The sequence below is a fragment of the Pyrgilauda ruficollis genome, unplaced genomic scaffold (assembly GCF_017590135.1).
Source record: "Pyrgilauda ruficollis isolate IOZ18807 unplaced genomic scaffold, ASM1759013v1 scaffold22, whole genome shotgun sequence".
In the NCBI taxonomy this organism is placed as follows: Eukaryota; Metazoa; Chordata; class Aves; order Passeriformes; family Passeridae; genus Pyrgilauda; species Pyrgilauda ruficollis.
The window spans coordinates 2,791,266-2,863,354 of record NW_024521428.1 but is presented as its reverse complement, the minus strand read 5'-3'; the positions used below and the strand labels follow the sequence as shown (position 1 = coordinate 2,863,354).

At 39.1% G+C, this 72,089-nt stretch overlaps 2 protein-coding genes and 2 long non-coding RNA genes across 5 annotated transcripts in view; 3 read left to right on the top strand and 1 right to left on the bottom strand.

The window, feature by feature from the left end:
* Positions 1-3,042, bottom strand: part of MFSD9 (major facilitator superfamily domain containing 9) — a 9,229-nt gene extending 6,187 nt beyond the window's left edge. The window contains exons 1-2 of one of the 2 annotated variants that reach the window (XM_041468553.1): positions 2,412-3,042; positions 466-553 (exon numbers count right to left, since the gene is read on the bottom strand). In XM_041468553.1, coding sequence (XP_041324487.1) covers positions 466-553; positions 2,412-2,516 — 193 coding nt within the window. In that variant the 5' untranslated portion in view covers positions 2,517-3,042. Of the gene's footprint in view, positions 1-465; positions 554-1,757; positions 2,103-2,411 lie in introns of those variants that run through there. The other variant, XM_041468554.1, reaches the window with a different exon arrangement.
* Positions 3,043-12,562: 9,520 nt separating this feature from the next.
* On the top strand, positions 12,563-33,136 carry TMEM182 (transmembrane protein 182). Its single transcript, XM_041468397.1, has 5 exons — positions 12,563-12,932; positions 13,342-13,441; positions 14,854-14,952; positions 23,662-23,799; positions 31,739-33,136. Exons 1-5 carry the CDS (start codon positions 12,792-12,794, stop codon positions 31,960-31,962), a joined length of 702 nt encoding a protein of 233 aa, XP_041324331.1. The 5' UTR covers positions 12,563-12,791; the 3' UTR covers positions 31,963-33,136.
* Positions 33,137-34,962: 1,826 nt separating this feature from the next.
* LOC121354175 lies at positions 34,963-35,306 on the top strand. Its single transcript, XR_005955239.1, has 2 exons — positions 34,963-35,059; positions 35,210-35,306. It is a non-coding gene; the product is annotated as an uncharacterized LOC121354175 (long non-coding RNA).
* A 6,313-nt stretch (positions 35,307-41,619) lies between these two features.
* On the top strand, positions 41,620-44,117 carry LOC121354174. Its single transcript, XR_005955238.1, has 3 exons — positions 41,620-41,834; positions 43,222-43,400; positions 44,019-44,117. It is a non-coding gene; the product is annotated as an uncharacterized LOC121354174 (long non-coding RNA).
* Positions 44,118-72,089: the final 27,972 nt, after the last annotated feature.

Here is a 72,089-nt window from a genome sequence, read left to right as displayed (position 1 = left end):
TGTAAACACTCCTAAAAGTGAATAAATATTTTGCCAAGACAGCTGTAAGGATTTTAATCAAACTGGGAAGTCATGGACATTGGAAAGCTTTGGAGAACCAGCTGCAAAAGTACCATTTGCAAAGTGTAAATAACAATAAAACTACAAGCAACACCTCTGGCTCCCTAAATTCCTAAGCTGTGAATTCTTGGATGCTGGTAAGTAGCCGTACAAATGCTACTGCAAGACTTGTTCTTCCCAATTGTGCTCTTTCCCAAGAATGTGCTTTTGGCCACTGTCAGTGCACGAGTTTGAACAGGTCTCTGGGTCTAACACAGTATGGCTGCCCTTACAGTTTCATGTGGAAATTGTCTTTATTTTTTATTATGCTATTAACAAGGAAAATTGTGTTCCAATGTCCAGTTTACAGTAAGGCAAAATCCAGGCCTTATCTTACTCTTTCATAAATCATGTACTGCAACTCACCTATGATTCCAGCAACTGTATGACTTGCTCCTAGAGATTTGATATGAAGATTCATTAAAGGAACCACCATGCTCACACCAAATAAATCCTGAAAAAAAGGCAGGAAAAGTTTTGGTAACTTTCACAAAGACAATAGCAACCTGGCTTAATAACAGTCAACATCAGAAAAATAAATTTTAAAAAAGTAAATTATCTCCATATCAACACAAGGTTAAAAGAATTTTTTTCATCTTACAAAACACATAAACTGAAAGATAAAGGATTGCCTCACAGAGGAGTTAAACCTATGAAAACATCAATTCTCTTCCCCCAGTCTAGATGCAATCCTTCTGAAGATATATATTTAAACATTAAATATTCCTTTCAATATATTAAACTTTACCTGTTAAACAAGAAAAGTACTTTGTATCAGTGCTTTAAATCCAAAGTGGTCTAATTTCAATCACCTAAACATACTTTTTATTTGTGCAAAAACTGTGTATTTTAAAAAATGGTACTTTCACCCAACTACAATGGAGAAGACGCTACAATAGATCTACACCTACTAACAGACTGCCTTTGTGTATAGCTTAAGAAAGTGACAAGACAGAAAATTCAAAAAATAAAAAAAATAAAGGCAAAGCATAATTGTAAAACATTTTGTAAGAGGAGGGTAAAGGACACTGCCCATCCTGAGAAGTACAAGGATCTCCTACTTGTTCCTTTTGCTTTATTACTTTTTGTTAAGCTCACCACTTTGACCCAGTAGTTCTTTCAGTACTAGTACAATCTGGCACAGCATCCAGTGTCCCTGGGAGATCTATTGGAGCACAATCACCTTTCATCACTGACTACTTGAACTGAACTGGACTACCTCAAGCACTGATGAACTGTAACAATGTGTGTCACTAAGCGAATTCTCACAGTCTGTCATTAATTACTTTTTGATGGCTAAAATTGAGGCTTACAAAGTTAGAACCATTAAATACATTAGCATGAACAAACAGAGCACACCACTTATAAACACCTCCAGCAATACAATCTTAGGTGTCATCTGTGAATCTGAAGAAAGGTTCAGTGACCTCGTCCAAGTCATCAATGGAGACATTAAGAAGTACAAGTCTCAGACTATACCCCGGCAGTACTGGACTGTCACAGGCATGCAGGTAGAGCAAGACCCATCAGCCACTATCTGATGGGTAGTTACGTCTCATTCCACTGTGTAATTCCTTCTCTGGAGTGACAGATACACTGTATTTATTTCTCTGGCTACAGGAAGCTTGCATCACCACATCCTCTAAAAGGACACTCACTTGGTTGATTTTCTTGTGTGCTCCAGCTCAGTGTCAATAAGCTATGTCAGGGCTGGAGAACCCTGAAAAAAGTTTAAAAGTCAGTTAAAAGGAGCAAAGTTCCCTGTGATATTTTCTGCGGGACATAAACCAACCGGGTCGTTTCTATTGCCCATCCTAAAAGTAGGTAAGACAGTTATCCTGTCATTTCACAGTGCAAACTCGTACTCATTCTGTATTCGTTTTCCAAATCGTCACTTTTAATCTCAAATTAATTAAGTGGCACTTTCCTGAGGCTCAGGAATCACTACAGAACATGAACCTTTTAAAAAGTCTGTTCTTTCAACAAGAGACCAGTGTTTTTTTTTTGTTTTTTTTTTTTTTTAAGGAAACAGGAAGCAGCTCTCTTATAAGCACCGAGGCAAGACTCAGCTTTTTGGGTGGTCCGCTATTCCATGGCATTCACAGGACAAAAATCCGACCTGTGTGTCGAACTGCGTGCTGTTTGCACGGTAAAACAGCCCAGCCGCTGCACACCAGCAGCGCTACAAGCCCTGGCTGCAGCGATGCACCCCAGAACCCAGCAGCCACGGCCTGCAAAGGAGCCCATTCCCGTTCCCGGGCGCGGCCGCCCGCCGCAGGCCGCGCGGGGCGGGCCCCAGGGCCGCCGCTTACCAGGAATCCCACCGCGTAGAGGCACCGCACGAAGCGGGCAGACCCGGCCGGGCTCGCCGAGGCCGCCCGGCCGCCGCCACCCTCATCCTCCTCCTCCTCCTCCATGCGGGCGGCGGCGCCGGGCCTGCGCAGTGCCCGCGGCGCGGCGGAAGCGGAGAGGCGGCGGCGGAGAAGGGTCTCGGTGTTGTTTCGTTCGGCACCGTGTCCTTAGTGTGTCCTCTTTTTCCGGCGAAGATGAGGAAGAATAAGGCTCCCTGCCGGCCTCGGGAGCCGTCGGGATCCCTGCCTCACCCTCCCACACACACCTCTGTAGGACTTTGCCCTTCCTGCCTGTTGCGTGTTTGTACGGGCAAAATTTTGCAACACGTCCCCTCGGCGCCTGAGGCCCTGGGGAAGGCAGGAAGAGCCAGGTGGAGCCTAGGGGCTTTGGAAACAAGTATGCCATAGGAGCATGGTAATGGATCCCCTGCACAGTTCTTGTGGTTGCTGTAGAAAGATAGCTTTTTGGCCCTTGCCTCTCCGATCCTACCCATCCATATGGAAAGCGGCCGTGTCCCAGCGCTGCTGCTGTTCCTCGGCCATCTCTCGGGCTCAGCGCAGAGCCTGCATCAAGTGTTTCTGGCAGCAAAGTGTTTTCCTGCCTTGTTACGTGGCTTATGATGGTGGTACTGAGCCAAGGAAGAAGGGCACCCCTCTTTCTGCTTAGCACGTTCACTGCTGTGCTGTGTTTTTGTTAAAAGTCGGGGATAGCTGGAATTGTTGATGACTAGTATGTTATAATGCGTTTGCATCCAAACCAATGAAACTTCATAAATCTCTCAGAAGCACTGGTGGAAATCATTGTCAGGTACAAAATGTGACCACCCATCTTTATGTTGTAGTCAGAGGTTTGCTCTTTTATATAGTTGCTTGGCCAGTAAAACTGCTGGTTTTAATTATTTTAAAAAGGTACAAGGAACAGGAGATGCTTTAGCTTTTTTATTTTTTTTTTAATTATCAGTAAGAAGAAACTTTTGTAAAATGTTGATGACTCTTACACTTTAAGAGTTAGCATGACTTATAAAGCTTGAGGAATATCATTCAATAACTGACAAGAGCATAACTTCAATTTTATCTTCATGTTTCCAGAACAGGGTTGAGGATCTTTTACAGATGTAGGTCACAAAAAAGCAAAGGAGGGGAATGTGGTTTTCCCATGGTTATTAAAAATTAAGCTAAAAAATCCCCCAAATACTAAAACTGTAAAGAAAGACATATTTCTATATATGCAGCTTATTTATAAGATACCAAGGCAAAACTTAGTATCTGCATGGGGACAAAGATGTTGTCAGAGTCCAGACAAGAATAACTCACTTGTGTAATATCCCGGTGGCTGTGATGTTTTTGTGTTGAGTTAACCAATATATCCTACTAATTTATCTCTTTAAGGCCACTTTGAATAACAAATTCTCTCAGTGAGGTTTTTAAAATTCTGGATACAACAGTAATGGAGATCAGTTGCACACAATTTCTCTGAAATCGACAAAATGGTGACAAGATGCTGAAATATTAGAGCATTCTGGGAATTGCTACTACACTGTCTGCCCAATATTGTGCTAATTCTATCCTTGCTCATTTTAACTGATAGAAGAAATGGAAAGTGCCTGAAAATTTATTAGAAAAAAGTATTAAAGAGGTGGATGATTAAAAGATGTTGCAAGGGCTTAGGTACTTTTCCTGGGGTCTAAGGGACGTTGACTTCTATGCAAACACTGAGCCCGACTGAAATTTTTAAGGTTTTATGTTAGTCTCTGCCATAAGTCTCTGAAACCAGTTAGCTATTCTGTATTTTTCTCAGGTTCTGAAGATCAGAATGATCAAATATGATGGGGACAAAGGATTGCAAGCAGGACTAGTGAATTCCCTGGCAATGAAAATGGTTAGGTTTTGTATATTGTTTCAAGCTATCTCCATGCACAATGACTTGTAATGCAGAGAATAACCAAACTTTATGACAACAGTGCAAACTGTTAATGGAAAAAAACTCAAGCATTTAGAGAACTTATAGGTGTCTCTTCCTTTAACAGATCTCTTTCTGCTTTTTGTCCTGGTGGTGAACTTAATCATATTGTTAAAGAATTGGGCATCTTACATGTTTACATAATTTACATAATATATAAGAAAAAGGCATTAATATATAGTAATTGACAAATATCTCTGTTGCTTTTGAACTGAAGGCAGATGATTTCAGCTGCCTCAAGGTTCCCACTCATGTTCTGTAATTACAATTACAAAATTTAAGATAAAGGCTTGCAAATAAAGAAATATTAAGATAAATGTTCTCAGATGAAGTGGGTTTAGGACTGATAAGGGAATTGTCTAGCAATTAAAGGAATGAAATACAATGAAGATCATTTATCAGAGTCCTAAGGAAAATAGACATAGTCTACTATATTTGGGAGCAGAATTACATAGTTGGGTGATTAAAATGATATTATCAATATAGTACACTTACATTACTTTAAGGTGTTTGACTTTTACTGGATGATTCTTAAAAACAAGTACACAGCAGATACTCAGAAGTGGCCAGCAGCACGTGTGCTCAGAAATGCCTAGATGATCATCTTATTTCTATTTTTTTTTCTGTGACCTGGTAGTAGCAATTGAATTAAAATCATTGATTTTATGGATCATGCTAGAACCAGGAAGAATATGCAGACTATTGTCACTACACAATCAAAGTACTCTGTTTCCATTATGTGTAAGTAATGTAAGCGTGAGGTGCATCATGCTAGAAACAAAGCATGAGGAGCTGCACCCCTCTGTTGTGACAGTGATTATGAGATGAACTTGGTAGTCATAGTACTCAGCCAGCAACTGTAAGTTTTTTATTGTTATTTTGTTGCCCCCCCAAAAAAGCGCTCATTTTTTTGACAAGAAATAGAGGAACCAGAAGTAAAAAATGCCAGAAAGCTATATTACATTTGTGTCAGTTTTTCAGTTTGTATACTAATGCAACATTGTGTCTAGGTCTGCTTCCTAATGGAAGATCAATTTTGCATAAATAGAGGGGGTTTAAAAAAAAAGAAGGGGAGAGAGAGATTTTAATGACAGAAGGAACATTTTTAATAGCGTTGGGCTGCCGGAGATCAGATTATGCACAGCCTTGTTGGGCTATTCTTGCCTCAAATGATAAATGGCAGGAGAACTAGTCTGTGGAAGAATGTCTGAGATTCAGTTTGCTCATGAGGGGAAGGGGTGAGAAATCTTCAGCCTTTTAGTGAAAACATCAGCTGTAAATACTTGGTGTCACCTGCCAAGCAAGGGGTTGAGGCAGTCTGCAGCTGCCCTTCCTCAGCCAGCTCTGTGGTAGTGTGTGCTCCAAGCCTTGACATAGTGAAAGCATTGATGGAAGTCATCTGGAATCTAATAAAATTCTTTAAAAAAAATCCTCACATTACTTCAATAGTGGACAAAATTTCAAACCTTATAAATTCTTAAATAAAGTTTGTAAAATACTTCTGTGAAACAGGTCTAAGATGACTACACTGATTTATCCAGAAAATGGAATATATTCTTGAATTTCTGCATTACAAATAAGTAAGGTCAAGACCCCCAAATGTGCAATTTGTCATCAAATTTAGTGAATCTAACAATAGCTTATTTCATTCTGTTTTACCACTTCAGATCATTATGGTAACTTTGACAGTCATTTCAACTTTTCATACACAAATTGAGCGAAGTAGAAAAAGTTACAATCCAGTGGTCTAGAACATTTTAAGAGGTACTTTTAAATGAACGTGAGTTTGGAATCAGCTGTTAATCTTAAAGACTTTTAAAGTGTAATCTGTCTGAAAAGATCTGCAAATGGAAGGAATGTGGAAAGAAACCTTTTAATTGATGCCACCCTCAAAGCTGTAAATGAATCACGTTGGTATGTCAGAGAGACTTAGAAAGCATTTATAAAACAGCTTGTTAAAGGAAGGAATTATTTCAGCATTGGGTTTACTTCTTCCCTTCTGGAGTTTTTCATGGCAGCCTAACTAAGGCCAGATGGCTTTTTGTGTTTCTTTCAATTAATGTTTAACAGATAAAATAAATACATTGAGAATGGTTTGAATACTGTTGATCATTCTCTGGAGCAGAAGGTGGCCAGGATGACTCCTGTTGACCTCAGTCTCTTTTCTGGTGTATTAGAGTCTTCTTACCTCACCCACATCATTCCCCACTCTCCATGCTGGACCCAATCCAAATCCCTCACCCACTTTTTTTTTTTTATAATAAATAAATGATTTTATTTATTTAATTATTTATTTTAAGATCAGTGGCTCTGTAGAAGCTGGAATGGTGCAGAAAGACCTAATGGATAGTTCCTCAGGCTTTCTGAATAAATCCAAAAATATATGTACCAGAAAGTGTCTGTGCAGTAAATGGAAGGTGTTACAGCCTCAGAGTGAGATTCATAATAGCATCCTGCTGTGGAAGGACTCATGTCAAGCAGCAACAAGAATGGTGAAGAAGACTCCAGCTTTTAACTTCTGACTATTTATGCATAACTACTTTCATAGGAAACTTCCTGGAATACCTCCTAGGATTAGAAAACTCATTCATTTCTCTGAAAATTGCACATGTGATGTGTCATGACTTTAAAGTATTGTGGGAAACATTAATGGCATTGGCCTGGCTTTCCTGTAATTGTATGAAAAATTCAGAGCGCTCACGATGGTGATGTGATAAAGGAAAGCACATTCTTGTACTTCTGATAGTTCTAGTTATCTTTCCCAATTTGCAGGGACATGGATTCATCACATCTTGAATCAGTGTTATGACACAATTAAAAAAGAAATTATGCTTTGCTGTCTTTTTTACCTATTTTATCTAATGTAGATTTAATACAAGATTAGGGATAGAATGGGATGGGAATGGGAGATAGAATGGGATGTATGAAACAGAGTGATCCACTCAGTCATACTAAAGTTTTGTCTTCCTTTCTGCAGTTGAATAAATCTGTGATGCTTCGTAGTGTCAAAGTCCTGAACACAGAGAGGGTATAAGGCAGGGTCCAAATGGCATGTACACCCTGGAGCTTTCATCAGGGTGATTGCAATTCTGTCATGTGTTCCTGCAGGTGGCTAACAGTGGGTCCTGGATACATAGAGATGTGTAAAAGTAATGCCTCATAAAGAAGATTTTTCTTGCTGGTCTATTAGAATTCCTGTTGAAGCTTTTGCTGACATATGAGCTGCTTATTTCTCTTTTGTTCTTACTATCATTTCTGTAAACTTATTACAGGTCATGCAGAATGAATCAGAACACAGTGATATCTGTGTTCAGAATGGCTTGATTTCCTCCTTTTGTGGGGGATTTCAGCACATTTCTACAATCTCCACTCAGGTTTTACATGACCCAGCCATGTACCCTCACTGCAAAAAAGGTAGATGGTATCCTGGTCCTCATTAGGCAAAGCATTGCCAGCAAGTTGAAGGAGGTTTTCCTTCCTTTCTACTCAGGACTGGCAAAGCCACACTTGGAGTACTGTGTCCAGTTCTGGGCTTTGCAGTACAAGAGACACATGAACACTCTGGAGGGAGTCAAATGATGGACTACTGAGGTGATGAAGGGACCGGAGCATCCTCCCCTATGAGGAAAAGCTGTGAAAACTGTGAATGTTCTGCCCAGAGAGGAGAAGGCTCAGAGGGAGTTTTATATAGATGGAGCCAGGCTCTTTACAGTGATGTCCATTGACAGCACCAGAGACAGTGAGGACAAGCTGAAACACCAGAGGGTCGCTTTGAACGTCAGGAAACACTTTTTATTGTGAAGGTGACCAAGCGCTGGCAGGTGTTTGGTCACACAAGGAGTTTCTAGAGTATCCAGCCTCGGAGATATTCAAAAGCTGCCTGGACATGGTCCTGGGCAATCATTTCTAGGTGGTCCTGCTTGAGCAGGGAGGTTAGACAAGATGACCTCTAGACGTCCCTTCCAACCTCATTCACTCTGTGGTTGTGTGACTTGTGGTCTGATTTACTGTAGTATTAAGAATAAAGCGGTCATATTTCAAACTAGTTATTCCAGACCCCGTCTTGGTCAGTGAACAAACCAAACCAAACCAACAATCAGCCAAAGTAATTGTACTTTTAGGGCATGGTTGCTTGCACATTGAGGTGGCCATCCAAAAAAAGTCAGATGGACTGTGCCGTAAAAGTGATGTATGACTGTAGAGGAAACCTGAAGTGACCAGCTTAAAGATGAACTTCAACCACACATTTAATGGACAAGGTGTGTGCAGGGTGTGCTGTGTAAGGTGTCTGGCTGTTTGTCTGCCTAGTACTCTACTGACAAGTGATTGTGCCGGTGCAGTAGGTAACATCTGCCCAGATGGGGAACATGGACAGGATGAGGATCAGAATCAGTGGGTGAGATACTCCCATTACTGTTGAGAACAGTAAATGAGCATTGAGGTCTCAGAAGGACTCAGCTCTGAGGCAGTTGCTGAAATTGTTTCTTGGTATATAGTGAGACATGCAGCCAGTTCTAAAAGGCTGTTTTTAGATCATGGACATATCTGCCAGCACAGATAAGGAGCTGCCTGCCAATTCCAAACATACGCACCCGACACTTACTCAATCACACACAAACATAAACAAGCAAATAAACAACATCCCCTTCCCATAAATATCTTTTTTTCCTCCTTCAGATAGAAAAGGAAAAAAGGAGACAGCCTGCTATTGTTTTTTTAAATTTATTTTTCTAAATGTTTCCATTTTTAAGTACAAGGAGGGGCTCAGATACTATGTTGAAGCTGTATCTATTATATGCATAAATAAAATATGCAGATTCAGGACTAGTTTAGCCCTATCTATCTGGTGAATAAACAGAAATAAAATCAAAAAACTTCTACAGCTTTGTTAAATGAGACTGGAATCCATCCATTATGTCCTTCAATCTTCACACTACGAGTCAACAAAATCCATGAATGTTTGACTTAATTAGCCAAATTGATTGAATATTAAAGCTGATTTAGTTACTTCATTGTTATTGTAGTAGGGATAAATTTGGCTATGTCATTTTGGTTTAAAGTGACAGTATTTCTGCAGAAATTTAGGAGTTTTGAGAGGAGTTGGGGAATGACTTTGTTTAAGATTCAAAATAACAATTGTTTTGCCTTGATAAGCTTGGCCCTGTTTTCTCTCCCTTGAAACTTTCTCTCTTCTCTTGAGGAACCTTCAGAATTTAATTTAATTAAAGAAAAAGTCCCTGAGACTTTCTTTGAGTATTCAAGTGGTGGATAACATGAAATTTTAAGCTGACATAACAAGTCTTAACATGGCTTCTGCTTCATTCTTGACATAGACGGGCATAATACTGCTGATAGAGTATTTGGAAGATAACACTGCCAGAGAATGTGCCATAAATATAAAAGAGAATAATTAAATTAAATCCTCTCAGGATGAACATGCTAAACTGAGACCAGAGTGCATGTACAGTATATTAAAAATAAATACTTGCACTGCACAGGCGGTAATTCAGCTGTCATTTGAATTCAGTGCAACTTTCTACACAAACTGATTTCAGTGAAGCTACTCACAAGAATAAGTTATTTTCTTGCAGAAACAGGCTCACAGAGTCACTGACATATTTGTGTCCTGAGGGCAGGTAGGTGCAACATGACTGGAACTAGCCATTTGATATTTTTTGGTTGTTTGTTTTATTAATTGTCGTTCAGTAGCTGAGACAGGGGTCTGGAGTTATCTTTTTTCTTCTGATCTAATGCTGGAAAAGTTCACTGTTGTGACGTTATAAGACATCCCATTATTTAGGATGAGCTAAGTGGCATAGTGTTAAAGAATGCATTAGAATTAATTTTTAACAGATATCACAAAGAACTTCATAAAATGGATTTTGTTTATGCTGTGACTATCTATGTCTTTGAATTTCAGGCTATGAAATTCTTGAACTTTGGGCCAATGCTTTCTTAGGACACGCATACACCAGCAAAATAATTGGGAATTCCAGTTTGCTGAGTAGGATTCCGTTGCAGATCAACACCTTTGCATTCGGAAATCCCCATATGAAATATGGATCTTTGCTGTGGTTAGAATTGATCGAGGTCTGGCTAAAACACTCAGCAGTGCCTCCAGGATGGTCTGACAAGCTAATGGAGCCTGGCTTCAGAGGTGGCCTGGATGGCACCGGTGGTGTGAACCTGGCCTGTAGCTGTCACTCAGGAAATGTGTCGGCCTCCTCTAAGACCCTTGTGGTACCTGCCTGCCCAGTGCAGATGCCTTAGACATCCTGGAGCACCCAACTGTGGGAGATGACAGTAAGGCTACCATATCGCTCTTTCCAGACGTGATTCAGTCACCATCATGTAGGGTCCTAGTGTCATCCCCGGGGAGAGGGGCCTTGTAAGACTCTGTGTGGGGCTAGCAGGTATTTCAAAACAGAGAGGGAAATACACCCTTCTGGCATGGCAATTGAGAGCCAGTGGGATACTCTGGAACTGGCTAGAGCTAGGTGTCTGCCCAAGTGACTGAGCAGAGCCCTGTGAGTCTGATCTAGGTTGTGACGAACTGCTCTCTGGCTCCACTGAGTGCGATCACTATTGATTATCATGGAAAGACATTTAGCTTATATGAAATTGTCTAAATTTTGGCATGTTAGTGCTGAACTGAATCCTACTTTTTTATTATTATTTTTTATTTTTTTTTTCCAGACACATTAGAATAGAATTGAACAGAACAGAATAGAATATTTGCTGGAGGGGACCTACACAAATTATCTAATCCACCTGCCTGACCACTTCAGGGCTGACCAAAAGTTGAAGTATTATTCCAAATTGCAAGTAGTCTATTTTAGCACATTGTATGTGTTCTTCCTTTTCTTGATTTTTTTTTTTGTTTTCTTTAATAATGAACAATAGAACATCACTTTCCAAAATTAGGTTTCCAAACACCTCTCTTCTGCTGTATCAAAATGAACTGCATCAGTGACTGTAGGAAAAGCAAATATGACAAAAAGAGTCTGTTTGAATATTCATTTGCTGCTCTGCATACACTGAAACTGTGAGGTGCAAAAAGGCCACAGAATATTAGATGTGCTTGTGTATGAAATTAGTATAGTATCAGGTTTGAATAAAATATGATAAATAACAAATGTGAATATGATGTTGGGCAGACTGTGTAGTGGTGTAAAACCACTGAGGACACAACACCGGTTCATCTGTGTAGAAATGAAGGGAGGTGGTAGAAACAGCGTTTACCTTGCTGTCCTCAAGCATGCTGATGCACTGTCCAAACCAATACTGGCATATTGAAAGTAGGAGTCGCTCTGGAGTCCTAAGTCTATTGCCATAAAATGTTGTGACAAATATTTTCTGGAGTAAACTGGCTTAATTCTTCCCTCGAACCCAGCACTTCCCAGTATGCCATATCAATGGAAAATTCTATTCTGGTGATAAATAATTCCAATAAAATGTTATTGGCTAAGGACTGTAGGATCTGGTGCATGTTATAAACTCTACACCTTTCTGTAATCCATGAGAGATGATTGGGAAGGTCTGCTTGGCATGAAATGAAGTTGTTGAAAAAGCCTTTTTCTTTTACAGTGAGTACTTGTAATTTAAATATTTAATGTTAAATGTTTAAATGTTAAATTAATAAATAAAGCATTTAGGTGTTTTTGTGTTTAGTGTTGCTAAAGTTATTGCTTTAAACGAAGGATGTAAATTTTTAAAGATAACTGTATTTTTATTATATAGGATTTTTCAGAGGCATCTCTTAGTTTTGGCTACCATATTTTAAAATTCTATAAAAAATCCTCAGTCTTCTTTTCATAGCATGACTTACAGTAATTTCTTTGCTGGTGTTTCCTTTCCTGCTAGCAGCTAAGGAAACATTCACCAGCAGGCCTGAACTTTGGAAGTCCTTGCTTCTCCTGCGTGCTCTGTAACACTTCTCACGTAGATGGACAGAGCCATTGCAACTCCATCTCCACTGGTGTTGATGCACCAGCTGCAATAATATTTCAAGTCAATCCCTGATTAGTTAGGGGAAGGTCAGCTATTTCTGACTGGCCTCGCCCAGAGAGCGAAACAGAGCAAAGCTCTGCCATCAGTGTCCTAAAATAGAAGGCCCTTTTCATCTGTCAGACTTGAGTCAGCCACATGGAACACAAATTTGGAGACACAAATCAACTCACAGGGCATTGGGAAGAAGGACACAGGCAGAAAGTCAAGTGAAGAGAAACTTCTTCAGATATGAGCTGTTTTCTCCATACAATTTTTTAGTTTCTTTCCCAATAATTTGTTTTAAATCTATTTTACTGCTAATCTTTTAAGTAATTAAGGTGTTTTTTGGTTTGTTTGTTTTTGTTTTTTTTTTTTTTCTAATAACTTCAATAATGAAACTGAGTGTGGGGATATTTTTTGGAGGCTTCTTTGCAGCTTTGGGGGTTTTGCTTTTTTTGGTGGCATTTGGAACAGATTATTGGCTTCTTGCTACAGAAATAGGAACTTGTTCAGAAGCACCTGAAGGTGCTGGGGTTAGTATGAACTTTTTATTTATAATGAGAATTACATATGTAGAATTCTTGGATGCGTTTATTTTATAAATTTTTGTATATACTATTTTTATTTTCTAAGAATTTACTTCTGTATATACTTTTGAATATACTCATTTTGACCTTCTGGAGGCTTACAAGCCTGCCTCAAAACCTCTTATAATCACTCTAAAATGAATCTTTATTTTGTGATACTACTTTTGCAATATGATATTCTTTCAAAAGAAGAATGACTGTTTATAAATGTTCTAGCTGACCTAAATTCAGACAGGTTGTGTGTCATTATGATGGTGGTGTTTTTTACATCAACATCTAATTGAATTGAATACTTTCAGCCATTCAAAAATTGTATGATAATGGCTTTCTTTTTCTTTTGTTCCTTCCTCTACAGGGAGACAAGGCCACTTTCCATCATGAAGGTTTCTTCTGGAGGTGCTGGTTTAGTGGAAATGTAGGAGATAATAATGGCAGCATGTGGAAGTTTTGGTATAGTAAGTATTTTTTTCCTTTTACTTTATCTACAGTAAAGATCTCATAATTGTTCTCATAATTGCTGGGGTTTTGTGTGTTTTTTGTTTTTTCTTCTGTCTTATGAATCATTAGATTTCATATGGCTTCTTTGGGGATCAGGTTCTTCAGCTACCCTAAAATAAATTCTTGACACACACTTTTGTAATCTATAGGAAACCCTAGGACAAAATGATACAAGTTTAGCTATCAGATTACACTGTGATTGTTATGGATGCCCTGTTAACCTGAGTCCATTCTTACCTACAAAATCTTTTACCACTTACTGTTAAACAGTTGGTTTATTTCTGTTAAGTAGGGGAAAAAGAGCTTAGTGGTTAGCCTGGTCCATGAATTTTTGCTTGGGGAGTTTCTCCATCTGTTCTTAACTGACTACAAGTGGGTTAAGAAGGGAATGGGCAACTCCACAGTGAAAATGGTGTAGGACACACCATCTCCAGAAGAGTTTCTTTATTACATTCACAGATAACCTGTTGCTTTCTTTCACTACATCCAGGATTCTAAGATAAATAGAATGACAAGATCAGATAGTGTTTTACAACCAAAATCTCCCATTTAGAAGTCAAGCAAAATTTCTTCTCCAGTCTTTGGTGCTCCCTCTGAGGTAGGGGGCTCCCTCACCTTATTGCAAAATTTCCATAATCCTTGTGAAAAGCAGGTGCCATCATACAAATCTGACTTCAATAGCCCATATTTTGCTAAATATATTGCTTTGTCTTGGGTGGAACATGTAATATTCACTGTAGTTAATTTCCCCTTTTTATTTGTCTGGAAAAGTATGTGGTCAGGAATCTGAAACTTAGATGGGGTTTAAGTTATAGTCAGCTTTTGTCTTTTGTCAGGAAGAAGTTGATATTTTTAGAAGAATTTACTATAAAGGGTGAAATTATCCTTTTCTGGAATATATGCATTCCATAGACAAGACTCTTACTTGTGGCCATTGTAAACTCTCTGAAGATGCGTGATATTTTCATTGTTCTTTCACAAAAGAAGAAGTAATTTCCTGGATTTTTTTTTTTTTTTTTTTTTTTTTTCCCCCTGCACATGTAATAATGAGAAGAATATAATTAACTCTCAAATGAGAAAGGTACATGTGCATGCAAAGGCATACATATGCATCACATATAAATTGCAGTGTGCTTTCAGCAGGACTCGTTTACTGTCCCAGAGTACAAATCTATATGGCTCTTTAAGGAATATTCTTGTTTGCAAAACAAGGCTTGTATCACTTACCAAACCAAATTCACTGTAAGCTGTTGCCTAGGAAAGGACCTGAAATCTTGACCTATGAAGCTCACTTTGCCCATTTGAAGAACAGACACACAATGTTGTTAAGGCAGTAAAATATTAATCTTTAGCTTTCTTTCATTTTTAGCCAACCAGTCACCTTCTAAGAATTGTACACATGCTTACCTGTCCCCATTTCCTCTTCTCCGAGATGAACACAACTCCACCTCCTATGACTCTGCAATCAGTAAGTATTGTTTGGTGCAAACGAATACAATGCCCATAGTTTCAAGAAAACAATTTAGAGGCTTCAAAATAAAACAGCCTTATCGCTCCACACAGTTTAATTAACAGAATTTTGGTATTTCATACTTCTCATAATTTTACAACATGCATATTTAAGCCACTGTTTAACAAAGCACATAAAGAATGCTTGGCTTTAAGCATGATGGCAGAATGGAGGTAATTTCTGAAAAAAAAAAAAAAAACACCCAACAAAATAACTGGAGACGTTTCCTTTTTAGTGCTTTTTTTCTCCAACGTAGTAATTATCTTCCTTGGGCTGAGCGCATTAAACAAGTACTTTTTGTCATGTATTTCAATAAAACTGGTTTTGGTTGGAATTTTTTATTTTGTTTTGGTTTTGGGGTTTTTTTGGGGGGGGTTTGTTTTTGTTAAATAAATAAACACATATGGAAATCTACTGCATTTTTACTTTATGTGGAAGGAGGAGCAGAGCTTGATGCTATCTGAGTTTATTTAACTGACTCAGATATACTTCACTGAGAAACTCTTGTACTGCAACAGAGATACATGTAAGTATATATTTATATACATGTGAAAGATAAACATTAATAGAAAACTTTATGTTTGAATAGTGCCTAGAAAGCTCTGTCTTTACAACACTTAGGACTAACTTAAAAATGTCAGGAACATTTATTCATATTAAGAGCTTTACACAAACATATTTGAAGTAAATAACTTCTGATATCTATTTCACATGACTTTTTAAACAACCTGTGATGTGTGCATGCTATATGTCTCTGAGCTTGCTGACTAAGGGACTTAAGTGATCCCTTCCTGTCCTGAAGCTGTAATTATCCTTTTGCTAACCTTGAAGTGTCTTTAGAATCCAATTTTTATGCTGCAGACATGAAAAAGAAAATAAACTAGAATTATAATGGTTCTGTTAATCTTTAGAAATTATGAACTGTTTGTCCAGGAAGAATTCAGACCTCACCATTCAGAGATCTAATCTGTAACTTCACAGCACATCTAGAACAGTTTATCTTTCCATTTGAAAGTGACAGAGTCATCAGCTCCTAATAGCCTAGACAGAGTTTGTATTCCACTGTTCACTCATACATTCACAAAGGTTCCTCAAATTATATTGTATGATTACACAGAAGTGGACAAACAAAGGAAAAGAAAAGGAGAAGAAATATCATCAAAAGTTTAATTAATTTTAGTTAATATTTGCCAAAAGAACCACTGCTCAAATATAATTTTCCTATCTATATTTCATATTAGGAGATTAAAAGTAGGCAGAACTGTACTACAGATGCTGGCCCAGGTAGAGTATATTCAGAGCCATTCCTGCTATATAAATAGATACAGTTGGATTGCTTTTGAGCTCATTAAAACTGAAGACGGTTTGGGGGTTTTTATGCCTACATTTCATTTTCAGCATCCAAGCTGAGTTATTTATTAGAACAGTTATGATTGTTCAAGAGTCTTTCACAACTTTTTATGAAGAAGGTTATGTCATCATCTCTTCTGTTGGTTCAAAACTTGTTTCTCCTTTAGTCTAGTTTGACAATCCTGCCCATGATATTTGGCAAACAGGTTTTAAAAACCTTGCTTCAACTGCAGTTGCTAAATTAAGACATGCTAGAAGGTTATCCTCTTCTTCCTGATTCCCAGTGCAGCAAGTGGTTCTCTATAAAGCCAGTGGCAAAAGGCTCCAGTTTGGTTTCAGGAAGAACAAGATTACATTTATGATTTGTATATCCAGTTGCCTGCATCTAATACTTTGCATCAGCAAAGAATAAAAAGGCACTACCAAAAAATTGAGGTTATTGTCCCCCTTTTTTTTTGGTTCTGCTACTGTTTCTTGATAAAATGTTACCATTTTCATGGCTCATAGCTTTCTTAACATGTTCTCTTTTGGGGATGCTAAAAAGCCCAAATCTTCTCCCCAGGTTTACAATTGTAATTTTAGTGAGTCAATCAAGTTCTTTTTTAACAAAATATAACACTGTTTCTTGATAAAATATTACCATTTTCTTGGCTCATAGCTTTCTTAACATATTCTCTTTTGGGGATGATAAAAAGCCCAAATCTTCTCTCCAGGTTTACAATTGTATTTTTAGTGAGTCAATCAAGTTCTTTTTTAACAAAATATAACAAGATAACAAGAATTTTTCTGTCATCTTCATTTGCTCTTTCATAGAAAAAGAAACAGCTGAATAAAGAGCTTTAAACTTCATTAGAAAAACTAAACATGTATACAACATATTTTCTAAAAATCTCTAACTTTCTGTTCATTTGCTGAACAAGTAAAGGCATGTGACTTGTTTACAGACTATTTGACTTAAGAAACGTTTGGATCTTATCAGAGGAATTTGAATTCAACTTTAGCCCCTTGTGCAGTCCTTTGTGTGGAGAAACAAGTGTGGTTTGTTGGAGTGCTCTGTCACCATCTAGCTAGAAGAGCTCAAAGATAAATTGCCTGAGGAACATGAAATCTCTGATGCTTTTTGAGGGCAATGTCTGGACCAAGTTCTCTGTTGATGTAACTCCTTTGGCTTTAGTAGAAATGTGGCTCAGAGCTTTTCTTTGCCAGAATTCAAAACAGCCTCACCTATCCTCTCAGTTTGTTTACGTATTTTTGTATGTTTGGTTTGTGTTTGTGTTATAGTTCCCAAAAATCTTAAAGCACTGAGGACAGGGAACTTTATTGTTTCAGTCTGCCTTCCAAAGCTTTAGACCAAAGGCTGGGTTCATTCTGGTGTAGAAACCTAGACTATGAGCTCTTGGTGTCAAGAGGACTACAGCCTTAGATGGAAATGTAAAGACAGAAAAGCTTATGGGGTGCTGATATTGGAGGTTTGAATACATGCTTTAACGTATCAGATATTTTTTAATCATTACTGTTAGATGCATGACCAGGTTCACAGGGTTAGATAGCACTGCTTTGAAATTGCAGTTTGCTATATCTTTTAATCATGGTTATAATGTTTCTGTGCATTCATTGGTTTTGTTAAATAATCTTAACAGAGTGGGGAGGACTTCGCCTAGCTGTAGTGTAAGGTATCATCAAAAGCTGTGTGATCCATCATTTATGGTTAATGTACTTTAAGAAATTTGTAGGCCATGTCATTTATCTTAACCTGAAACAGGTTCTAAATGAACTCAGGTGAAGCCTGACTCTAGTGACTTTCTATGATGGTACAGAGGTTTAGAGTGACAACTTTTATAGTGTGCAGCTCTTAAGTCGACTTAGCACCTCACTGTGTTGCTAGCAGATTAATTTTTATGATGATTCACATATACAAGTGCAGTAAACTACAGCCTAGGAATAAAAACATTAAATTAGCCCATGCAATAGAAATACCACAGCAACATATATATTTTAAAATAGACATATTATTGCATAATTATAAACAGATTAGTTGCCCCATCAGGCTATTCTGAAAACATAATAGTATAGTATTTTTAATGTTAATTCACTGCTAGCTAGATTCATGCATAGTATCATGTCTTTAGGCTACTTAACACTGATGTTCAAGGGCTATCACACTTTTCTTAAGTTCTTTTACTACAGGACAATACTAGGGCTGTTTTTGAAAAATGTGCAAGTTCTTACTCATGGAAATAGTTCCATTTGCCATAGTGAGATTATTTGTAAGAAAAATAAGTGAAAAATCAAACACTTAGTCACTAATTCATTATTTTTATTTTTGAGGGGATTTTTTTCAACTTAATTTGGAAATAAACAATAGTGCCCTAACTGTTGTATATCACCCCAACACCATTTGCAGCTGAAGTGGAAGCATTTTAATGGGGCATCACTGGCACATAAGTTTAATACTCTGATTTGTAGCTGCCAGTACTTTTTTCCTGACTATTAGTATCTTATTTTGCCCAGTACTGGGCACATTGCCAGGATTTGAAGTAATGTCTAATGGATAATACACAATGTTTATAGAATTGAAGCAAAAATCTGATTCAGCAACTGTTAAATCTAAAATGGGGAGATCACATTTCTTGGCTGGTTTGTTAATGGGTTGAAATTAACCTAAAGTAATCTGGAAAATATCAGCCATGAAATCTGAAAATAAAAGTTGTACAAATAAAATGTTAGCAGTAGTCTATTTCTAGGGGGAAAAAATGCTCTTATGTAATAGTCATATAATTGCCCATGAGAGACTGTAATACAATAAATTTATAAGTGTGATCTCTGTAGCATCCCAAGCAGCTATAAAGTAAGAAGCATTTTAAAAAGCAGTGTATCCATCTTGTGAATACTGTATTTGTTTTACTGTTAAAGTTATTTTTGAAAAAAATTATTACTAAGGGATAGTAAAGGGTGCTGAATGAAGCTGAGAAGTCCTGCAAGGTTTTGCCACGTGTGTCTGCTGTGCTGCTGCTGAGATAGGTGATTTAATTTACAGCAGTTTATCTGCAGAGAAGATACTCCTGGTTGAGAGCAGTTCAGCCACTTCGCCTTTCACTGTATTGGCTCTGTGTGTGGCAAAACTCTTGTTAAAAGCATTTCAACATCTCTTTCATTAAATAGAGAGGTAAAAAACTACACATTCTAAAATACAATCCACTGTCAGATCACAGGAAATGTTCCCTTTTGGATGTCAGCTTGTCCATGATAGTTCAAGGAAACTTTTCCAAGTCATTTTGCCTACCCCTGGAAATTTTTATGTGGCATTGTACTAACACATTCTTCAAGTGTGGATGTGTACTAACACATCCTTATAGTGCTTAATAATTCATATTGATATTAAATTTAAGATTAAGTAGCTGGGGTTTTTATGGTAGACCACAGTACTTGTATGGACTGATGGCTGTGTTTTGAAAACATTTTGAGTCAGCAAGGGCAGTGAAATGCTTGATATGCTTTCACAATGCTGATGTTAACATCTCCAGTAGTAGAAGGGTGCTTTGTGACATTAGCTGGGCTGTTCCTGACTAACTGTTGTGGAGCTCCAGAGGTGTCCATGACTGCTACACAAGTGTGTGTTGTAGGTGACACAGCTCTGTAACTTTTCAAATGTATGATTGCTTCTCTTCTAGATCATGTCTCAGTAGCATCTTAAAATATGAATCTGTAACTTCAGGTTGTAATCAATGCTGGGATCTACTATACTAGAAAAGAAGGCTTTTGGTAATTTTCACCCATTTCTCCAAAATTTGGGACTGCACAAACCCAGATACTTCTATTTTTCAAATGATGTAAAAGTCTCTGGAGGGATCTAAATTAGGATCTTTAGAGAGAAAAAAAAGTAGCAAGGGAAAACTAGAGGTCATGCAATTTTTGAGGAATATAATGTTTGAGGAAAATATAGGCCCAACAGTGCAGTTGTGTGTACTCCTGTGTCATGGTTTGACCCTGTTTTCCACTAAGTCTTTTTTATTTTTAGGCCTTCCTGTCATTTCCTAGGCAAATGTTTTATTCAACAAAGGGGTGGCTTACCAAGATGAGTTACAAAACCTTCTGTTTAGCACTCTTGCAACACAGAGCAATGGTATCCAAGATTCTAAACACTGCAGATATGTTTACTTTGCACTCTGCAATAGTGCTTGCACTTTATTTCTTCTGTTGTAGGAACTGCTTGGAATAATGCATGTATTTGAGGTGGGTAACTCTAACATATGTGTGAAGTATCTGGAAGAGACAAGAGTACTCCTTGTCATCTGGACCAGAACATGGGCTATCCTATGAAATACCTAGTTGAGACTTAAATTGTGCAAACTTCTGTGAACACTGTGTATAGATACACTTTGTATGGGCTCACCAAACCATTGTTTCTTGAAACAGACTGTTTGGATCAAGTGTCAGCCTTTTTCATGGGATGTAAAGAAGAGTAATTCAAAGCAGCATCCTCTGTTGCATTTTATCTATCATTGTGTGTCTCAATCTCAAAGCAGCAAAGTCTTTGACTTGAAGAATAATTTTATTCTTAGGAAGATTTAATTTCAACCAGCTCTTTTGTGTTCATCTATAGATGAACTTTGCTTAGCTATTTAGCTAAGCTAAATGACAGCAGTAGGCCTGAGTTGTTATTTTGAATGACTAACCCTTTAGAAATTGATCTTGCCCACCTAGGCAGAGATGATGGGGAATGTGATCTAAGCAGATTATAAAATAAGTGAAGGCATTTTTGCAGGAAAACTATGGCTTTTTAATTCCCTTACAAAAGTAAAAGTCTGAGTGCTCATAGGGTGTTTCCTCAGACCTGTGCCACAAATGAACCAAATGACTTTCTGCCTTGCAGATTAAAGGGGGTAATATTTTGCTTGAAAAGTCACAGATTTGTGAGCAGACTTTGTACCTGTCAACTACACCCTATTTTTTAATTGATGTTTAATGACTGAATTGGCTTAATGAACAAGTATTAGGACAATCAGACTTTATCCATGATTCTTTAGAGTAAATAACTGTTTTGGAGAATTAGAATAGAAGCTTCTTTCAGGGGATAGCTAGGTGAAATCAGTATTTCCCACATAATGTATAAAATAGTGTAGTCTTGTGGTCTTGTATAGTTACAGAGAGGTTGAACAAATTTTCATCAGTTGCATTTGTACTTTTTTTGTGCTCTGTGTTTCTAAGAATATTTGAGCATCAAATCAAGCTTTTCTCACCTAAAATCTCACTAAAAACAGACTTCAAAGCTTCCTGTATGAAGAGTAGATAATGAAAATGGATGTTGGTTTTGTAATGCTGGAGAATCTTGTGTCCTCCTTCATTGAGAAAATAGAAACACTGCTCCATGACTTAAGTGACTGACCATAATAATATACAAGAAAGCTTTTTCAAGCTTCATTTTGGCCAATGTGTCCTATTATGTAGTATGACTTTGAAGTACCTTGGGCCACCCATGTAAAAGAGTTGGGTGGTTATAGATTGATTTAGTGGTATTAGGCTTTAAACGAGGAAGTAATGTCCCATGGACTTGGAGACTGCAATGAAGCTTATCAAAGTAGCCCCATGAGTAAAATAATATGAAATTGCTTCAGAAACCCAAGACTGAAGGACTTGAGAGATTTACCTTTCTAGGTCTCCATTCACTGTCCATTTGCATTAAGTGAATCATTTAACTATGTGTTTAACTTTAAACAGGTGCCTAAATCCCATAAGAGGTATAGTACTTAAAGCAACACACACATTTAACAGCTTTGCTGAGCCATAGCCTTATTTCTTACCTACTATTCCAATAATTTTTTGTTTATGTGAAGTGGAGACTTGGATATGAACCAAACCACAATTTTAACCCTTCTGCCAGGTATTTTCAGAGACATTCATCCTTTTTTATGCCCAAATCTGGTCATCAGTGTAGCGGAAAATTATGTCTCTGAATGTTTGCCTGGATTAAAAAGGGTGTTATTTAAAAAGTGTGGCTAATGTAATGTGGCGAGCGTGATCTAGCTAATACATTTACAAGGCTGATGATGTACTCTTTAACTTGTGTTAAGCTGGTCAAGTTAAAAACTGTATACTTTTGGAATACATTAGTGGGAAACGTGAGCTGCTAATGCCTAGTGCGCCTTCAGATTTCAGATGAGAGCAAACCTGAATTATTACTGAATAGCTGTCTCTAACAAGCTGTATGAATTTGAATCTTTCAGGATATGAACCAGTATAATAGTTGCTTGGTTGTGTTTTTCCATAACAGTAAGTAGGTGCTGTCAGATGATAAGTGGCAGTTTCTTTTGTGATACACTTTTCCTGACTTGCCAGCTGGCTTATATGCTTTCCCTCAGTTGGGTGGAAATGTTTTTCACTGACTGAATTGTCAGTGCTTCAAGATTTTCAGATCTGACGATGGAGATCTTTACAACTCATAATTTTACTAATGGGTTGTGTTAATGTACCAATTTTTAAATTCATGGGAGAAATTTATGTCACTCTTGTAGCATTTGTAAAATGATGACTTTGTTAAATGGATGTGCAATTAACCAGCTAAAAACTAATTGTTAGAAAGACTCTTTTGGCCAGAGTATGTCACAAAACTCTCAGCTCATTTATCACCAGCTGCATCCATTAATTCAGCACTGCTTGGCACTGCCTAACGGGCTTCTGAAACATCACATTTTAAATTTAATAAAATACAAAGAGCTTTAGAGCAGAAATAGGCTGGTTTAAGACACTTAGCTGTTTTTCAGAAATACAGTTTACATTTTTTTAGTTTCTCCCTGTTCCTAGCTGAAGTTTCTTTCTGCTGAATAGGGCTATATATAAGGAGCATTATCCAGCCATAAATTGTAAAGAACTTAGATTGTTATTGGTGATACAGTCTGGGCACTAGGAGTGTCAAGATGTTGCTGTTCTCTGCTTCTTCCACACAATTTTGGTAAAATAATTGTATCCTGTCAGTCCAATCATTTATCCCAAGGAACCACTGCTATAGCTTTGTTGTACCATTTTCTGAAGAGTGTCAGTTTGGTCAGGTTGCTATCTTACAAGGTATTGCTAAATATTCAGCAGATGGATTTCATCCACAATAACTTACATGTTGTTTTCCATAATCATCAGGTAAGGACTGGTAATCAAACCTATTTTGATCCGCATGATATGTAATGTATACGCAAAATAGAATTAATATTTCATTTTTTAATAAGGCAAGCGATAAGAGATGGGGAAAGGAAAATCTTTGTTAACCAGCTTGGATAAGTTCTAAAAAGCATTGTATTCTTTTTCTTTTTTCTTCCTTTTCTCTAGTTTATCGAGGTTTCTGGACAGTTCTGATGCTCCTGGGAGTACTCACTGTTGTGGCGGCTAGTTTCCTCATCATCTGTGCAGCTCCTTTTGCCAGTCACATTTTATACAAAGCAGGAGGAGGCTTTTTCATCATTGCTGGTGGGTACACTGTTTGCTCAGTCAATTATAGAGTAGAAAGGATGAGTTATTTCTTCCATTTTCCTTAACCAAAAATTATATCAATCATGGTTAAAAGAAAGAGAAAGCATATACTTCTATCCTTTGGCTTGTGGAGTGCCTGTCTTGGAGACAATTCTTTGCACAATTATTTAGTAATCAAGCTATTATAAAAGCTATTTTTGGGTTAAGGTTAAAAAACCCCCACATCCAGGACAAATAATGGAATTACATTGCAATTTCAATCTACTTTTTTAACAGGAAAAAGAATGTATATTTAAGGACGTTGCCTTACAGGATTCTCAAGGGCTTTAGCTAAGGAGAGGGTTTCGTCCTTTATCAGTGATGCAAAAGATGATTACAGTGGACTCTGAAGAAGTTGGGAGACAAAACACATTTACATGACCAATACAGGAAAATGCTTTGGATGTGATGGGACTAAACAAAGTAGTTGTCATATATGAGTAAGTAGGAAATCTAAACCTCTGCGAATGAAAGATAACAAATAACAGAATTCCCTCCTTCCTCATAACCCACACGTACGGTGGAGGATGCACCCTCCCAGGATTCAGCTGATACAGACAGCTCACTGGCATGCTGTTTGCTTAACCTTGAAAAGTCTGTGAAGATGTCACACTGGTGTGTAAGATATAAAGGATGTAAATGATAGTATGTGCTCCATCTCTGTTCTCCTTGGTTTAAAGTCTGGTGAGAGGCAGCCCTGTGAGAACATATTGTGTTACAGGGCAGAGCCACCCGTGTCAGGGCCACAAGGCCTGGGCTCTCTTTTTGCTTCTCATACTGACCCCCTGACCTTGCTTATCTGCTGCTCCTCTAAGCTCTTCATATGCAGCTAGTGATCATTATTCCCTTCCAAAGGACTCTCAGTGAAGTGTGGGAAGTATTTTATAATATTTTAGTTGAAGAAAATCCTGCATACTTACATTTTATCTCTTGAGGATTACTCCTCCACACTTCTAAAAGACATACAAAAAATATTCATAGCCTGACGGAGATTCTAAGATATTTCAATGCTTTTTGTCACTAATTTGCAGGGCAAGAGCCCATGTGAGTCTTGCTCTTTTTCTGCATTTGTAATGCATGAAAAACCTCAACTGTCACTAGAAAGTAGCAGAAGCTGTTTGAGAGGAAAAGGGCACTTGAAAGATGTGGAACTGACTGGCAGAGGTGCAAAGCGACGCTTGTGTTCTCCACTCTGGGTCAGTTCTTCTGCCCTCATTTAGGTAGGGGAAAGTTAGATCCCCAAGCCTCAGCTAGCCTCCCTTGGCTTCCCTAGGAGGCCTGCAAGAGGCAATAACATTCAATGGCAGTAAAAACGGTAGGTATGTAAGAAGTTCCCCCAGCTGGGGATTCATTTCACACTGAAAGAGGGGCCTAATTGGATCAGATGAATGTGCTATGGAGGAACCCTACACCACTCTTTCCTTTGCTAAGAGAATCTAGAGAGACTATTTCTTGAGGTATGTGAAGTTAAGTGAGCTTTATTATCTCAGTGTGTGACCTTGGGTCTCTGTCTTTGCCCCCTTCACCCTTTGTCCCTATAGAGCAAATGTTCTTCAATCGAAATCCTGATTTTTTTACTCTCTCTGTATGTAGCATGTTTCAACTTTAGGACTGTTCTCAATCAGGGCTTTAGAAAAAAGCTATGCTATTTTTACTATTACCATTGCTGTTGTTGAAAAGCAAAGGTCTGTAGCAAAATCCTGCTATAATTTGTCAAAAAAGTGGTGGTGGCAGGAGAAAATAGGACCCATTCAGCTTGCTCAAGACAGAGCAAGATAAGATAGACTCTGATGCAGAAGAAGGTGATGTGCTCTACTGTCATGCTGCTGCCCTGATCCCTTCCTGTGCCTATCTCCTCTAGGATTAGAGAGTTCATTTAACTGCCTGCCAAATCAAAGCAGGGCATGGAAGGGGAGAGTGATGAGAAGTGGTGCATATTTATCACTTCTCAAACATGTGATCAGGATGCAGCTAGGGTGTGCATCTACTTAAACAAAGACCTAATGGGAAAATGAAAAGATGTAATATGACTTAGATTAATGTGACTTAGATTTGGTGAAGTTAGAGTTCTTCTAAGACAGAAACAGGCTGTTTTGAAGAAAAAAAAGGAATTATACACATTGTTTTGAAAGAGCATATATGATGATATCTTACCACAGAATTCAAGTATGTGTTATACTGTAGAGAATAATCTTCTGAGAAGGAAGTTAGACAAGATGATTGTTCTTTGGAAGTTAGGAAGAAATTCTTAGGAAGAAGAAAAAGTAATTTTCCTACTTGTCTTAAAAATAAGTTAGATGAAATAATTTTGATACCTGTTATTTGACATATCTTTGTCCTTCTGCAGCCTTAACTTACAAATTAGCAGCAGATAAAAGCTCTCCCTCAACTGAAGAGTGCAGGTTGTAGCATGATCTGCTGTGACATCTTATGGTTCAGGAAGTAGCTGAAGATATTATTGGGAATGAGATTCTTGCCAGCTGTTCAGCCATCTGAAAGCTGCTTTGTATGAACCAACTGCTTAAATTTCTATTGTCAACAGTAAGAAACACTCAGATGGACACCTCACCTCTGTGATAAAGCAGACAGACCTGCCATTTGGAGGGACCCAATCAAGAAGCCTAAATAGTGACACAAATAAATTTATGTTGAAAAGGACCTCTTGTGGCAGTCAAGTCTGACATCCCATTTAGAGCAGGGTTGTCTTCAAAGTTAGATCAGGCAGCTCAGAGCCTTATCCAATCAAGTTTTTAAAATCTCCAATAAGTGATGTTCCACAGCATCTTTGGGCGCTTGTCCCAGTTTGACCAACTTCATTGTGAGAAATGTTTTCTTTTTTCCTTGTTTTTACCTGATATTGCCCTTGATGCAGTTTGTGACTATTACATCTCATCCTGTCAAGTCTGTAGGTCTCTGCAAATCTATCCCCATCTTTTCTATAACTCCATTTAGAAAAATGAAGACTGCATTCTTCTCTAGACTAAAATTCCCCAGCTCATTCAGCCTCTACTTGTTCTCCATTCTCCTAACCATTTTGGTGGTCATCACCTCAGTTTATCAGTAACTCTGTTTCACATGGGGACCCCAAACTGGACATAGCTTACCACATATGATATCACAAGTGTTGAATAAAGGGTGATAATAGTATTTTCAAACCTAATGACAATGTTCTTGCTAATGCAGCTCTGTATGAGGTTAATATTCATTTTTGCGAGACCTGCTTGAATTCTTGTATACATAAAGGGACCATTCTTGTACTTTAAGGAAATTGTCTATGAGCAACACCAGATTCTTCTAGGCCCCTTTACCCTTTAAGGCAGCCTTTGCCCTTCAAGGCAGCCTCTCTTAGGATCTTGCCTACCAGTTCTCTGCACAGATTGAAGAGTGTTCTCCTAAGTTCTGGGTCTTACTTTCCATATTCCTCCTAGGATATTAACTTTTGCCATTCCTTGGCCATTGTAACTACAATTAACACCAGCTATCCTTTTCCTGACTCTTTTCCTTAACTGGGAGTAGCAAAACTTTGTAACCTTATTAACCACCTGAGTCCACAGGTAAAACTACACCTGCAAGACCTGTGGGGAAAAGTGAGTATCAGTTCAATGATACTACAGTCACTGACTTGAGTCCTGCCGTTGCAGCCTCATCTCCGTGTCTGCAACATCAGAGGATGGTCCAAGAGCAGCTATGGTACTGAAAACTGTAAGAAGCCTTATAGTTGCTTCAAAGGTCTTAGGAAAAGAAGGGAGCTTCCATAAAATGATCTCTTAGAGCAGCCTTCAATAAAGTTCATAATTACCTTGTTCCTCTCTTTCTGCCTGGTGGTGGTGAAAACTGTCCTCTTGTACTGATGCCAATAAGCAATATACCAGAGCATTACAGAATCACACCCTGGTGAAGAAGCAAGATTAGAAATATGACTGCTGCTTCCTGCCAAAAGACCAAAAAAGGATGGTACTTTAGTCTGAGATCCTAGATGAGGACAAAAATCTGTTTTCAGAGACATGCACCTACTCCCATAACTTTTGTATGGGATCCTCTGCATGTACTTCAGCAAAGAATGCCAACCATTATTTTTAAATAAAGATCACAATAGGCTAAGGTATGTGGTAGAATCTGAAATAAGGACAAGAACAGAAAAATTCACTTAATTAAAAAATATACACACACACACAGAAGTTTTCCTCAAGTCAGATAAAGAGTTCTAAACTTCCAGGCATAAGTAAAAAGCTCACATCATTCTTTCCAGCACCTGTTGTCTTCGTGTCTGCATAGTAAAAGATTCATGCCATAAACAGCCATTCACCATTGACAAGTGAAAAGCATTTCTACGTGGGAAGAATCAGTACTAAAGGCCAGCACACTGCTTCTTGAATTCAAAGACATTTCTAAAGGTTCTGTATTCTTTCTCCTCTACAATATGCACAAGTATTTGTTTGAAAGAAATTCAAAAGAATGAATGTGAAAGACAGAAAAGAGTGACCTCAGAGAAGTCCGTGTCTTATCACACTGCACAGAGCTGTGTTTCAAACATGTGTGTTTATAAAAAAAAAAAGGAAAATGGACAAAAAGAAAGAAAAAGGAGTAGGAGGGAAGTATTTATTTGTCTTAATCTCTCTCAGACATATTTCATGTTCTAGGAATAATTTCCCTCATCATTACTGATTCATGCAACTGCTGTTCTATTTTTTATTCACTAAAAGGCAAAGGCAAAAGGATGCCTGCACTCTATGAAAAAGGTCTAAATGCCAAAAATGTAGAAATATATCATAGCACGCACTGTTCATAAAAATATTTGTTTCAAGAAATTGTGGATTTTTTTTTCAATCTCAGTAATTTTGTCTTGGAGCTTGCCTTTGAGAGTTCACAACATTCACAATAGATTGTCAGTGCACGACTGCAGGAGCAGATTTCTCAGGATAAATATACATTCAGTAAACTGTCTAAGTGCTTAACTCCTGTGAAGTCATAACTCTGTGAAAATTAGACAAAAGGAGTGCTAATGAATGAAATACTGATGGTGGCAACAGGACATGGTCAGTTTTATACTTAGCCTTATTCTATTGTTCAAGATATTTATTGAACATGCTAAGTAATACACCTATTAATTAGTCTCCATTAGCAGGTGATGAGAACCCTTAAATACTCCTTTAGTGCCTTAATTAACTAAGAGGGTTTACATACTCTTCCTTTCTTTTTCCTTTTAAGGAAGGACATTTATCTCTGCTTGACATACATTTCTTCTGAAAATTTCCATACCCGACAATTTGCTACTCACAGGTGTAACAGCTTGCTGTGAAATCACACCCAATGGATAATAGAGTCCCTGAAGTTGTTTTACCACTGGCAGCCCTGGCTTGCTATTTTGCACCTACATGGTGTTGATTCTAGTTTAACCACCTAGGTGTTGATTCAGAGTGCCTGAAAAGCAAGGGGTGCCCATTTCTAGATTAAAGCACCTTTGATGCAGTTTTGTTTTAATGACAGATGTTTTTGACTAACTGCTCTACATAACTTTGCTTCCACCCAGGATGCCAGAGGGCTTTCCAGATGTGCAAGGCCTGGTTATACTTACCTGCTGCTATAGTAAGGGAATATATATCACTACTTTTTGTAATTATTATTGTTTTGGACTAAGTTTTCCCCAATGTAGAGATTAAATAGAGGACTAGTTTGAAAATGCATAGGCACAGCCAGTTGAAGAGATAAATTCCAATGTCCTTGTGGATTTTGTCAGATTATTAATGTATCTTTCAAAATCTTAGTGCTTTAATTTTTTTTTGTTCAAATTTTGAAACCTTGAACAAAATCCAGATATCTAATAACTCCATTTATGAATGTGTCTGTGAATCTTTCTACTTTTTTAATCAAAAGTTACTAGCTCTGTTTTATTCTAATTTTCCTGTATTGGCCACATTACCTGTTATCATTAGATATTCTGTTATAGGAATCTTCTGCTCAATTTGAATTATATTTGAAGAGTTTTCAATTTAATTTCTTATTCTTCTTGTCTGGCCCTAAGGCGATCCTTCTCTCTGATCGTTTCAGTGGTTTTATGTTTAATACAAGCACAATACTAAATTCCATCAAAATTGAGTTTTACTTAGGTAAAATACTTTCAAAATTGAATTTATGCCTCTTAGAGTTGAGTGTTGGGTTTTTTCAAACTTTGTTAGGAATTTGAACCTTAGCAAAAAATGTAATCCTGGAAGTGTATTTCATAGACATGAAATGTGTCTGTCTCCTTCTTTATTTAGTTTTTGTACTATTATTTCAACCTCCTAGAAATTGCAGATCATTTGGGAATGTTTTGATTACGCCTCAGCCCTTTTTTTGTTGGTCTTCAAAAGATAATGTTTATAAGGATTGAGCCATGAGCTCTCACCTGTCAGGATGACAGAATGTATGTAAAAATATTATATTTTGCCCATAAAGCAGTAGCAGGAAGATCACCAGATCACCAAGTTAAGCTGATGCATCTAACTTGCCTGCATCAAGTGAGGGAATGAGGACAACAGCTGTTCCTTGGTAAATGGGCAGAAAGGGTGGCGAAGGAGGTTGTGAGGCAGCATCTCAGGTTGGGGACGGGGAAAGGTAACCATCAAAGGTTACCAGGACATGTGGATATGGAAGCAAATGCCTGGCCATGGGTGCTTACAAGTGCACTTGTGGTTTTTGCCAAAAATGTCACATTTGTTCAAGGTTGCATTGCAAGTATTTAGCAGAACGGAGAAGAGACCACAAATACCTTTGACTTACAGCCTGTAACCTCAAGTTTGGCAGCGAATGTTACCAGGACTGTGCACTGAATTGTGTTTTAATGAGGCACCTAAACATTCTGGGATAAAAACGCGATGGGGTGGTGTCTCTCAAGTATTTGGTCCTACTGCTGCAACTTTGCTGTGACAGCTGGAGCTCAGGGAGCAAATGGGTACAGGCTGAAGCATGCAAAAAATTTAGACTCGTGCCCTCAGTCCTCCAGCAAATCTTACTCTGGAGCATCTGTTCTGCAGGCTTGCATTTCTCAAGTGTCCACATTCCTCTAAAGTGAAATGAAATATTAGGAATGCAACTGATACTCTGGAAAGCACTTTCTTCTTATATCTCCTTCTGGTGTATAGTAACAAGGAGATTATCAAAGTTTGTAAGGACATGTGCTCCTATTACTATCATGTATAAACAATTCAAAGATTCAAAGGCCTTTCAGAGGAGTGGTTGGGAAAAGGTTGTGAATTATGTAGCAGATTAATTTCAGGAAACTGTTGTATCCAGTTTGAGGTTATTACTAATAGCCTGCTTCATAGTTATTAATTATTGTTGGTTTTTTTTCCTCTACCAAGAGCTTCTTTTCTAAAGGTGAATTACTTTGAATTAAATATATTTGAATTTTTATGCAAAATATTTAAGTAGAATACTCTGAAGTTTTGTTTTCCAAACACAACCCTTTTCAAAAGAATAAACAAGCAAATACAGACAGGTGAGATAATAGAAAGATTTCCCACTCCTTTCTATATCTCATCCATAAGACTGATAAAAACAATGCCAGAGTTTGGGAAGCAAAAGTACATTTTTTTCCCAGACTGTTCCATTCCATTCCTCCTCCTTCCCCCACCTTGACCCCTGAATTCAAACCAGTAAATACCTGCATGAATTTTGTCATCAGTATGCCTACCAGAACCAGATATCACCTTTGTCAGGGGAGCATGCCTTTGAGTGCAAATCAGGACCAAGATGGAAATAGTGCTAGTTAGAGAAAGCCAAAGGCAAAAATTATCCAGTGGTGGCTAACTGGGCCAGGCAGACAGGACCTCAAGCGTTGATGGATTTTCAGGTAATAGAGTAAATGCACCCAGCATCTATCTCACACTGTTGTTAAAACTTGGTGTTTCTTTTCCAGGTGTCTTGTTTTCGCTGGTAGTCGTGATGTATGTCATCTGGGTCCAGGCCATGGCTGATCTGGAAAACTACACAAACATGAAAAAAATGGATTGCCCAGACTTTGCTGTTTATGTACGTTACGGCTGGTCGTTTATGTTGGCTCCTATAGGAGTATTTTTTGCTTTGTTAGCAGGAATGCTGTTCTTGTTGGTGGGGCGTGACATTTATTTACACTCAGACTAGTCAGACACTGCTGAAGGGAATACAGCAATACTTGTGAAACTTTGTGACAAGTGTAAACTGGAGCACAATTTTGTACATTATTACTATTATAGCAATCTTAAATGTGCAGGCAGCCTTCTGGAAGTTCTTCTATTACTTGTTTAAGGGTAAGGGACACAAAACTCAGTACAGGAAGAAACGACATTTAGTCCCACCTAGTTGTTTTTAATTCTTTAGAAAGTACACATGTGGTTCTTCACATTGTACTATTAGCAGCATTTTTGTAGGTTAACAAACAGAAGAAAAAAATCTTCTGCAAGTAAAACATGAACATGAATTGTCTCAAATCAACATTTCATGCATTTATCTTTTAGCATTTACACTGTTCTTCTGTTTGTAGAGAATGGCACAAGGTAGAGGAGAAGGCAAACATTCAAACACAGTAATTCAATCTACCTCCTCTCCTGTTTTCCACTCCTTGCCTTAGCTTTAATGGCAGCAAACATGTCTGCACTTTATAAAAATAGAGTGCAGTTGTTCATGCAGCATCCATAGGAAGAGGACTAGAGAGAAGACAATTGCCATGAATATGTAAAAGCTTAACTGTTCTATTACCCATTTCTCTTCTCTGTATGCATTTGAAAGTTGTATACTTTTGTATTCTGAAATCCATGTGTTGCATGATTCTGTAAGCCAAAATGCCATAGTAGAATCACTATCTGAAGTTATGCCAAAATTGTATTTTGAGTTATAGCATTAATATTTTAATTAAGTTTTAACCCTTTTATTTTTCAGTGGAACAACTGGCTCCTCTAAAAATATTTTCATGGTTGTGTAAAATTAATTTTTTATTAAAAAAGGTTTATTATCAAGACAATATTTAGGACATGAAAATGTGTGTCTTGTGCAGCCTTCATTTTCCCACATGTTAAAAATCTGCATTATAGATCAAATCCAACTTTCCTACTAGGCTTGCTAGGGAAAGCAATGAGCCTAGCTAAGACAGCCAGGGAGATGGATTTGGTACTGCATTGTAGAAATGGCTGGTTCTGTGTGTGTGTGAGTGCACATCTGTGTGGAAGATGGGGTAAAGATGAGACTGTATGCCTGGTATGGAAAAGATGGTTGAGTTTTAACAATGGGGAAACTTTGTCTGGCATTGGGCCCAAACAGAAATTAAATCCACGTGAGAGTGTGCTGGTTTTCACTTTGTAACTCAATGCAGAATAGTTTGGGGCTGATGGGGAAAAGTAAAGGCTGCATGTCGGTTTGTTCTTGTTCATAATGCTTAATTCCACAGCTGTTACGAATACTGAAAGCATTGCTAAAAGGCAGGAAAGGAATGCCCACAGAGAAGATGTGGTGAGCCAGATTGGATGTTATTCCATTTTGGGAGGTTTTGTGATTGGAAGCTTTCCAGCCTTTCCTGCTACTTATTTATTTTTCCCTCATCAAGATTAGTGTTATACATTATAGAACAGGAAGACAACAAGAGTAGGAGGTAGGGAAGCTGGGACTGTGAGGTTTAGAATAATTACCAATTCACAAAAATATTTTTATTGGCAAATAACATGGTGTTTTTAATTACTGTGTCAGAGAGTCTGATGGGTGAATTTTAACCAAGTATTCATAAGCATATATATATACATGTATGAACCCCACATAAATGATAGCCATCCAGAGAACATTAGGGTTACACCATAATGCCATTGGTTAGTCAGGAAATGCTGAAATTAACCCAGCTCGTTGTGCATATGGTATTATATTCCTGCCCTTAATTACACAATCACATACTGTTTCTCAAATAATACATTCTGTTGGTTTTTGCCCACTTTATAGTCTAGGACACTTACTGCTAATTGTGAAGGTAAACTCAATAATCAAGAGTTATTGACTAGGTACCCCATCCCAAACCCTGTCTGCTTCTCTGCAGGGGTGAGTCCTTCTCCACAAGAGCTTAAGGGGGCAATATGCTTGAGCCACTTTCTTGCAGCTTTTGGTAGCTGGAGGAATTGAGAGGTGCCTCAGACCTGGACCTCTTCCAGCAAACTCAACCATGTGTGCAGCAGCAACTAATAAACTCTGCAAGGATTGAGCCAAAGGCTCCTGTGGCGCCCTTAATTCAGCCCATGTGCATCTTCAGAACTCTCTCCATTATGCAGCAAAATTAGTTACACTTTTGTGTGCAAGACATCCTCTCTTGGAGACAACCCTTTGGGTCAGACTGTGGATGTAATGGCCATCAAGATCCAAGGTGTTTCTGAGGATTCCCTTGGAAATGTCTGCAAGCCTTTCCAAAACCAGCAGAAATTTCTTGAGTCCTCATAAATTTTTCACTCAAACTCATATGTTGGCAGCAGTCTGTAGCTCTATCAATTTGCTTTAATTGGATTCCCTCTTAGTGGCAGAACTGAAAGTCAGGTTCTTTCTGAAATAGTGGGGTTTGTTTGCTCCCTCCAAAAAATGTATGTAGGTAAGCACGTGATATGTAATAAGTAGTTGCTGCAGACCAAGGAATGGTGTTATGGGTGGTGGGGAGGCATTTCTGGATGATTATTGCCTGAAAGCACAGTTTAACTCTTGTTCTTCTGATTTCATTAAAGAGCTATGTGCAGGGGAATGGGTTTGTAAGAACTTGGGGAAGACAGGCCAGCTAAGGAGACTTGCTTTGTGGCATTCTTCCAGATATGCTTTTGTCTAGAAAATCCTTGGCAGGGATGCAGGGATTTTCATGAGAGCTGAATAAAATATTGTAAAGAGGATTAAATACGCTAATCAAAATATTCTGTGAAATTGGTCAAAGAACTGTGTTCCTCACAAATCCATAGGAGTTTGGGAGTTCAGGTTTTGGTGGTTTTTTTTTTTTTTTTTCTTTCCTTAATAATTTCCTAGCTGGCTTAATAGCCTGTGATCATATTGGAAGAAAAGAGATTTATTTTTTAAGAAATGTGTTTGGAAGAGTAAGGAAGAAGAGTAAATAAGAAGCATTTTCTGATTACTTTCAATCTGTAAATCATCCATTTGTCCAGTGCAAACATGGGAAGGACTATGACTACCCGCAAAGGAGACAGTGTGAAAATAAGGAGAAGGAAGTGAGAAAGGAGGGAGAAAAAGACAGGTGAGTGTTCCTCTGTTGCTGCCATCTGCCAGACCTCTGTGCAGCTGTTGTTGATCCCTGGGGGATCAACACAATGTGGCAAAGGCAGCTGCAGACAAGACCAGTCAGAAAAGGATTTTGCCCATTTATTCTTTTTACTCATTTGGATAGCTGCTGTAGGTTTCACTGGAGCTGACCTTCATGAAATTTGTGGCTGTTTATTGGCATTTATATTAATGAGGTAAAACAGTGTTCTCCTCTGAGGAAATGCAAAAAAAAGCCTGCTTTATTTCTCTGCAGGATGCCTACCTACTGCCGCTGAGACTGTACTCTGTAGTGTGCTAGTAAACTTCTAGTAAAACAGTTGCAGGTAGTGTCTATAGCTGTCTTCATTCCTGCAAAATCCTGGCTGTGAAGTATGTTGTGCTTATTATCTTTCAAGAAGTCATACTGAATATCTTAAATGAGCTATTTACCTTCTGATGCAGCAGCTGGCTCTCCTCTGGCTCTCCTGTTCTTATTTGTCCTTTTGGCAGTGTGATTCCCAGGCAGTGAAGGCTAGATAAAGTATGTTCACATGAAATTCTGTTGTTAACTTAGAGTAAGTCTGAACTGATGCAGCTGAAGTTGGGGGAGACACTGAAATTGAAAACAGAAGTCAGTCATCCATAATCAAAAGTGACAGAAGGGATGAAGAATCACAAGTACTTACAGCACTGCTTTTCCCTCTGTGTCTCTCACTCACATTACCAGTTTAAGACCAAAACTGGTCTATCTTTCCAGTCCTTATGTGCCTTATCTACTCAGGAGACATATTTACAATAGTGGTCAGGAGAGCCATTTGACAAGAAGGAATGGAGGGCTGGCAGCAGCTCCTGTGTTAGACATCTCCAAACTGCACCTGATTTTCTCCTGTATCCCAAAGAGCCCAGAAGGGCCTCATGGAGTGCTGCAAGGCTCGACATTTTGCTGTGAGGATAAGGAAAGGACTTGGAGTACAAATCACCCCATGTTACTTGCTGTAGATCTGTTCCTTATCTGTTCCTAAAATCTGGCAAGGATGCATTTGGTACAAACTAGGGAGCTGGGGGGATGGTAGTGGGGTTGGGGGGTGGAGGTGGAGAGCAGCTCTGTGCAGGGAAGGTGCCTTTCACACTGAGAGGCAGCTACTCTGTACTAGGTTAAATCAAGGGAACAGTCTCAGTGGTGTTACTTCACATTCGTCACACTGTTACTCCCCACCTTGTACCCGGGTACCTCAGGAGATGTTATCTCAAATGACCTGGAGATGGTTCAGGCTTTAAACCAGTTAAGAGAAAGAGCTTAAATTGATGCATCTTTGAGTTGGAAGATGTTTAAACCAGAAAGAAACCCAGAAGGATAATGAAAAACGTTCCCCCCTCCCCTTCTATACCACATCAGATTGACTAATCCTCTGTTATGTGGCTTTACTTTGAAACAGATCATTCTCGTTGCAACACGTTTAATGCTGCCAGCCACCACATGGTTATTTGGCAGCTATTTAAAGCTCAGATCATATTACTCTGTCGCAGTGCTAGGCACCCATGTTCCAACTGGTATACAACTGATCTAAAGAGAAATCAGCTTCAGGTTTTGTTCTCTGAAATTAAATGTGACGGCATGATCTCTATGATTCCTTTACCCCCTTTTTCTCCTTTTTTTTTTTTTTTTTTTTTGTTTTCATTTTTTTTTTTTTTAACAGCATTTTTTTTTTTTTTTTTTTTTTTTTTTTTTTTTTTTTTTTTAATGCATTATTACTTTTTGGAACAGCATTTTGCTAGCACCACAGGGGAAATTCAGTTAGGTTGTCAGCCTGATATAGTGTATTATCAGACACGTTAGCTTTTCCTCCCTCTTACATTTGCTTAAGAGCTTATAAACCACAGAGAATAAAAAGTGCTAAATAGAATGAAATGACCTGTCAAGGGTAGATATAGTATTTGTGAATGACTTAAAAAAATTCCAGCAGCTTCATGCACTCCAGTCTCACTGACTGTCTGCGTTATCTTGAAATTTGGCCTCTTTCTTTATTCCTCCAAGTAAAGCTCTTTGATGGGCATTGATCTTTGATGATTCTGTCTTGAAAAGGACTAATTTTGTCTTTTCATGTTCAGTCCACGGTGAGATTTTGTAGCAGGAGAGGATATCTTTATGAGATTTGCAATAGATTTGAAACTTGCTCTTAATATCATAAGACTAATCTTGAATTTTTCAAAACATTGAACAAAGTCAAGAAAAGCTAGTCCCAAGAAGAATTAACCAATAAATACACTGTATTTAGTAGGGAATTTAGTTATTCTATTAATGTAAAACAGGAGAATTTTCCATGGAAAACAAAGTGACTGATCTCATGCCCAGCTCATTGTGAACTCTGATAGATGTATTAAATTCAGGAGCTGTGGTGATCATCTTGCATTTAACCTCTCTCAGGAAATGTGGGATAGTGCTTTCAAAGAAGCTCCAGTGAGTCTTGATTAGGAAACTGAAGTTTTTTTAATGTAATTCTTTTTTTACTCCTATTTTCTGACGTCCTGCCCATTTGTATGTCATCATCCTCCCCCTCTCCTCCCCTCTGCAATTACGGAAAAAAACCTTCTCTGGGTTTACATCTTTGCCCTGAACTTTAAATAACAAGTTGCTAGTCAAAGCAATATGTACAGCATATTCCTGTATGTTCTGGGACTAGTGTTAAGTAGCTTGGTTCTTTGGCATGTACATCACATAATCCAGTACAAGAGCACCCTTTCAGCCTTCCCTGAGAAGCAGGCTTTAGGGAGGGAAGTGTTAAGCTTCCCTTGAAGCACCTCAGCCTCTGAGGCACTGGCATGCTGTGCCATGCACAGAACAGTCCTGCACATGCCTGGTGCTGAGAGGAGCCTGAAGAGCTTTGTGAGCTGCGGCAGGACCCACATGTGGGACAGCTTAGAATGCAGTCTCCAAGACATGTCTGTGTAGCAGTGCATGTGGACAACTAGCTTTGAAAAGTCAGCTTAAGTACTGTACTCTGATGGTGGCTGTGCCTGTGGTGTGCAAGACAAAGAGAGGGCCAAAGAGAGAGGAGGAACAATAACCTGGATTATGCTCTCTGCCTTCCCCACAGAAACAAGGCCCAGTGTACCAGTGCTGTGGTCCTGTCACTGCAGCTCCAAATGCCTTTTATGTTTTTGAAGTTGCAAATACACCCTCAGTTTGTGGCTTTCCCCAGTGTTAGTTTTGCCTAGGGAAATGAGACTGGTGGGATTCAGAACAGAACAGGGTATGTGTAAGTTGTAGCTCTTTAGCTGGATTGATACACTAATATAGAAAAGCTGTGCACAGTTTCATATTTCCTTGGAAGATTTTTCTGGCTACTCTCCGTATCTATAGAGAATGCAATCCATAGGAGGCGCTTGCTTCTACAATCAGAAAATAAAAGTTCCAGCCTGATTTAAAAAAAAAAAAAAGCAAACTCCTATCAGCTTAGTTTTTCTAGCTCTAATGAAAACTTAGGAGTACCTTATTGTACAAATGATCCTGAATAAATCTGTCACAAGGCAGTGACATACATACTTAAAGACAGGATGGTGAGAGTTGGTTCTGTTGTATAAGACCCTCTTATAAGTCTAACCTGTGATTCACACAGTGAATATTTCGATAACCTTTCTGCAATAAGAAGCATTACTTATAATTCAGATGGATGGGAATATTAAGCAATTATATTCCAATTATGAATTGCTGTAAAAAAGCATGTCTGACATTTTTGCTCAGCAGAAAGGAACCCAAACAAATTCTATGTATATTTCAGTGCATTGAAATACTCTTCAGATTGCTCTTGGTAATCTGTGTCCATACCTCTGCTGCTCCAGTGAAACAAGCACATCCATTGAAGAGTTTGCATGAATCAGCTATGGGCTCTTTAATTAACTGAGGGCTTCTGCAGTCAGAGTAAGAAAAAAATTCATGAACTCCATAGTCCAAATTAGAAACCCCACTTAGGAGCTAAGACCCTACATTTTCATATCTGAAACTCCTCAATCAGCCATTTGCTTGGGTTATTTGGTCAGATCCTTATTCCAGCAAAAACAAACTGCCTGTTCAGTTGTTGCCTGTATGCCTACATGCAGGAATACCAGTAGATGCAAGAATTGTCTAAAAACTTCTCAATAACAGAAAAAGATAGGGCTTTGAGAGAGCATTTTAACGTAAATCATTTGGCCCACACCAGCTTTTCAGTGAACTTGGATCCTGTTAGTGAAGAATGCCAAAGGTGTGGCTTTTAAGTTTTGAAAGAACACTTGTACTGTATCAGTGTCTGAACTACTCCTGCATCAAGACAAATGGTTGGCAAAACCAAACTCTTCCTCTCATGAGACTGTGACACCCACCAATTTCCTCCTCTGTGAAAGGGAGAATCTGCGTCGTGTTTGTTGAGATTTATATTTGTTGTTTACCTAAGAGGGAACATGTGTGACATTCACGTCCCCCTGTACAACCTGCTGCAGACAGGACGGAAACCTCCTCGGCTGAGAGGTCCTTCCCCTTTTCTCTTGGCCGCTCGGGCCGGGGAAAAGACGGCGAGGGGATGTGTGGGCCGGGGGCGTGCTGCTGTGTGGGGCCGGCCGGGCCGGGGTGAGGCCTGGGTGGCCAGCAGAGCCGCGGGTCAGTGCGGCCGAGGCGCCGGCTCCCGGAGCGGTGTGGAAGCGGTGCGGAAACGGTGCGGGGGCAGTGCGGGAGCGGTGCGGAGGCGGCGAGGGAGCGGCGAGGGAGCGGCGAGGGAGAGGTGCGGGAGCGGTGCGGGAGCGGCGCGGTGCGGGGCTGCAAGGCGCCCGGCGGCCACCGGGGGGCTTCATCTCCCCTCGGAAGGAGCTCTGCCGGAGCCGCTTCCCGGGAAAGCGGCTCGTTAGCGCTAATGAGAGCCCGGCTGTTCTGCTCCCGCGGCTCTGCGTTTGCTGTTAGCTCACGGGTTAGCCATTTAAAGGTATCTCGGCCTCCCTGTTTATTTTGAGGGTCTCACGTCTGTCAACCTTCACCGAGTAGCGGCTAATACGCTTAAGCACGTTTTACCCTTCGCGAGAGCCTTAATAACAACCAAGGCCATTAGTGGGTCAGGACGGCCCCAAATGCTGGGCTAAATGCTCTTTCCAGCCTGCCAGGCTCCTGTGGCTGCGGTGCTGCTCTACTTTTTGTGGTGCTTCACTAATTTCTTGCTTAAATAATTATCCATGAGAGTAATACATATTAACAACTATAATACATTGGTTTTTGGGTTTTTTTTAAAAGCTTATATTAATTCATAAGATGTCAAAGTGCTTTATAAATGAGGTCAGTGCAATTAACCCTATTGAGCCACTGCTGCGAAGAAATTCCAGATGTGCCCATAAACTGATGCTGTCACTTGGCATCAGCCGGACAAATGGTCCTGTTTCTAGCACCTTTAATCCAATCTGGAATCAAAACCAAAACAGCGGAAAGCCTCCATATTAGATAAGGTTTTTTGGTCACAGAAGCTGCCATTGCCGTGAAGGGAGGAAGGAAATAGTCTGGAAGAATTTGGAAACTGCCCTGCTGTGCTTAAAGTGGTTGGGGACCACTGAAGAACTGAAATAAGGAGAAGCAGCAGTTGGCAAAAACTGGAAGAGGTAGCAGTGAGGAGAGTGAAGTTTCTTAAGTAACATGTAGCTTAGAGAGCTGTCACAGTTTTTCAGAGAGATTCCTGCCCTTCCTTGGAGGAAAACGTTCCCAGTGATCTGAAAGAGTGAGGGGGCTAAAGCCCTAAAAGAAGGCCTCCAATTTTAGAAATGTCTCTCCTCACCATAATCCCTCCACTTTTATAACATTTTCTACGTATGACATTATACGAACTGCGTAACTGACAAATCCTTCATTTGCATTAGATTTAAGTGGCTTTCCTCCTATCACTCCTCACGGTTAAAAATACATTACAGAAATTACTATCCTGCCTAGGAAAATGTGTGATGACTCTGGTGTCTGTCGTTTATTTCTAAAACATTTTGGCACTTTTCCTCCTGAGTTGTCTTTTCCCTTCAGCTTCGAGAGGGGAAAAGGAAAGTGCAGGGTTAGGGCAAGATTTTTCCATTTCCCTGGTTATTGCATGCATGCATTGCAGCCCACATGCCAGGCATGACGGAATCTAAATGCTGGGCAGGAACAGTGAAATCCTCAGGAGGAAAGGAGAATAGAAAGCACAGAGAAGCCACAGTTTGGGCTGCCATCACAATGACCATATCGAATCAGACCAAAGGTACTGGCCCAAGATCTTTTCTTCCTACACTGCCCAATATTTACAGAAAGACTGTCAGCAAACAGCAAGTGGAGCATGACCTTTCCATTCATATGACCTTTCAGCTCCTGCAAAGAAGAAAAATTCAACCCTGCTTTCACCTCCTTGCTACATGGGCTAAATTTGGCCCTCTGCATGCAAACAGCCCTCTGATGTTCTTCACTCCTTTCTCCTGCAGGCCGACAGATGATGCTCCAGTGTCTTGTCTCAGGGGCTGCTCATGTGGGGTGTTTCTGAGCATTAATCATGCTGCAGACATCCGTTTTCCCTCTGATAAGAGCCTGGCTCAATCTGTAAGGAAAGGAGGGGAATCAATCTGCCTGATTGCCGTAGACCCTTCATTTTGCACTGCTCAGCCCCTTGCCAAGCAGAGCAGCAGGGGAGTCTCCGCTCAGTTGCTCCCAGCAGGTGTCACTATGGAATGGGAAAATGCAATTCCAGGGCTGGGAAAGAAGTCTGGCAACAGGTGGAGCATCCTCTGACACTGCTGCCGAGGTATCATGCCACTGTGTCCCGGAAACCTTCATAATTAGATCTTAAGCAGACGCGCTGCCACCCTCTGCCTTCCCTCCTTTTCCCCCCCTTTGTCGCAGCAACCGTAATAGCAGGCTGGGGGGAGATTGTGATTTTTTTAAGGCATTGCTTAGCAATGAATGCAGAGACACCCATCTTCATGGATCACTACCCTGTGTAGTAACGCAGCACAATAATGTGTAAAGTTTCCAGAACTGTTGGTAATTACTGATAAGCCCAGTTCAGCTTTCAGTTACATACAAAGCTGGGTAAACAATGGGAGGAAAAAATTAATTAGAGCCCATGTTTGCTAAAGCTAGTTAGTGATTCCATCTGATCACGTTCCTGCTCCTTTTATTCCCTTTGCACAAACATTTGGGTGGTCAGGTTTTTCTAGCACCTAGGTGTGCAGGGGGGGCTTTAGTCTGTGCAAATAAAATGTCTCTCTCTAAGGGCATGGCCCTTTCTGGCAAGTGCTTGCCCATGCTCTTCCCTTGTGTTTGCAGCTGGGAAGGTGTTTGTAGGCCTGGGAAGGTAGAAGTGGAATGGTCACCTCTGCCAAGCAATACTGGGAGTCTATACATCAGCAAAAGCTGATGGGGGAAGACAGAAGAGAGGACAAGAATGAATGGGAGACAATGGAAGGACACTCATCTGGGGATATTTCACAAGTGTCTTGACCTCAGAGTACCTTTGTACAGTATGTCTTCTGTGACAGGAAACACAGAAGAGGCAGAGGGGAATTCACCGTCTCACAGAAAGTTCCTCTTAGGCATGCTCTGAACACACTGGTGATGTAGACATTGGGCGTGGCTTCAATTGCCTCACTTGCTGGGAAGACTGAGGTAGACCCAGTTTTTAAGAGTTTTATCCCAGTGGGAAGGCTCAGTAGGTGCTATGCAGCAGCTCGAACACTGCATGGGCCCTTTGGCCCTCCCTGGCTCCTCACAGGGACTCAGACAACTTCTGGGTGTTCAGGGGGACTAAGGGTGTCGGAAGATGCTGCCAGGGGTCTAAAATCCATGTTGTCCTTTATGACCTGTTGAACACCCTCACTACGGTAGGTCCGATTTACTAACTCAAAAGCAAGACCAGTCTTGAGAAGGTAATCAGAGCAGATGACCTCCAAATGTCCCTTCCAGCTAAAATAACTCTGTAATTCTATTAATGCGGGGTCATATTTACTTATCCATATCCTTGAACAGTGCCCTTATTTTTTCTGCACACCATTTACCAGTTTTATGCAGAAGGAATGCCTATTCTTCTGCTCTGCCATTCTCAGAGATCAGGAATGTGATTAGGATGAATGTGACATCTCCTCAACTGATTATAAATATTGTGTACATCTTTCCCTCTTCTGCATCCTCAGAGAAACTCAGATACTTCTGCTGGTGAGGACCATGTTTGGATAAACAGAGAAAGGACTTGAGTGTCCTCAGCATCATCTCCTCACATCTCCATTCCCTGAAGTGCTCCCTCAGAGTCAGTGCATCAGTGATTTCTTCAGATTCATCTCCAACATGTAGCAACCATGTCAGGCAATTATAGGTATGGCTTGATGTTTTGCTGAACAGTTGGGTGAGACCTGGCATCTGCTTAGACTCATAATGTGTTTTTCTTCTCTTATGAAGAAATGCTTGGCAGATGGATCCATAAAATCCCACACTTAAGTGCACCCCTTTTATTGTTGTTGTTCATGCCCTGGTATGCAAAGCTGTGTTTTATGGGGTGTTGGGAAAGGCTGAGATCAAAGCTAATGTGATTTACCCATATACCTTCAACAAGAAGAGGAGTTCAAAAGATAGGAGATCATCTATGATGGCAATCAGACTTCACATATCTTTTCCTGTTGGGACACAATAAAAAAAAAGGGTTCTGGGCAGAGGCCTAATATCAGTCTCTCCTTTTCCCACTAGCACACTGGACAACAAGGATCCCTTCTAACTTAGCATGCAGGGTCTCCCCTTGGCCTCCAGCCACAAGTATCTGCCCTGGCAGTATGTTTCTAAAACAAACTCACAGTGTGTGAATGTAAATACATTCTCCCCTCTCCCTGTTTGAGATACTTTCAGGAAAGAAAATATCCCTATGTTCTAATTTTTGTTTAATCGGAATACAGTTGCTGGATGTAAGCCATTCTAATTAAACTGCAAACTTCTTTTGTAGAGAGCTCAGATGTTGAAGAATTCGATTTCAAGCATTACACAAGTATGTATCATTTGTACTCATCTTTTAAAATTCCGCTGGCATGGAAGAGTAGCAAAAACCACCACCAAACTCCAAACCAAGGCCCCCAGATCTGTTTGCTCTTGCACTTTGGCTGTCCCTGGGGTCTTCATGGAATTTACGAAGCCGGGAGCAGAGCCTGACGCAGGGTGTCAGCTGGCAAATGTGGGTGGTACTTGGTTGTCAGATAAAGATTCATTTAGAAATGCAGCCGAGGAGAAGGAAGCTTCCTTCTGTACCCAGCACAGCCCCTGCAAATCAGGTGTCGAATTTGCTATCATGTAGCGAGCAAGCGCTTGGCAAGTTGTTCCTGGTGCGTAGGTTACAGAGGTGCTGCTGCTTTAACACGGATAATTGTGCTGGGTGTCCGGCAGCAGACCCCGAGCCACTTTGCTCGCAGTGCGGTGGAGCCTGGGCCATCAGCCAGCCGAGCTGCGTGCACTTGCTCGTGCTCAATTAGCAGGTTCAGGCTGTGTATGCAATCCTCGCTGACTGCAGTGCCAAGGCACCAGTTGCCCTCAGCAGCTAATAATATAGAACTGCAAAGCACAGTTAATTAAGTAGGTACAATTTATTCCATGGTGTGTTCCCTACATGTGAAATGGTGTGTGGTTTTCTGCGAACGATGTAAGTTGCTGCTCCCAGAGTTGTCCCTTGGGGTCCTGGTGTCATGTGCTCATTCCTTCTCTCTGCTCTGTGCCAGACTGTTAAGGAGGCAACACCAAAAATGTAAAGTCTTCTTTTGAACTAAACTCTTGGGGAGTATAGACTTTGGCTGGTTTTTCTTTGGCCGTCTTTGACATCTTTTGCCTTCTCAGCTAGGACCACAAAGATCTAAATAGTAGTTCTCTGCTGTTGGAAAACAGGCTAGCATCGGGATTTCTGTGAAAGCTTCCTGCTGATCACTCACTGTCATCCCCACCAGTGTATTTTCAGTGCACTGAAACACGCAGCAGCCTAACCTAAGCAAGAGATTCTTGCTTGGCTTCAGTCGTTCACAGAGGCAGAGAGCTATGACTTATATGTCCAGAGGATGTATGGGAAACACTTTAAAAATAGAAAGGTTCTTGTTTTATAAGCTTCCAGTGAGTCCCCTCTCAGAGAAAAACATGTTTCCCAGACTGTGCATCATGTTTGAAGGAAGATGTTTTACAACTGCATTTTTAGTTTGGGGTGAAGAGAGATGCACTGGTGCTTTATAAAGGCACTAAAAATCATTAAAGAAAAAACAAAATCAAAACAACATAGTAGTAATTTATGAATTACTGATGGTCATCTGAGGCCAGTGTATGGGCAAGCCTTACTTTCTCCTCTGTCTCTGGTTGCTACAGTGTTTGACAACATCTGGGTCAAGGTGAAATATCCATTTTGTTTTGAGGAGGAATCAAACATTTTTACAGTGCATCTCAGTTAAAATTTTGTTCTTAGGTTGCAAAGAAACCTTTACTGCCACACTGTAAACAAGGTGTAAGTCCAATGAAATAAACTCAGAATAAGCAGAGACCAGAAAGCACTACTACATGTTTCTTTTAAAAGGAAAGAAAATAAAAAATAAACTAATAAAGCAAACAACAACAACAACAACAAAAAAAAAAACAACTGGGAAAGACAGTGAAAGATAAAGATATTTGAATGATCTAGTAGTTATATCTACAGCAAGAACCACTCATTCATTAATCTAGTCTTGCTTTGCTGACATTGTTGAGCAGGTAGAAACCAAACTCTTCCAATCTTCTCCCTCATATGCTGCTTCTCACCTGCTTTCCAGTTTGGAAATCAAACTTTTAACTCTCCCTCTGCTATGGACATTTGAAAGGCTTCTGTTGTGTTCTCTTCCTTGAGTTCGCTTCCAGTTCAAATGGCAGTGGACAGGCAAGATAGGAAAGGTTAAATTGTTAATTTGTAGAACAGAATTATTAATTTCAGGAGGAAATAGAGGACCATGAATCCTGCGTGCTGGGGATGTCTCTTGTAATGACGAGGAAGGCATCCAGATGCTAGTGAGAACTGATGGACATGTGAAGGACATAGCCCTGTGCTGCTTGTGTACCACTGGCACGGGAGTAATTGCCCTGCACACAGATCCCAGATGTCAGGAAGGCAAAATGTCTGACTGCAACAGTCCATGGTCTGGCACAGAACAAAACCCAGCAAAGCTAGGCGGGAAAAGAGCAAGAATTAGGAGAGCAGTAATAAGATCACACAGTAAGTAGCTGCCTACATGCACAATTAGACGGTTCCAAGCCATTTTAAAGAGGAGTTGTGTGAATAATTGATTTTTCAGTTCGCTGGTCAAACTGAAGAAAAAAACCATTCATTTTGGATTGACCTGAAGCATAAAATTTTATTGGCTTTCTCGGAAAAATTTAAAAAAAAAAGGTTAGGGAAAATTATTTGGGGGTTGAAGTCAAAGTTAATTTATTTGGAGGGACTGAAATGCTCATTAAGTGCATCTTAAATTTAGAGAAGTTTAGAGATAAACTTTTTTACAAAAAATTATTTTTTGAAAATATGTGATGAAAAATGTTGTGGAAATATGAAAATAATTTTTCTTTTTTTGAAATCACAGTCCTTTTCAGTCAAAATTATTATCCAAATCAAGCCAATTTCAGAAACAATTTTGACCTGACTTATTTGCCTAGTACCTAACAACATTGCTTCCTCTGTCATTCAGCCCTTCTTTCACAGGACAGTGCATTTGTTGGAAGGTAGGTTGTAAACAAATTCTGAAGGAAATGGTGGCTTGATTTTCAAATGAGGATTTTAAACTTACTTTTGTTGGACATGAACAACATAATTCTAAATCTGTTTCTGTTATGAAGCTAAGATTAGAGAAAAAATATTCAAGTGAAGAAATAATTTAGTTTTTTATTTTTAAGTAATAAATTAAAAAATGTAAATAAGGCTTGACAAATTAAGAAATTTTTACTTAAGCATTCCATAACACTCACTACTCGCACAATTACCCATCACTAGTCCTGAGGAAAAAAAAGAATAAAATAACCTGTGGTGTCAGAGTTTTCAGATAAGCATCACAGGTTTTCCCTGTAGTTCCAAAGTCATCATTCCTGTGGCAAGCTGGGGGTTCCCCAAGGTGCAGAGGGTGTTTTGGGAGTCCTTTGTGGAGCTGAGGGTGGGTGAGATCATTGTCTGGTCACGCTGACTGCCCAGGTGTCAGCTCCCAAGGCTGGATCTCTCTTTCTCGCTTCCTAAGGAAAAGCTGGCATGCCTCCTGTGGGCTGTGCTTTCAAGCTTGCTCTTCTTCCTGCAACAGTTCAAAGATCAAAGAAGGAGCAGAAGCTGTTTCCCAGGAGCCAAAAGACGCCCATCACACAGACCCTGTGGGAGATGCCTCGCAAAGGATCGGAATTTAGTGATCATTTTGTTTGGTAGCCAGTTTCTTTCAGTCCTTTAATATTCATTACATTGAAAATATTTTCCCTCTTATAAATACCATCTACTCTTTATTGGTTTCTCTCTTAAGTGTGCTTTATTTCTGCACATTATACTTTATGTGTACACTTAATAGTTCCTGAATGAATCGCTTCATCTTAGATTAGCTGAGTAACTTTGAGTAAGAAAAGGAAGGAAGCTGTCTAACATGACCACCCTTCTCACATCCACCTCTCAGAATCACTGACCTGGTATATTTGGTGTCCAGGGCCTCTGTCTGGGTCAGGGGGGTGAGAGCTTTGCTCACAGGGACTGTACCAACCTCTCCTCACATGGGCTCAGCAGAAGAGCACAGGCAGTTATTTATGGCTCTGAAGCCTAAGCAGCTCTCCGAAATGAAGACACCGTGATCTAGTTAGGTTACAGAAAATAATGGGCACTATACATGTGCTTTGATACATTTGCTTTTCTTTTGATTTGTCTGAAAGCCTCTCATTCTCTGTCTTTCTTCTCCCTACTGTCATTTTCCTTTTTTCTCTTCCCATTCCCAGTTCAAACCTGACTTAAAGAGTTTATGAGGGAGAACCAGACCCCAGAACAGTCATTGATCTTAAGAGGATCAGGTTTCTGCCTGTATCACTCTGTCCTTTGGGTGCTGCTGAATCAATTTTATTTTATATTAAAAGTTTATTAGAGACAAGCCTTGCTTTTTCTTATGTGTTTCTATATTTTTTCCAGGAAAAATGGGAAGAAGCAGTCACACCCAGATGGATTCATAAAACAATTAATAATGAGAAAAATAATATCCTCATTGTCATTAATGACCACATGCCGATCTTCCTTTTAAGGCAATAGATCACCCTGTCGTGACTTCTTTGGTTCTCTGTGCAAAAGGAAAAAAAAAAAAAAACCAACTAACCAGCTTCTCATGGTGTATAAAGAAATTGAAACCTGTTTATTTATGACTGGAAAAGAATGAGCAGCCTCATTAATGTGGTATAAAATGGGTATAATTCAGCATTCTGTACAATCCTCCATGACGTGTTGACAGGTGCTGTCATGCACTATCACTTTTAGGTTATTGCACTCTAATAGACTACAATTATAGCTCATTTAATATGATATGACAGTGGGGAAGCACGTGCAAGGTTACAAGCAGTTACACTTACAAAACAAGCTGGTGCCAATGAATACAGCTACAGGTAAATATTGCAGGGGGCAAATCCCCTTTCTGCTGCCACAGAGCCCGAATGTCTGCGGCTACAGGTCTTATGCATACAGTTCTCGCAGTGAAACATTTGTGCCTCGCTTTTTCTCTTATTTTCCCCACAAATGCCAATATTACTGCTTTCAGTTGTGCCTCCTAATGTTGCTCCAACAGTCGAAACCACAGCAGGGGGTGGAGTAGACTTGAAGAAAAGCCGAAGCTGTAAGTAGCACAAGATTTATAACAGTTGGCAGCCCAACATCTCATCTCGTACAAACAACTCGGTTTCCTTTTGGCGGCCTGCTGTGCCACTAACAAGGCAGGCTACAAAATTCACCCACTGGGTGATGGGGAACGCCAGCACAAAGCACACACCAGCATCATTTTCATATGGTAGGAGAGCAGCAAAAAAGTTGGGCCCCGCGCATGGATTTCAATCATTAGAGGGGGAAACTGCAGAACTGAATAGAAATGCTGGACAGAAATATTTTAAACTGGTTAAAAACAAAAGTCCCCTCAGGGGACCTAAAGATTTTTCAACAACATTTCCAACCCTGCATTGCAGGGTTTCAACAGGGCAAGTTTTGCACTGTGGCCATGTAGGTGGTATTATAAGCCAAAAAGACACCACCAGTCTGTGTTTTTTTCTTAGCCATGTACTGAAGTGTGTGATTTTGCTACTTTCTTGCCTAAAATGTGTTTTAGATATTGTTTTAAACGCTGAGGTCATAGCTATTCTTGCACGTAGGGCAATTGTATGATATATTCCTTCTGGGAGTGGCCACATGCTTAAATTCAAGGGTTTAAGTATAAAAGCTTAGACACTGTGTCTGTGCAATATTTTGCACGGAAAACCAGCTTCCTGGCCTGTGCAGCCGTGGTGCCTCGACAGCTGGGTCACGCCATCTGGGTCAGGATGCCGCCTCTCCGTTTCACGCACCCGCAGAGCCGGAGTAACACTCCTCAACCGGTTTGTAATGAAACATCTCCTTTGCATTACAAAGAATGTGCTTGTTCGCTGAAACTCTTTCCCCATCAGCAGCAGTCATATGCTTGGCATACCTCCTGGAAGAGCACACATGCAGCCTCCTCTGCTCCTCTTCTGCAGCACGGAAGGCTGAGTCTGGTGTGCCATTGCCTTCCTCCCTCCCTTCCTGAGCAGCCTCGTGTCTCTTTCAGAACACATTTTCCCCTGCCATTCCTTACACATTTCCCAATCTTCAGCTCCCACCACGTTCTCTGTGTGTCTGTTTTGGCTCCTGCCATGGGCTCGGTGAAGGAGAGGGGAGGTAAATCTTGGGTCAGGTCCATGATGAGGCTACAGCTTCTCTGCGAGCAGTAAATGATTCCCAGCCAGCCCTGTGTGCCCGAGAAAGTGGGCTTTTCTGACCACAGCTACTTTTCAGGGATGATGTCTATGCACATTTTAGCTTGATCATGCCAGCTGGTTGCTATGTCCTGTGGACTTGCCCAAAGGATACAGGCTGGAGCCATTGTCTCATACAAACCCTGTTAAACTAACCGTGCCCTTTGGCTCTTCAGGAGATTGCAGTCCTAAGGAAAGCATCATAAATAAATCCCCTTCCAAAATTGGTGGCATGTTATTTTGCATTTTTTCATGCTATTTTCTGCCTCCAACCCAAGGGAAATATTGAATTAATTCAGTATACTGGGGTGTTGGAGAGAAAATACAGGAAGTGCTGATATAATCATGCAACACTTGCCATTTAATATTACTGCCAATTTGATGCAGGACTCTGAAAAATTCCTGTTACTTTTTGGAGAAGAACTACTGCAGACCAGTGACACAAATTCTGTGGTTCTCTCTGACAATCTTCCATTTAATGTCACTGTTGTTTTCAAATTCTCCTACAATAAAATGTAAGTTGTGAATGTTAATATAATATTAAGATTAACCAAATAATGTCTAAATATTTCTGCTATATTAATTAGCAATGTATGCTTTTAAAAGAAAGTTGATCCCAGCTAACAGCTATCAGCCCTTTTGTTTGTGACTAATCTCAAATCTGATAGCATTTTTTTCAGTTATAAAACTACTAAAGTATCAAAGCTTGCATTAGTATACCAGTAATATCACATGGCTAAGGTCTACTAAGAAAGTGTGAGCACTAACTTTGTCTTGACAAAGAAACTCTGCAGGATAAAAGCTACAAAGAGTAGCATCTGCTATGCTCCAAAAAATATTGCTACAAAAAGGAAAAAAAAAATCTCCAAACCAAAAAGAAAACAGACTGGGGCTGAAGGGGCACAAAGCAGAACCTTCACTCCTGAATTTTCTATAATTTTTCTTGTTTGGCATGAAAAGTTGTCTCTGTAAATTGAGACACAGTGGGATCCAAAACTTCTGCCTCTGATCAGTGTTTGGTTGGCAGGAACTGTATTATTGTTTCTGATTTTTTTTTGTCTATACCTGAATAAAGATTTTTTTTCACTGAGTGGGAAGGTTAGGAAAGCGACTAAGTGTTAATGCTGCTTGAAATAAAAATCCAAGTGAATATCTACAATTATCTACTGGGGTCTCCTGAGGGTTGCCACAGATGGCATGTGATCCTCCTGCCTTGGATGGCGCCCAGCACCAGTGAATGAGGCTGAGGGGCGAAAGGAGCAGTGCCAGGAAGAGCACTGGACATGGAGATTTTCTGCAAACTAGTCGTAAAACAGCACCAGCAGCAGAGTCCCTGTTACAAAATTTGGTGATTATATAACTTCTTTAATACTTCATGCTTGTAATAATCACCCTTCTTCCCCATTCTCACCATTACTTTCATAGTCCTGGGAAAGCAATTTATTTAGTGCCCTTTGCTATGTACAGAAATTCAATTGTAGATGTGTGATTTTAGTCAAGTTTTCAGGAGTGAAACAATGTGTTTCACCCTGCTGCTGTAGAGTGATCTCTAACACATTTCATAAATTTCATTATGAAAGAAAATATAAAGTAGAGAATGCAAAGTCCTCTTTTTAGTGTCTGTCTTCATGAACTGCTCACAGTGGATAATGCCATAACCTCTACCGGTATAATGGAGCATTATCAAAGGCAGACATTCGCAAATCAACAGGGAGGTAGAGACCTGAAAGGCTTTTTGTTTTTTTTTTTTTTCAGTTTTGACGAAGGATGATCAGCTCTTTGCAAGTACCTCTAGGTTTTAGACTTCGTACTCAACTTGATAAAACCATGATGAAGTGGTGAGCATTATCTTTTCCCTCTTTGTTCCTAAGAGCTATGACCTGTAGTTTTTGTATGAATAAAATATCTGGACCTATGTATGTGTGACAAAAAAAAAGTGTGGTGCATTAGTGAGGATCTTTTTGCCTACATGCAGAATTCTTCTATTTTGTCCTTACACAAGGAAGACTTTGGTGGTAACAAAGTAATGAATCTCTATTCATCATATTTGCATTACATTTTTCAAATAATAAGTTTAAGATTATTGAACACTTTTGAAATCAGGTTCCCTGTGAAATCAACATTTTATTCCTTGCCATATTCACCAAAATACGGGGAGTCATATTAAAATTTGTTTAGTTAGACAGAGTCCTTCCTTCCTTCCTTCCTTCCTTGCTTCCTTCCTTCCTTCCTCCCTTCCTCCCTTCCTCCTTTCCTCCCTTCCTTCTTCTCCCTTTCCCCTTCTTCTTCTTCCCTATCACCTTTATCTTTCCTTCCTCTTCCCTTCTTTCCTCTGTCTCTTCCTCTCCTCTCTGTCTCTTTTTCTTTCCTCTGTTTTCAAGATAAATCCCAACCTTGCAAATTTATAACTGACAGGGCTGACAACTGGAATACTTGCTGGAAAAACAATAACACTGAGCAAGACTCAATGATTCTATTTCTCATATGTATTTCTTTATAGCTTGCGTTCTGCAGTATTTGGTGCATGTGTCAGTGGAGATAAAAAGATACTTTACAGGGAAACTGAAATCTATTTCCAATGTCATTGCTATAGCACAAAATGGAATACTATGAATGACAGTCACTCAGATTTCCATAAATGTGGCTCCTCTATAAGCAAAATTCTGAAGTGATTTTTATTTCTAATGTCACCCTTGGAGGCTCTGCAATGTCATTCTCATTTTTGTCAGAATAATTATATTTAATTTTGGGGTTTGGTCTATCAGAGGTCTAAAAATTTATTTTATAAGTTAATACTACTCATTTGTCAAAACCAGACAAGAAGCAATCATTTCCCTATTTCCCTTCTATACTGTATAGACATTCTTTAATGGTTAAAATATTATCAGGAGGGAGAAAGAGAGAAAATGTCTTTTATGAATCCTTTCCAGTGAGCTCAACAGTCTTTTTTTGCCTGTTGTACCCTGTGTTGCATGAAGACCTGAATACCTGCCAGTCAAAAAGGAACAGGTCACTCAGTGAGGACTCTGTAGTCTTGGAAGTCTAAAGTGTTGTATGTGGGAAGCTAGATATAGAGATTTTTCTTTAGCAGCATGTTATGTAGGGTTTCAAAATGAGATCAGTGAAGTCAAATCAACCATCCAAGTCCATTTCAGGCTTTCTTTTTATTATTTTTTTTTCCTCTTTGGACATAAAACCCTTCAAATAAAAGTTCTATTAATAAAGCTCTAACCAAAGATTAAATATTTCTGCTGACATTATTTGACTGATAATATCAATTTCAAAGTTCAAATTTTAATAAGGTATTACAAAGCATAGGAAGAAACAAGCTAATCAAGCCAAGTTTCATATTTCCCCTCTTTGTATAAAATGATAAGTGAATTTAAAGCTATGCTTTGTCTCTTTAATATCTGCTAAATATGGATGAATTACTGAATATATATTTATTCTTAGCCTCATTTGAAGGCAAATATTTACAAGGCTTTTCTGTTGTAATCTGATTTTAATATCTCAACTGAAAATGATTCATAACATGTGGCTTCAAATACCCTGTAGTTAAAGAGGCCAGAAATTAATTAGCTGATTCTAGCAAGGGTTTCTTGGAACTGACCTTGAAAGAAAAAAACAACCCAGTACTGTTTATCAGATCATTGTACATTGTTGTTGCTTGTGCAAAGAATTTCAGGAGTAAATAACAGAGAGTGGCAATAACTTGTGTCTGATCCTTGGTACTGATGTGCATCCTTTGGTTTTCTGTGGTTCCTGTAGCAGGGCTTCAAGGGCCAAGTGTCTTCTGTCCTTTTGGAATGGAAATTGTTCAGACAGTCACGGGCATTTGAAGTGTGTTAGTGACTGTTATGCAAGCAGTGGGAAGCACCTCCCTTTAATCCCTTGTCCAGATTAAAATGCAATGATTGCGGAAATATTTGCAGGTCCTTTTTTTCTGCATCTTATAAATATACTCAGGAAGCCATCTGGGAACAGAAATACTGCCTAAGTACCGCTGACCTGAAATGCAAGTGTCTTTGTGAAGTCAGTTTCTCTCTTTCCTTTGAAAGACAATCTTGCTGATGCTGACTGCTAAAAATAAGAACGCAAAATCTTTTCCAGCATCTGGAGTTTTCTGTGCTTTAATCCGTTCATTTCCTTATGTATTGTTATATAGGTATTTCTGTGCACACTCTGATTAATGTACAAATATATATTTTACTCAGTAGGATTAAAGTCAAGTGGGCCTGATTCTCCACTTCCTTGCAACTTGCATAGTTAGCTATAAGTGTAGGTACAACCGTTTTAAGAGCTGTCATTTTATAAGGAACTTTAGGGAATTAGATTAACTCTTGCTTTGCCATTTTACAAATACTCCATCTATTGTGAGCTGAAAACAAATCTTTCCACTGCCTTATTTTTTTAACTGCTTTTCTAGAAACCTGAACAGTAGGCTATCTTCTGTTCCATTGAAGCATCTGTTTCCAAAGGATATTGTGTGGTCCATGCCTTCCTTGGGACAACAGCATTCTTGTAATTGTGTAGACGTGTGTGTGGGGGTATTAGATAGGTATTTACAACATCTAATTGCTAACCATAAAGGTGCAAATAAGGTGTTTAACAGCCCTTGCACAAACCACCTCAGACACCTCAAATTCCTGCCATGAATGATTTCCAGTGTATCTGGGGAGGTCTCTGGATATGTTGACTGTCTGTGTTTTGTGGTGTGTGTTTGTTCTAGACAATGGTTCATTCAGCTTTGCATTAAGTCACAAATTTGCTTTGCTTGTGTCCCTTCTCCTCCCCTCCTGTGAAACTGGGCTTTGTGGTATGTGTGTTGTCCTTGGTTGCTACAGCCAAGTTATCTCAATGAAGTTGTGTCAATGGCAAACACTGCAACAGTAAATGCTCTCATATAATCCTGTATTAGAGTTTAAATATGTGTAATCTGCATATTTCTGATACTGCCATTTGCATATTAGGTTGGCAGTAATCATCCTTGAAAGTGTCAAACAGTAAAAAATATTTGACATCATTTCTCCAGCAGCAATGAGCCTTGGTTTGTCGTGGGAAAGACCTTCATGATCATTATGAGTATGGCAGGAACCTGGTACCAGGCTACTGATTCAGCTACAATTTCAAAAGTGTGAACCAGCTCAGGAAGCCTTTCAGGATTTCAGTTTTTCACAGAAAGGAAACCAGGACAAGGTTTGTGCATTTAACCAAAAAAGGACGTAGCTTTAGCTCCCGTGTTTGGGTTTTCTCAGCAGCTCAGCATCTGCTTTGGTCTTGATAACGTTCATTTCGAAAGAGCTGGTGGAAGTTGCTCAGTATTAAAACGTGAGAACTATGTGTGTAAATACACACTCTGTGGGATTTAATCTTTCCACATGGGTGTGTATGTGCACGTGTGTTGTGTGTCTCTAGGAGCCCTGAAGGCCCCATCTGCAAGAGGGTGTGCTGAGGTTCAATGATGCTGATGAAGCTCAGGTGGTGTGCACACTCCTGGTATTTGCCCCAGTGTGTCATTCATCTTAGTTTGTTCATGAGTAACCTTTCTAACAAAACATAAAAATTGAGATGTACTTGCAGGACTTTGCCAGTTTGATGTTATCCATGATTGTTGCATTATTATGCCCTGAATTAATGTATTTAACAGAAGTTCTTATGTAAGTAATGGGAAAAGTCAAAACCTTGCTGCTGCCCCTGCTTTATTGAAAAGTTTGTATTTCAAGGAAGATGAGGGATTTAACCCCATACTTAGCACTTTGGATCAAGTTGCATCTAACAGGAGTAATTGCATTTTTTTCAATGAATGGGTCCACTTTAAATAGCTTTTCCTCTTTCCACAAGGCTAGCTTTTTCTTGGTGTATAATTGGTAACTTTTCATCTTCTCTCAGAAAAGCTTCTGGAAGTGCAAGATACATTTTGTTTGAGAATGAAGTTGAGGCCCAGTTTTAGGCAAGCTCATATGCTTAGTTAAAGGTTGTACATTTGCTGTTTAAAAGCTGCTTTTATATACAATGCCACATCTTGCATTTTATCTGTGTGATGTGGTCTAACAGCCACAGGAAAGACTATTCTGAGCTACCAGCAACTGCTACAGGGCAATATGATTTGGCAGAATCTTGTAATTGCTGATCCTGAGCTGAGCCAAGGAAATATGGATTAAAAAAATGCAAAATTAGTTTTGCCTTCCTTTTTTTTTTTTTTTTGGTAAAAATGTCACACATTGCTGCAGAAGTCTGGACTCCTGATTTTTCAGTCCTTTTGCTTTAACAAAATCAAAGAAAGGAGAGTTTTGAGTGAAACTTTCTGTGTACATACTATCTGTGGTTTAGATATGGCCTCCTCATTATGGGAGCCACATCCTTCCCATCTCATAATAGCTGTTTTGCTCTCATCCATAACGCCACTGTGGAATTTTTCCTTCCATTATCTTCTATAGAGGACTTATAGAGATGCTCTTTTTACCATACAAGTAGATGACCTAGGCTGGACTTGCAATAAAATGCATGTGGTGTGAGAATACCAGAGAGCTTATTGTGATCTCTGACCAGTGACTTTCTGCTGAGTTTGCTGCTGCTATGTAGTTCCTTTTTCCATAACTCCCTCCTGCCTACTACCATTACTGCCATAATTAAAAACTCAAACTAACCAAAAAACAGAAGAAAGTGTTTCATTGCAATTCCTTGAAAATCAAATTTAGAATCCAAGGTTGTGTCCACTAGACGGTTAAGATGTTTTTACAAAGGCAGCTCCAGGAAGATAGCTAAATACACTACTGAATTAGCAGACCAATCCAAAGCCCTTGCACAAAGTCTGCCAGTTTATGGTTCCTCGAATGCTTTGAGGCATCATGTGTTAGCCAGTTGTGCTACAGAGTTTACAGCACAGCATATACACTTCATGGCCTGTTATAGCCATAATCCGTGTTTTAATGCTTTATGTCAGGCATCCCTGCTGCCCTCTAACCATTCTTTAATAATAAGACAAAAGTGATATTTTAGGGTAACAGTTAATAAATAATGTGACTCATCCAATCACACCTTTCACTAAAATATTATTATCTTTTGACAGGTTCATTACTGTAGAGACATCAGGGACTGATGAAACATTGTCTAATTCTACCACTAGTACATTTTCTGTAGTTTTCTTTCTTTTAATTTAATTCTCCTACTCTGAAAGCATACTGTCCATTGCAATTATTGAATGAGCATTTAATCTAGCATAACTAAGGCATTTTAATCTTTTCTTATGGAAAAACGATTAAATGGTCATAACATTGTTATGATGTGCACTCATCTACTCCTGACTTTGAGAATCAAAGTTTTCTTCTCTCTGATAACCAAACCTCAAGTAATATTTTAGCTTTAGTGCAGCATGCTGGCTGCCTGAGCAACAAGAGGACTGTTATTTTTTCTGTAATACTTCAAAGTCAGAAAAACAATTTGTGGTTATCAGTCACTTTGGGTAAGATTGTTTCTGGGCAAATTCTGCATATGTTGGTGCCCTTTGCAAAGTACTATTTAAAAAAAATTACTATTTCTTAAATTGGAGGTAAATGAATAGCACAAATGCAAAAAAAATATTAGATTGAAACAAAGCAAGAAGAAAAAAAAGTATGCTAAAACCACTTCCTGCATACCCATGTATGCAGAAAAAAATCATTTTTGATGATTTTTTGATCATGCCAAGAAAAATATAATTTCTTCCCATGACAAGAAAAATATAATTTCTTGCAGTCTAAGTGTCCTTTTTCTCTGACATTACATATACAAATTTAATGGGAAGTGTATGTCAAGTACACATATATACATGCAGTGAATAAAAAGCTTTTTTCCAATTTTTGTCTGTAAAATTTGGCTCAAAAAAAAAAGCACAGTTCATCCCCATTCCAAAGGAGATTCAATAAGAAACCCAAATGAACCATCCCAGAACAAAACAACAGTTCTCAATCTCTTCTCTTACTGAGATATGGCTGCTATCTGTCTAGGACAGGAATTTCTTTTGACATCATGGAAAAGGCCAGTAAGTTCACTGCTCTTTCAGAACGTGCTGCAATCTCTAAATTCCCCTGGAGAGAGTATATCGGATATCCACAGAGTTCTGCTTCAAATCAATTCACAGACTTGAAAAGAGATTTTAATAATGGGTAGAATTGTGAAAAAGAAAGCTAAATTTAATAGTGATTTACTGCTCATTCCAGTCTCTGAGAAATCTGTTTTTTAGTGGCTCACTATTTTGCTCATAAATAACTAAATCTGTAATGTTATAATAAAGGGGGATATTTAGTACCTAGCCTTCTACCCACATAATAAAAAGACCCCTAGGAATTGAGTCACTGTCTTTGCACAGAATCATAAGTAATATCATAGTTCTAAATTCAAGGAGAAAATGCTGGTCTGTTTGTAACAAGCTTTAGCACATACTGAAAGTACGACTTGAGCAGACTGACATTCAAGTTGTCATCATTCAGTAATTTTTCATCCCAAGGAAGAATAAAACATCTTAGTGCACTCCTGCAGGAAAATACAGCTGTTTACAAAAACCATCTAATATTAATGTTTTGGTTTTTTCCATCTAATACAAATTTTGTTTTGGAAATGTAGTGAGCATATGGTTAGTATGAGTCAATTGGTGTAGAAGGAGACAAGTTGTGCATTCAGAGATTGTTGCTATTGCAGCAGACTCTGACACAAGACCCTCACTAGAGATTATAATGCTCCAAAATCCAGAGGTAGTAATGGCCAAATTGCATCAGCTCCTAGCCTCCAGAAATGTCTTTTGATTTCTTCCCTAAATTCTTAGCTTCTGGTTTTGGGGAACAATGGTCTTTTGCTAAAAGATGCTTCATGAGCATATTTACTGTCATACTAGGCAAAAAAAGGGGGTAAATTCCTGTTGCCATTGAAGGATTCATCTAATATTTCTCTTTCCTGACAGATGCTGATTAAAACTGCTTTTTGTGAGAGCAGCCTCATCATGAAACTGGGTAAAATTTAGCTTTAGCAGAAGCTGTAGAAAATTCTCTTTAATTTGAAGGTAAATACTCATAGGCAACTTCTTTCATGCTGACAATGTAAGTCTGAAAGACTCCTCTATTCCTACTAGAAATGAATGGAAAAGACTACTTCTGCTCAGTTTTGAACTTGCTCAGTCATTAGGAGTTTGCAAGTTCAATTCAGACTTAAAGGTTACAGTGCCTGCATGCTACTGGGAAAAGATCAAAGCACAGAAAGGAACAAACACCTAAGTCATGTCACGGAGGAGGGACACTTTGCAGGCTTGAACATTTACTATGGTATTAGTTCATGCTTTTGATCTTTGAAAGAAAAGGGTGGGTGACCTTTAAAAACATCAGGGAAGACGTGCATTAGCTTGGCATTAATTGATTTCTTAAGACCTAAAATGATTATGAAATAAGCAATAATTGCCCATATCTTCTCTCCTGCTAATACAGAGAATATATCTGCTTTTAGATCCATGTTGCATTTTTAAGCAGAGTAAGATCTCTCTTTATGAGTTGACAAAGGGCTTATCAGGAAAGGGGAGACTTGCTAAAAAAACAGAGAGTAGCTCTCTCTGCCCCTTTATCTCTGACAAGGTGAGCATCCCAGGTGTTTTCTTTCTTAACATGGATAGAAAACCCAGGAAAACTGTTCACAGTATATAGCTGGAGAACATGCTTCCTAGCCATGGCTGCTAGAGAGGAGGAGTTCTTGCTGCATTCTGCCCCAAAATGTGGTAGAGAAACAGTATTTCTGCCTTGCAATGTGGTGGACATAATTTCTGCATTTTTTCACCATCCCCTTCATGCAATCAGTGGTCTTGATCTTTTTTTTTTTGTGTCTGTGATCAAAGGAAAGATGAAGGATCACTTATATTTTATTGTGTTGAGAGATGGACATTGGTGGGGAAATGCTAAAAGAAGGCTGCCGCTCTTCTATCTAGCACTCTGTTGTTTCTCCCTCCATTTAGGAAGTAATTTCAAAGAGGAGATGCTTTGACTGCTTCTATCATTCTCTACAAAGCTAGTCAAGGATGTGGTGCTTCAGTATTTCACTCCCAGCTCATAAGTGTGCTACTGAAACAGATCTGTCCCTGGCTCTTTATACCAGTTTGGCTCAAATGATGGGCTAGATTAAGGATCTGTGAAGCTGCCCCTTTTGGTTGAAACTAAACTAAGAGTCACACAAGGCATGCAGTTAGTTGCCATTACCACCCATGTGGCCCATTTCAATGCTCTCTTATGACCCTGTAGTTTTATGATTGAAATCCAAAATAAGGGCAGCAATTTGCTTAAGTCATAGCTAGCTTAGTGACAAAGTACAGACTTCATATTTTCTCTTTTAGCCACAGGTGAAGTCACAGTCCTTACCAAAGCTCTTTTTCTTTTCTGTTTTCTGCTTTGACATTCCTAATTTTGTTAGCTCATTTTATTTGCTTTTTCATTTTGTCCTGATCCATGCCTGATTTGAATCCTCTGATCCTATACAAAATATACGTCTGGCTACCTTCCCTCTCCCACTTTCACATTTCCCTCAGTCACTTCCTGCACTAAGGAAAAGCTTATTGGCTTCCCTTCTAATCATAAAACATGCATTACGTTTATTTGACATGACTCAAAAAAAGTTTTCAACTGAAATAGCACTTATTTGCTAAATATATTGATTCATTCAAACTCAAACTTTTCAAAAAACCTGATAAATTATCAGTCTGTTCTGAACTTAGCTGTATTACAACTATCACTATTTCCAGCACAAAATAACTGATTGCTTAGTAAGCTAGAGTAATTTACTGTAAACTTTTTTGAAAGTCTGAGATGTAAAGGAAATATTTTAACTGCTTTAATACAATTTTTCCCTGATTCTCAATGTGGGAAAAATTTCAAAAAGCTGACATTTGTCCCAGCTTGAGGATGAAAAAAATAGAAATCTAGAAATATTTTGCTTAGCAGTAAAGCCATATGGTTAAGAGCAGCAAAACGCACATATGGCAACAAGATCATCTCCTGTAATTCAACCCATTAGTGCAAGAAATTTGTTCAGACAGGTATGGAGTTGGATTCTCATTTATGTTTCTGCCAGCCCATTCTTATCCAGCTATAAAAAAAGGTCCTGAAATGCTAACGGCAAATATAGCATATGCTCCCAATAAAAGGTGTCAAAATCTTCTCGCTTCCTTACACCAAATTAGTGTGTGTGTGTGTGTGTGTATGTGTGTGTAATGTACATGTATTTAGGCAAAAGCTGAGTCTCTTTTCTGTTTTTCCTCTTTTTTTTTAAAAAAAGTTTTGTTTTATTTTATTTTATTTTATTTTATTTTATTTTATTTTATTTTATTTTATTTTATTTTATTTTATTTTATTTTCCTTGGTCTGAAATTAAGCAACTTAAACAACTTTAGAAAAGCCACAGGATGATTGTAATACTTTTACACTGAAACAGAATGAAAATCAGTAGGCAAAAGCTGAGTCTCTTTTCTGTTTTTCCTCTTTTTTTTTAAAAAAAGTTTTGTTTTATTTTATTTTATTTTATTTTATTTTATTTTATTTTATTTTCCTTGGTCTGAAATTAAGCAACTTAAACAACTTTAGAAAAGCCACAGGATGATTGTAATACTTTTACACTGAAACAGAATGAAAATCAGTGTATTCTCTACTTGTGCATACTCCCATTTTCCTACAGGGAAAATCCCTGTTTTGACAATTCTTTCTTGTGCAAGGTGTCAATCCTACTGCCTGTGGAGACACTTCTTCATGATGAAGCCTAAATGCAATCACAGATTAACATCTTTGGTGTCAAAGGTGTTTTTGGTAAGGGTGCTCGTTGGTCAGTAAAACCAACAAAAATATGTATTTATTCTATATATCTTAGTTTGTGGCATTCACATTCTCTGAAAAATCCCTTCGCCCAGGATTTTTCTCCTGGGAAGCTGAGAAGCCTCAGAGAAAATGGAAAACAATTCTTATCTCATTTGCTTCTCCTGTGTTTTGCTCCTTTGGAATGTGGTTGGAGACTTTACCAACAGGTGATTGTTTCATTGGGTTTCTGGTGTGAGTTATTTTGACTCAATGGCCAACCAGTGCCAAGCTGTGTTGGAACTGTGGAAAGAGTCACGAGTTTCATTATTATCTTTTTAGCATTCTGTAAGTATCCTTTCTGTATTCTTTGGTATAGTATATTTTAGTATAGTAGTTTAGTATTCTTTAATATAATATAGTATGATAAAATAATAAATTAGCCTTCTGAGAACATGGAGTCAGATGCATCATTCCTTCCTGCCATGAGGGTCCCCCAAATACAATATCAGTCCAACTGCTGGCTTTGTGGGCATTTCAGTATCTTCATCATTTCTACATGTTTATCCCAGTTTCCTGGAGCACTGCTGACAATTTACCTTGACAAAGCTGGAAGACTTGCTAGTTCAACTGTCAGGTTGAACTGTGACAGGAGGGATGGGAAAGAGCATCCTTCTGGTCTGATGAGAGATTTCAGGTGTCCCCTCAACTCTCTGTGCTTCAGATACTGTGATACTAAAGCACTCTGCTGTCTCTCTAAAGCCCTTGCACAGCTGGATACTATTAATGGAGAGCATTAAGTAGACCTGGTATAAAGTCATGCCATTGCAGATGGCAACAGCAGTATTGTTTCCCAGAGGGAATCCTCAAAGTTCTACTGCTTACAGTGGGAAATATTTATCTCCAAGGAAACTCTCATAGTTTGGGGCTCCTACATACTCCATCTCCAAGTTTCAGCAAATCCCTGCCTTCCAAACTCTCCCTTCCAGATGAAATTGAGCTTTTACAGTTAGCAGTGTAATACTAGAATGTAGTAATTGCAGAGAAGCCAAATGGGAGAAGATAAAGCACTTGACAAAGTAAGATATGGAGAGCACAAGCAGTACACAATGCTAGGAACACCCCCCAATGATTGTTATTATCTTATGGAAAATATTAAAATTAATAAATTATGCTAAAATTCAACAGAAGTTACAGAGCTCTGATATTGTGAAGGAGAATGAAGTGACAACTGAACAGTCGTTTGTTCTAGTAACTGAATTTTGTGTATTTATATTCAAAGACTATTCAAATCAGACCCTTCTTCTCATCTTATATTCTTTGTAATAAACTTCCTGGCCACTGCAAAATTAAAGGCTGAGCTGAAAATAATAAGGCTTCCTAAGCCCTTTCAGAAAAAAATATTATCTACCTAACAGAGTAATTTTATTTAAAAAGTAGCTCTGAAAATCACAACAGATGTGTTTAAACACATTGCCAAATTGTTCCATAGATATATCTAATTTTCTTTTGTTTGTTATGTATTTTCATGTTCAACAGCTTACTATCATTCAGTCTTTGCCCTGAGGTTTGTTTGGGAACATGGATTAAGAAGACTGTCCCAGGAGTAGATTTTACTGTCAAAACCATCAGGATCTGTGTAAATCCATCGCATATGTTTTAGGGGACAAATTAACAATACTATCTAAGTCTTTGATAATGCAATAGCTAGCAGGTATGCATAAGGAAAAAAACACAAGAAGTATCTGGCATTATTCAGAGTCAGAAAAGGGTTGTTTAAACATAAGAAAATGTTACCAAACTTTGTCTGATTTTTAATGCCTGAGTCCACAGAACAGCTAAGAGAGTAAGTGAAATCCTTCACAGGATATGAAGATTTTTCTGGGCAAGAGGCTAGAATGGCAAACCACATGCATTTTCTGAGGTTGTGGAAGATTTTAGGTGGCAGAGATGACATATATTACTTCTACCTTACGTATGTATCTACCTCCAGTTTTGCTCTAATGCCGCTTTTGCATTGATATGTGCCTTAAGATTTTAGAAGGTTATCTGCAAAAATTTTTGTGAGAAAACTCCCAACGAAAATGGTCTCAAATATGTTCACCACATGAAACCAAGAAGGCAAGAGAAAATGACCACAGAAGCCTAATTTTAATTTTTTGTTTTTTGTAAACAGAACCTCTTTTGACTAAGAATGTCAAGAAATGTTGTCATTGGTGCTATGGTAAATCACTGTGAAGGTATTTATATAACACAGGTCCCTGACTCCTGCTCTAGCCTCTGGACCATGCCAGTTCAATGTCATTCTGCTTTCTCCTGTTTTTTTTCAGAGAGCATCAACTGTGTTTTGGCTTGCTTCCCAGACAATGTTGTTCCAGAGCACAGATTTCGACCCTCACTAGAGACAAAGACATTTGAAATAAAAATAAAAAAGAGATAGAAAACAAAACACTGGAGATGCAGGCACAGTAAGAAAATTGTGGGTGGTTTGAATGATAGACCTTACCATGAGTGTGACCTCTAAACTTATGTCAGACTTGCACACTTCTAAATTTTGCCTTTGTTTTTTTCATGGCCATTGTTTCTCCTTGGGATATCTTGGCTTTGAATTCCAAATATTCTTAAAGACAAAAATCTTTTTCAGTTCCCCATGATTGGTCACTTGGGTTAGTAGTAAGAGCCCCTGCTGATCAGAGGTACTTTGAGGGGTCTGCTGAGTCTAGCCTAGCTAGACTTTACCAAAAATGTACCTATCTTTTCAAGTGCCTGCCTTTGGGAAGACATTAAGCTAGGTGCTTAAGAAACTCTTCAGCTCAAGCTGTAATGTGCTTGAATTTACGTGCTTGGAAGCTTAGGACAATCTGGGACTAAGGTGAAAGTTCAATGCCTTTCACCTACAATTTATGGACTAAATCAAATGATTTTTAAAAGGATTAAATGTGTTCCACTCATGTCAGGAAGCAACAGACAGGAACCCAGTCCAGTGAAAAACACTGACTAAGATGCCCCTCATTCAAGAAAAGTCAGTAAAATTGGTGTGAGGGAAGGCCTTCAAATGACTTTTAATGGCACCCCATAGCTGATACAGTACTAGGAATAACAGTGAGCCATTTTGTTTAACCTATGAAGGTACTGTATATATGTCTGTATTAATTGTCATCTCCATCAAAAGATGCCTGCTGGCACTGCCAACATTTTGAAGCATGCACATAGGAATCCGACACTTCCAGGCCTTTGCCCTTTGCTTTTGTGAAACTGATGTTAGTATTAGCAGTATGATAGAGAGAGTTGGTGTAGAACAGTGCAGTCTATGGGCTGATCAAGTGCACTCAGGCTCTTAACATGTGCATCGGTGTACATTGTTGTAGGAGGATTGGTGTCAGATGAGTATTGAATTTCTGATTGCTGGATATCAGTGTGGCATGGAAAGGCATTCAGTGTCTTGGCTTTGTTTCTTCATTAGGAAATATCATCTGATCTTAAAAGCAATATCAGCAGGAGACTGAATGCTGTGAAATTAGTCCCCTTTATAGAGTAGACAAAGGCCCCTGGTTAAAAGAGAACAGCTACAGACTGGAGAACGGGCTGGCTGAGGAGTGTGATAACCTGCAAGGAACAGTGCCGCTGGTTCTCCTCTTCACAAGCTGTGCTGCCAGTCCTCCGTTTTCCACCTCTCCCTTTTTGTTCATTCCAGTTGTCAAATCTCCCCTTCCTCAGCCTCTCAGTTCCCTTGTGCAGTCCTTTGTGTTCATTGACTGGATGCTGCCCTCTCCTCCAGTATCCCTGTCTGCAGCCGAGCCCTCCAAACCAGCCTCTCCACCCGCCTGCTCCACCAGCCCCTCGCTACCCCTTACCCCGGGCTGTTGGCATAATGAGGGCTTGATTTCAATACTTCCCCTCATTTCTCTGTTCACTGCTCTGCAGGTTAATGCAGATTCCAAACTTCAACAAGCAGCTGTTAAACATGTCATTAACACTGCTTCGGCTGCAAATGAAACTCTGCTATTGGGATTATTCCGGGAGCTATAGTTTTGTGATGAGCTTTGTCAATCACAGCTGACCTGCTGTGTACAGAATGAAACTCAGATTATCTTCTTTCTTCCTCAGACTCTTGTCATTTTTTCACAAAGAATTACTATTCTACTCCCCGAAAGATTGATTACTTGCACAAATAAGAGAGTCTGAGACATTAATACAAAATTCACAGGCTTTTCTTTATCTCAAACCTGCAACTCCCTCTACATTTCCTCCTGGTAATTATATTAGAATTGTGTACACTAGGAATTGCCATCTGATTATTATGAAACTAGTTTTGTCATGACAAAAATGAGCTTAAGTCTTGTTTTTTTGGAAAATGATCAGTACAGTGCACTGGATGAGAGAGAAGGAGATTAAATCCAACTTGCTTTCATCCATGAATGCTTTCATCTCTTTTTCAAACACAGGAAATGATTACCACTGCTATAAGCTGCAGTTCATATGAGTGAAAAAGGATAAGAAAATATTGAAAATTCTGTAACCAACAGTAGGACATAATATAGGTCCCTGCTACCCACTGAGAGACATGTACTTTATTTTTCTATTCTGTCAATGTCAAGGGTTTCACATTTTAAGAGTTTCCTTCTACTGAGGTGTCACTAAGTACTGGAGAATATGTTAATTAATTTGCCATTTCTCCAGGTTAGGATTTTCTTTTATTGTGAGACAGAAAAATATTTTTAAAAATTCACTCAAATAACCTGTCCTCATCAGACACTTAATGAACTTTACTCTTGTTTCTTCCAGTAATTCTGGAATTGTTGAATATCTCATAACTGAGCCCAAGCTGTCCTTCTTGTCACAGTCCTTGAGGAATATTTGAAATTAGGAAACAATTAACATTGGTCTGTGAGGCTGACATCAGTTCTTTCATGTCCTATTTTAACACATATGTCTAAATATTGATTTGATTTGGTTTTAATTTCAAAGGTGAGGAAATTGTTTGGCCTCTTGCGCAGCATTTTGTCTTTTACTGAAGCATCAATCCTAATGAACTCTGTCCACCATGATAAAAAACTAAATACTTGAAATCAGAAGCCACTTTGGGCAGGGGATGTATTTAAATTTGAGCTCACCTCCTCTAATACTGCAGTCCAGTAAACAAAACCATTTCAAGTTTCATTGCCTTTGCCCAACAGATTTCGCTTTACAAGCCCTGTTGAGCTTCTGCTGAAAAATATCTCTTGGTATTATTTCCTTCAAATCTCCATTTAAAGCATTTGAGTTTATTAAATGGCGTGTTCAAGTCAGTAAGAAATTCAAACCCTCCCTGGCACCTAAGCCAGGGAGCTGCTAAATGTAAGGACATCTTCAAAGTCAGATCATCACTTCATGAATCATGATCACACCCAGAAAATGTGAAAAAAAGACTGAGAGGAAAGAGAACATGTTTCAGGGAGAGAGGAAAGGAGCCAGCAAGAAAGCATCAAGCACAGGGTCTGAATCAAAGGGAGAGACCAGGATGATGAAGAGCAATGGGCTGGTGAAATCTGGGTACCTCTTCACTCTGGGAACTGGAACTTGAGCTGCTAATTTTCTTCTCTTTTAACCCTTCTGTCTAGAAGAGAATGAAGGGAGGAGGATGTGAAGTGTGGAGTGAGTGACAAAATGCTCACCAAACAAAACCCCACAATTATTAGTAATTGAATATTTCATATTTTGAGTCATTCAAGCTCTATGAACCCCAAATAGCACTTTTAAGTATTCAATTTTTTTCTCCATTGACTTTAATTAAGTTTGCCCCAGGCTGGCAATCCTGATGAACGTGGAAAAGATTTTTTATAAAGGAGTAAGCTTTCTACCAGTGCAATTTTTTTCTTTCTGAAATCATTCAGCTGTTATTTAAACTCAAACTCTTATTATGTCATCAGGTACAATCTTAGAAATATAAAATACAGATATATTAAACTACTGCACCATAAATATTTTCCACTTGGTGACTGTGAAAATTACCATATTATTTCCTGATTTAGATATGCCTGATGAAACCCAGTATTAGTGATAAGTGACTGTATGTATGGTAACTTCTGTGTAGGGACTAGAATCAAATGCTTTAATGATAAGCTTCACATACACATCTGCATTAATGCACCCAGTCTCACATTTTCTTCTCTGTCTCTTAATCAGTACTACAGCCTTAACAGCAAAATGTCCAAAATGACCAGAGGGTATGACCATTTGGAAGCAAGTTTTCCCCATTATCAGTGACATTCTTTTGCTGGCATACAGTGAATTGATTGTGTTCTCCAACTGTTGAACTCACTGACTAAACTGCCCTCGGTGGCAATGCACTCCTGTCACAAAAGCCAAACAAATCCATGCTGACTGCATTTATCCCCCTATCTGTCACAGAAATACAGCCAGTTTGGTAACTTTGATCTTTCCTCTGAGATGTTAGATATTCCAGTGTTAAAGCATGGCCTTAGAGCACATAGGGGTCCTGCAGAAACAGTGGTACAGATATATTGAAAGGGAACTTAATTTCACCAAGTTGGATTTACTGTCTGGATTCTCTCTCAATACTACTTGCTCTAACTATTGACTTCAGTCTAGCTATACTGATTTATACTGATGGTGAGCTGATATTTAAAAAGCTCCATGATCTGGAGTGCTAAAAAACCTACAACAATGACAGAGTGAGACATCAAGGGGAAGTAATTGCTGCAGTCATGCAAAGCTCACTATAGACATCAAGGGCGAGCTTTCATGTGGTTGCTGAGACAGTGCCAAGCCCAGTGCTAAGGAAATAGGTGGAATATCTTTGGGGGTCCTAGAAAGCCCAAGTTCCCCACGAGGTCAATAGTAGTGGTGTAGAGGTATATGTAAGAAATTGAGACTTTGGGTGATTGAGAAATTCCAGGGACAGTGTAATATGCTGGGTGAGGGTCCTGCAATGAACAGGTAAGCCTCAGCACCCTGCAGCACAGAGGGCTTGCTATGAAGAACTATTTTCTCTCATAGCCTCCAAAATTATTTTTCTTTCACCTAGTTTTTTTTTGTTGAGATAGTTCAGGAAACAAAAGGATATTGTAAGCTCCTCCTGAGATGCTCGAACGTTACATTAGAGCTAATCTGAACAACTCTGACCCTCTGCTCTTTTCCATTTCAGTCCATCTGCTGCAAAGCTTCAGCTCTTTCCAGTTAAATGACATGGCATGTCAGCAATCATTTCCTCTGGAGATAACATCAAACCAAACTCTCCTCTCTTCATTTCTGACCATATGGAATAGCTTCTTTGTGGGCTTCTGAGACTATGGATGTTTCCTGTCCTTGTATTTACAGAACTGGACTTGCCTTTTCAATCTTTCAGTGACCCTTTTGGCCAGATTTATGCCTGACTATGTTGAGGCACTGACTCAAAAAGGGGAAATGCATATTTTCAGCAGGAGTATTTGCAATAGTGCCACTTACTAAGAGGATCCTGAATCACTGGCTCCTCCAGAAATTGCCAAAACTTTTGCTGCCAGAGCTCTGTTACAATGAGCCAGGCAATCAGTGGCAGGGCATTGGGATTCCAAAATGTGGGCTGCATAGGCTGGCTTAGCAAAAACTGCTTTATGCACAGCCTTATATGAGTGCTTCTCTTGCTGATGTGGTTGAGCCTGTGGTGTGGGGGTAGGGGGTTTGTCTTCTGCTACAAATCCTGTTTTGTGCTGATGCGGCATTAGTAGGATAGAGTATTAGTAGTATTCAAAAGCAGAATCAACTTTGAGTGGGTGGCTTTGCAGCTTATCCATATAAACTCAATTTCATCTGTGTACCAGTCTGAGCTGATATCCATATTGCAGTTAATGCTAATTAATTTTCATAACAGGCAAAATGGTCACACCAAGCCCGACACTGGGCTGCCTTGTTCTGGAGTTGCCTGTTCAAGACTGTGGATATTTTCCTTTGAAGTGAAGTCCTTGAACGTGAAATGCCAAAGGTGAATATGAAAGTTGAGAATGAAAACCTCACTTGCTACATCTTTCTGAATGTTTTTCAAAGGACTTTATTCATGGAAATAGGGCTAGTTTCTTTCCTTTGGCCAAAACAGAAGGAGTTAGGTGGTCCCAAAGCCTCCCTATGCCTTTTTTTTAAGTATTCAGGAGCCTTAACATTCAATTTCTCATATTTTCCATTTTCCCACTTCTAAACTTTTGAGATTTAGTGGCATAGTCAGCAGCAACACAACTCATCCCATCTCCTTTATACTAGGGGGGAGACCAACATAAGAATCTGAGTTTCTGTTGAGCAAGCAGAATTTAAATGGCCCTGCCCAGGCTGCTGACAAAAATAGACACAAATACGTTCAGTGCGAGAAAAGGTGAAGTTTATTTGCTGTTGCCTCGTGCTGGTTTTGGAATATTTGGAGTTACCCACACTTACAGATCTCATCATACCAAAATTATAAAATGCAAAATTATTTTACTATTTTCTATGTCAAAATACAAAATATTAAAAACAAGTCACAGATAATTCTTTTCCTGTAAAGGTTAGGGATTCTCAATGTACATTCAGAGCCATACACACAAGTGCAAATAAGTCAACTACCACAGCTATTTAATCAGGAGCGTTTGTTGATTTGAGCAGAGCCCCTATGCTGTGAAATGAAAAAAGAAAACCAAATTTTCTTGAGCAATCTTGCTGTTCCTGCTTCAGGTGCTAGGCCATTTCACTAAAGCAGCTCAGACGAGAATGTCATTAGTTCCTAAGCCCCAGGTGAATTTGCCACTGTTCCACATGATTAAGCCAGATAATTGTGTGTTGATAGCGAATGTGGTTGGTGAAATACAATTTCTAGGACCTTCCTAAACAAACACAATGTAGAAGTGAGTCAAAGTGCTGTCATTTCAGTCCTTTGTCACAGGCTTTGCACTTGCAGACATTTCTGGTGAGGACTGGCGAATAATTCTGTGGCATGTCACTGTGCTCTTAAAGGTGACCTGGCTCAGAAAGTGGATCATACATCTTTTGCCATGCGGTTTAGGGAAGGAAGGGGGGAAAAGGCCTGGCTAATGTGGCCATGAGCAGCACAGACTTCTAAAGCTAGCCCATTTTAAACTACGCATGCTGGAGATTGCTTTGTCTTCAAATAACTTTACAATTCCACACAGTACTTTCAGAAGTGATTAAAATGCTCACAGTAATGTGCAATTATATATCCTGAGAAGCTAGTTGCTGAAAACTTTTTAAAAGCTATTTTAAATAGTGTTTCTCTATCAGGATGATGCAGACCCAGTAAACAAACTTTGGGACCATATCCTGCCTCTGCTGACATTCTCTGTGACCTTGACTGGGTAAATAAAGATTTGATTTTTGACCCTGATCCTAGAAGAGGTAGAACCCTATATGCAAATAGAACCCTATATGTAAATGATTCTTTTTTTAGATTATAGGTAGATATGCAAAGGCAGTGATGGCTTTAGCAGGCATAGTACTACCCCTTGGATCTGTTGGCAAATTTTTTCTGCCCTGGTGCTGTCCTGGCACAAACATGCATGGTGAAACTCAGCTGGGGACTGACTGCCTTGGCTGAGACACAGGTTCCTTTGCCCCCAAAGAAAGGTAGTTTTTCAACATATTTAGTTCTCTGATGCTCTCTACCACATGGCTCACCAACATTTGTGCAAGACGTAGAGGGCAGAACAAATATATTTTGGACCTTGGAAAGGGAAAAGGGGAAAGCAAAGGGGTTAATTATATTTCCACTGCTGCCAAAAAGCAGTTGTGATTTTACTTGTAAAAAGAGTGGCTCATACTCAAACTAACATTGTGGGAATTACATATTATGGTAGCATTCTCTGATAACTTTAGATGAAAGTGACAGTAGAGATGGAGAGCATTAGTGGACTGATTCTACACACTTACTGCTGGTTGCAAGAAGTGAAAAGTGAGTAACTCTTAATAAAGCAATCCATTTTTACAAAAGGAAACAAAACAGAAATAAGGGGACAAGAGAAGCTGCTATTTTTGTTTTACCTACATACTTTCTGTATCTGGCAGTGCCAGGACATTCTGTCTCTTGGTTTTTAAACCATCTTTGTTTTTTTTAATTACCATGTTTATTTGAAGCTAGTAAAAGTGAGTCAAAGTGGTGCCTCCAAAACACACTCTAAGTGTGTGTTTGTCCTGGAGATGCATATTATTAGTCCACCAGACTTTGCACAGCAGCCTTTAAAACAAATATCCAGCTAAAACCTGTGTGCATGCACCGAGGCATGTGTGCATTTCTG

Excerpts from the sequence above, each read along its gene's own strand:
- TMEM182 (XM_041468397.1), top strand. The coding sequence starts at position 12,792 with ATGAAACTGAGTGTGGGGATATTTTTTGGAGGCTTCTTTGCAGCTTTG. Across the intron at positions 14,953-23,661 it reads CTCCTATGACTCTGCAATCA|TTTATCGAGGTTTCTGGACA; the intron begins GTAAGTATTGTT and ends CCTTTTCTCTAG. Across the intron at positions 23,800-31,738 it reads AGGCTTTTTCATCATTGCTG|GTGTCTTGTTTTCGCTGGTA; the intron begins GTGGGTACACTG and ends TTTCTTTTCCAG.